The 72,089-nt window shown below is 41.7% G+C and overlaps 1 protein-coding gene across 1 annotated transcript; it reads left to right on the top strand.

Annotated features, from left to right (window-relative positions):
- The first annotated feature begins 3,600 nt into the window (after nucleotides 1-3,600).
- LOC112959366 (disrupted in schizophrenia 1 protein-like) lies at nucleotides 3,601-52,256 on the top strand. The gene is made up of 5 exons (XM_026053384.1): nucleotides 3,601-3,740; nucleotides 27,127-27,370; nucleotides 32,956-33,000; nucleotides 42,764-42,881; nucleotides 49,567-52,256. Exons 1-5 carry the CDS (start codon nucleotides 3,601-3,603, stop codon nucleotides 49,713-49,715), a joined length of 696 nt encoding a protein of 231 aa, XP_025909169.1. The 3' UTR covers nucleotides 49,716-52,256.
- The last annotated feature ends 19,833 nt before the right edge of the window (nucleotides 52,257-72,089 follow it).

Raw genomic sequence — 72,089 nt, forward strand, 5'->3', positions numbered from 1 at the left:
CTTAAAATACATTTRAAGCTATGGTAATATCCTTCAATGTAGGCAATTCAATCATCACTGAACTTGCAGGGTCACCTCTCTTTATGGATGGAAAATATCACATACAATGMAGAAGGTTCGGGAGGTAATTTCTGGAAATGTCGGGTTTTTCAAATGTGCCTTTTTATGCAGAGTGGGTTTTTTCTCTGCCCTCTTGCCTGCTCTGCAAGCCGTTTATGCTGTGCCCAAAAAGGTAGATATTTAAGTTGGTACAGGCAGTGCTGCTAGTGCCTCTTTTTAAGATATCTTTGTAAGATGTAGTTTTCAGGATTTTATGTCTTTGTCAAACTTCTGTTTATGCTGAAATTTCCTATATCTTTTATCTGTCCTAACATCTAACCTGAGGGCAAGACCTGGCCTCTCTGTTTATATCAATAATTTCTATAGCCACGTGTGTCTGGCTGCAATCTTTCACATCAAAGTCAAGGTCTTGTTGATTCATTGTGAGTGTCGATGTCAGCTCAAAATTCATTAAGTTGCAGCAAAGCCTGCAAATTAAGATTGCTGAAAATAAGGTGGGCACTGAGGGGGCAGAGGAACAAGCAAATGGAGATCCTTCCATGAACAATCAAAGGGCTCGTTCATTACCGGCTTCTGCTATGTGTGAAACTGTGCCATCTCTCCACATGAGCTGTACTTGGCCACTTCTCTGCTAATGAGAGAAGCCGGGTTGTCCTTGGTACTGCAGTGTCCATCCATCCCAGCTTGAACAGGGGCTGGACTTCACCCTCACTCCTATTTGGGTGTCCCACATGTTTGAGGGAAAGGGAATAGTGGACCTCTACTGAAAGGAGTAGGGATTGCCCCACAAGGAACTGCTTAAGGAAGTTGTACATTTTGTACTTTACCCTTTTTCCTATGCCAATGCAACGTAATTTGGAAAACGATTTTCGGTCTTGTGCCCCGCCAGTTTGCATTTCTCTTTCTTTCCATGTGTTTTTATTATTACTTAAAAAAAAAAAAATGATTGGGGGTATGAAGCAGAAGCTGATAGCGTAGCATTTAGGGTAAGAGTGAGCAAAGTATTGTGTGTCAGTGATGTTCAAGTTAAATCCTTTATTTTTTGGTTTTCACTTATCGGAAGATTTGCCCCACTATGTTGGGACAGGAGTCCCTCTAGGTCTGGAGAAGCAGTCTGAATGAAGCCACTGGCTGAAATCCTCCTATGGGCAAGATGCAATATATTGCTTCCCTCTAAGAGTTGCATGAGCATTACAATGACATGTGACAATAGATTACCGAGAGTCCCACTGTCCTCTAGTGGGCTGGGACTTGGATAAAATCAATATTGCCAGATCACCTAGCTCCGCCTCAGCAGCTGCTGCAGGCTCTCTTCCCTCCAAAGAAATACAGCCCTTGCATAGGACAATCCAGCTGCATTCACATGATGTGCAGTTCCAGCAGAAGAAATGTGGAGATTTAATATCACAGTTGTTTGGTACCAATGTTCTTTTTGCAGTTCACCCTTCTCTGGTCTCCTAAATTTTGGCCTCATCTCTGACTGGTTTAGATGGCCTCATCTTAGACACTAATTTCTCTGGACTAATACAGTGCTCTTCAATAATGATGCTTAAAGGATGAGTAGATTCCTTAGAAGAAAGCACAACCAGTGGAAAAGACAGGTCGTAACTACACATCTCAGGATTTACTTCATTATTGAAAGGTAATCAGTGAACCAGAAAGGAGTTTGGTTGATTGAGTTGACCCAGGATGTCAGCTTTTTAGGAGCTTTTGTATGTCTGTCTTGAACCACCTATTTTCCTCTCTCTAATCCTATTCTCTCCTCTTCAGTTAAGTTCTCCAGGAATAATGAACTGGAAAGAGGCTGTTGTTCTTAACTCACAGCTTGTTCTTTGGGTTTTTCTCTTGCTGTCAGGTATTTTTAGCTTTTAACTAATGATGTGCTTTCTTTTTATTTTAGCATTAATGATTATTTATACACTTAAACCCCAGAAATCTGTCAGAAACCCGAGTTAAACACAGAGGGCTTTGTCACACTCAGCCCTCTATGTTTAACCCATATAGGTCCATCCATGTCCATGCAGTTATATAGTTTTTATGTCAATGTTAAAAAGAACCAAAGCTCACCTGAGTTTCTGAAGTCAGATAAAAATTTAATTGAAATTAATGGGTATCTTACTTTACTAATAAAGTACTTGAAAAGGAATGTAATGGTTGTAGAAAAATGAGATTAATGGTATAGGCTATAGGCTTGCGATGTGAGCGGGTAATGTGTGACAGGTTTCCAGTGCTGGGTCCAGAGCTGCTGGCAGCAATTTCAGCTGCTCCATCCTTTGGTTTTCGGCTATGGATTTAGGCCATATTCTTTATTCTATAAACTCTCTGGTTTAATTATTGGAAGAGATTTATGCAGCTTTCAAGACGTCATGTTTATGCTGTGCAACAACTGAAAGGGCCACCCAAGTTTGTGGGTGACCCTCAGTTCCATCTGACCAGGTTTGGTTGTAAGACTGGATTTTGTTGGGAGAATGGAGGAGGAAAAAGATTATATGACAAAATAAAAGAAATGCTGAATCACTTTTAATCCATTAATCCTTTACAGGAAAAGTCTATTGTTAATCTTAGCAAACATCCTGGTGTCTGATCTTTTATTTTAATAACTCCCCTCAAGGCCAATAAGAGCAAAGCATGTAAATCCTCAGAGAACTGATGGAAAAATCAATCTCTTTCACTTAAATATAAACTATTTGGACTGTTTATGCAGAAGAAAATCTCATTATTATTTTGTCTGTCTTCTAGTACTTCTTTAGGTAAATTTGAGGCATGCAGAGCTTACAGTCTACATGTGATGTAGGCTTTGAAGTGTTGATGAATAGATTCATTAAATTAAAACTAAATTCTGCTAATTTGTTGTTTGTCTTCTATTTCAAATAAATGATCTGAAAGGGCAAAAGTGTTTGTGGACTTGTTGCAATGCTGCGTGTGCTTTGTTGCAAAGAAAGTAGGCCTCAAGAATTATTAAGCAAGGTTTTCCTTCAAGAAAAATACCCAGGTCACAAGTCTTTTGATTACATGCACAAGAAGGCAAGGAGACAAAACTAGTCTGCATGGCTTTGTCTTTGCAAGTGCAAAGTTTGCATTTCTTTTAATTTAGTTAAAACATTTGGCAGGAGAGCATACGGTTTAGTGATGTGCCGTGATTTCCAAATGAGTGCTAGCTTTTCAATGACCTACTTTTGACTGGTGGTGTGTTCTTGTGCATTACTTTTTGTCATTGAATAATGCTGATTTCTTAAGCTCTGTGCTTCAAGGGCATGGTACAATTGCATGTAGGGGCAGGGCTGAACTGTGAAAGTGAGAATTACTCTATCAGATCATACCCAATTAAAAAGTGACAAGCACAGCAGGCGAAATTGAGAGCAAGGTTTATCTTTCATGTAACATAAGAAGTCACTATATCGGTTAGAAACAAAGCGAGTGTGAAACAGATTCTCCACCTCTTCTTATCCCCCTCCAAAAATTATTAATATCTTCGGACTTTATTATGGGAAAGAATAAGCGTGTGCGTTGCAAGAGCTGGTGTCCAAGGATATTGCGACAATGGCAGGAGAATGGCGAGTGCCGCCGCTGTGTCCCTTGAAGCAATCTGCCCTCAAAGAGCCCGCTGAACTGCGGGTCAGCGCGCTGGCGCTTCACAAAGGCAGCTTTGGAAAGCTGGGTTTAGTTTATGTACCTCTGTAGTGCGTCATTAAAGGAACACTCTCTGGAGTTCCGCGGGAAGCGCAGGGAATAAAAGAGCGATAATAAAGCCAGGAACTTTTACTAAGCCGTGTAGCTGTTATAAAACTCTGCTACCGGGTAAAGAAACTTATTTTAGTCTGCAGTGCCATCGCAGAAATCCTTGTATAACCTTTAGTGTTCCCCAGTGCTCTTCTGATAGCGAGGTGGAGCAGTGACTCCGTAAATGAAGGCAACTCCCTATACAGCATACCCATCCCTAATCCTTCTGGCTCCACATCAGCTGTTGTGTTGCAAAACTTCTTTTGATAGTGAATCTGGATTAGAAAGGTCATGGACAAAACTGTGGTGTTTTCTAGAACATCGGGGTGGATACTTTGTTTAGCCAATCGAAGTAACAGCTATATTTGTATATGGTTGTATATGGGAAGTGTGTGTGTGTGTGTGTGTGTATGTGCGCAACTTTGGAACAGCTGATCCGGGCAATGCCAGGATTTCAAGTTAGGCTTTAGTGTGTGAAGATTTGTATTTTAGGGAACAGGGCTTGGGGGGGAAGCGGGAAGGGAAACAGAAAGGCAAAGCAAGGAACACATTGGAATGTTTAATATGTGTTAGTTGTATCCGGACACTTTACGTAGGTATATCACTGAGATCAAAGAACAGTCAATGCCAATCACTAAAACCTCTTGACATAGCTGTACTATTCCTCTCAAGTGTGTGTATCCTTTGGGGTGATTCCACAAAGAGGAGATAAATCATTGCAGAGAATATAGTGGGAGGAGATCGATGGCTAAATTTACAGGGCGTCCATCGGATCCATGCAGCAAACTTTGCCTACAGCAACAGCAATTCTCTGCAGAATGTATTTTCAGGTAAACCATATGAGATTGATGTATAGTGAGATACTAATAATGTAAAAAGGACTGACTGATAAAGAGTCCTAGTGGACTTAGTGTAGGAAATCAGCTGTTAGAAAGGGAAAATAAAAAAAAAAAACTTTTTTTTTCCTTTGGTCATAATGTGAAATGATTATTCTTTGCGTTCTCCATTTTCCCAGAGGGAACTAACTTTTCCCTCCATTCTTGCCCAAGATGGAGTACTGAGGATCATCTGAAAGAACAGCTTTGTTGTTTTGTGTTGAGTATGTGGTTATTACATTTTCTTCTGAGAGAAGTTGCGGAGACATAAATCTACCTTACAAATACATTTTTAAAAAAATCTATATGCCTATTGTAGAGGAATTACCATTTTCAAGCGATACGTGTAAAGCCATAAGAGATGAGATGATGTTAAGAAATTACAGATATGCTATTGYCTAACTTTGGATTTTATTTTGCAGTGGCCAGTGTAAAAGAAAATGCAGTAAAATACATGGAGATGCTGGAGGATAAGCTGCATAGGTAAGGCTGACACATTGTAGAAGGCTCTGAAAACYCAGAAATATTTCTTAATGCAGCACGAGTATGCGTAAGAGAGAGGATATGCTGGAACTTCATGTTATTATGTTCTTTATGTTTTTATTATGTTATTTGCTGTTACTGTACCAATACCAACACAAGCTATAGAATATAAACCTCTGCAAAGCTGGGAACCCCACAGCTGTTGTTGTTACGACCGCTGCTCRCGGCCGTGTTGCAGCTGCTCTGCAGTGAGCTGCCCGTGCAAGGTGCGAGTGAAGGTAAGGGTGGCAGGGGCAGATTCCCCAGGGCCTGGGGCCTCTCGGGAGCTGCTGGGACAGCCACAGAGAAGGGAGCACGTGTGTCTATTAAAAATTAATAATCTGATGTTTCTGGGTTGCGTGGWTTTAATTAACATATCAGGCTCCCAGAACAAAGCAAATTTCTCTTTATTGAACACTGGAGAATCTCTAAAGACTTCTTTTCTTTTTTTCTTTCCTTCTGTACAGAATACTTCTGATGGGTTTGCAGTTGTGGTTTGTTTTTATTTATTTATGCCTTTTGTTACAGTATTTTGGTTGTCTACCTGGAATTTTCATTTCTGCATCAATATTTTAATGTGTAACACATTTTTATGTGTCCTGATGGGTCTTGTTAAAGGGCTTGCAGCATGTTCTTTTCCCTCGTCATGTAGTTTTAGTACTTGTGAGAGAAATTTCCATTGTGATCATCATGCTACTATTCATCCTGCTTCCATAAAAAGTGTAGTTTCTAGGAATTAATTAGAAATTAAATCCTCTTTTTGGCACTATTTCATATTTTGGAAGCAAGTGCAGCTAAGACATTTCTTTACTGACAGTAGTTGACAATTTCAAACTTTCCTCAGCTTTCCTTGGACTAAATCACATTTAGGAATAATTGGGCATTGCAATACAGTTTGTTGCTTTTCTATACAAGGGTTATTCCTCAGTGCCCTACATACTTTGACCTTTTCCTGGTTTGAGTTTTTTATTTTGTAGATGGCCTAAATGTTTCCAAGTGTTGCTRTTTAGAGGCCAGTGTTCTCTGCATTTTCCAAGGACACAAACGCATGAAGTCTAAGTCCAAGCTGTGTGTGTAGCAGTGCAGGTAACGGGCACCTCTGGGCTTGCCAACAACTCCTCTTCCTAACTGCGTGCCTGGGTATTCTAGAACTTTCAAGTGTTGCAATTTCCCTTTCTGTCCTTGTTTTTTTTTTTTTTTTTTTGGACTGTACTGGCCAAGCTCCCACAGGTGAAGTTTATTCCAGGACCAATGACAGTTTTTCAATACGTGCAAATGTCACAATTCTAAAAATAGTTTATCCCTAATAATTAGAAGCTGAGAATTTCTTTTAATATCGGTGGAAAAAGAAAGTCTATGATATTTTTAGCAAGAAGGATACTCTAAAATACAGTACATTCACAATCCTTTTATATTTATGTGAATGGAGTAGTTACAGATATTTGGTTTTTTGGAAGTTATTTGGGTTTTGCATAATTAACTCCACCTGTTTTATTGCTTGCATAAAAAAGTAAGCAAAACCCTATTTTTTTTCTTTTTTGAGAATACATTAGAGAGAGAATATATTTTTTATTTGGTTTTCATTTAGATTCTTGATTTGCTCCTTATGTATCATAGGCTAAAGGAAGACTCTCTAAGGGAAGTTTAGAGAACGTGTGTGTAGCAGGAGGTAGAACTGGCACCTTTGCAGATGCCTTTGAAACCAATGGATGATTAAGTCTGTGCAACGAGAATTCAGATATACTTGGGGAGTTTTTCTCCAGACGAAACATATCATTTTGCTAGGAAATGTTTCAGCTGGAAGCAGCATGATTCAAAACCCTTCAATTTRCAGTATAGCATCAACATAAGGTAGAAATGTAGTTTTTTTGACCACCTTTATCATAAAGGAGAAGTAGGGAAGAAAATTCCGAGCAAAGAAGGCTTAATGAGGGCGTGTGTTAAGTGTAATACACTCTGTGTGAGCGTGTTAAGTGTAAGGAAGCTCAGCTAACTTAGCTCATCTCTTCAAGTGTTTTACTGCTAGAAGCTTACTGTAGCTGGCTATCTTGCTGAAAGTCACTGAGCATCTTCATGGGGGACCTTTGTTCTTTCACAGAAAATGTGTTTCTTCATCTCACTTCTTTACACTCCGTGTGAAGATTCTGCTGTAGACCTTTATCATCACCACCACTTAAGGGGGCTCTAGGGATCCACTTCTTTGAAGAACTACCAAGTTCTGCCATCGGTGATCTTAAATCATGTGCCTGCTTGTAAATGGTTGGAGGTCATCAGCTGAGCGCAGGAAAGAGTTCTATAAAGTCATAAAAGGAGAAGATTGAGGTTGAAATTTCATTTCAAGATACAACTTGAAATAAGATAAGRTACAGATAAGATAATAAGATAAGATACAACTTAAATGTTGTATCTGGAAGGAATACTTAAGCATCTAAATAAAAGTGGCCGTATTYTGCGATGCACTTTTTAAATCAGTGGAATTGAATCAAGTCACATTTGTTTAAGTATTTAAAATTGGAATCTAAATTTAGACTTAAAGTTTATAAATACTGCCCTGATTTTGAAGGTTTCCATGAAATCACCTGCCCTTAAAATTGGTAAAATACATATTTCTATATGAAAAATTTTATTGTCTGAGTTATTTGCTGGCTTGGATATCTCACCAATGAAAGCAGTGTGAAGTGAGCAAATATATCTGTCACTTTGCACATACATCTTGTATCTCATTAAATCTCTGCCTTACCTTCAGTTGATTTCCCTTCTATCACACGGGGTTTGTGAGAATGCATGTACATGAAAGGATTGATCTGTGTGAGAACTGAGTTTATTTGATAGCTGTAAGGACCCAAAGAAATGTGTGGAACAAGATAGATTTTTTAAAATTACCATTCAAAGTGTTGCTGTCTCAGAAGTTAGTAGATGTTCCAGTGTTTACATAAATGAATGAAGTGCTGTGCCAGTTGAGCCTCCTCACTAAAATAAGGAGCAAAAGGATTTTGTTCTTTAAGTTCACTCTTTCGAGACACTGCTCATTATCTTGCAGTAGTGTAGAGTATTAATCCATTTTATTCAAAATATGAGAGATTTTTATACTAAAGCAGACAAAGTATCATTAATGATGCAAATCAGCTTCATCAGATGGAGGGTGAGATAACAATGCTCTGTATTTCAAGCCATCTGCTAGGTATCTAAGGAGAGGCATATTTGGAATGCATGGTCCCTGCAAAACATATTAGAAACCGATAATCTGTGAGAGTTTGCACTCTTAAGCAGATGGAGTAAATGTAGCAGAATTGTTCCAAGAGTGTCACGTGATGACTTCTTAATAGTATGTTTTGGTATGTTTGACATTTGCCATCTAACAGCTGGGTTTTAAGGTATAGCAAGCAGTTTTTGGGTGGCAGTGCTCATTAACATGCAAGCTATGACTGAACCATAGCCCGAGTAATCACAGATGTGATAAACATGTAAAGAAGGAGGTTTCCCAAGAGAAAATACATCTTCAGGGGGAGGGAGGCAGAGAGCAAATAAAATGTGAGGAGAATCTTGGGACCATCACTAATCCTTTTGCTCACACGTAGAAGGTAGGAGCCAGATGTATCATGGAATAKTGAACTCTGCATCAGCAGAAACCTCAGAAGGAGCTGGATTTTTCACTAGTTTAATAATGAGGTTTTTAAACCTTTCTCAAGGCTGTCCTGATTTCATACAGTAAGGTGAAGGTTCCTGCATCCACCTGCAATTTTTTAGTCTCCTGTGCCYGCTCACAGCCCTGTTTGAGCTCTGACACTGCCTCTGAAGAGAAGTCTGGTATCCAAGCCTGGGAGTATGAATTTGCAATGATCAAACATTTTAATGCAAAGGCCCACTCTTACAGTCTTACAGACYCTTACCTGTAAGGGTAAAATTTTGTCTTGAGCTGCAGTGTATTATTGTATAAAGACCCTAGTGTCTACTAGAAGTGGATTGCTGTACTAAAGCTCCTGAAGCCCTTGAAAAGGCTTCCCCCTCCTAATATCCAGCAGTGCAGACATGCTTGGGAGGGCTGTACAACCTGCAAAAATTTTGTGTGACCCAGGACCTGCTGGAGTTGCACTGAGGGCTGCCTCAGCTGAGGGAAGCATCTCAGCAGTGCGTGGATTGCACTGAAATGCCCATAGATTGGACTGAAATCTTTGTCCACTTTTCCTTAAGCCTGTGACTTCTATTGTGTATCCAAGAGAGCAGGCAATCTCATGCCTTGCTTTAGAATGATCTGATTTCATTTTGCTGACCATTAGTTCTGCTGCACTCCTGTTAAATGCAGGTTAGGCAAAATGCTGGATACTGCTAGTGATTCATATAGCCTTTTTTTTTTCTTTTTTATCTTCCCAACTGGTCCAAGTCATACCAGCTGTGAGAACATTTGCTCCAGAGCTGTGARCAGCAGACAGGTCTCCTGAGATGATGCATTCCTTTATATCTCCTAGCCTACACGGTGAGGGTTTCTAAATCCCTTATCACAGTGGCCTCAGGCTAGAAACAATTTTTTTTTGTACCAGTCGATGTAAAGATGACATTTCTTGAGCTGAGGAAATTTGGTCTGATTGTAGTGTACTCCAGGCCTCAAAAGATTATTCTGTGACTTCCATTCTTCACAAAAAAAWGGGCATTTACTTGTTTTTTCTGATTTTACTGTAGGGATTGTGAAATTATTTTGGAGGTAATCATATTTTTTAAGAATACCTGGTGACAATTAAAAAAGCTGTTCTATTGAGCTATTTTCTCTGCTGTTGTGCAAAAACAGGGGAATAAATATGCCTGCTTGAAAGATGTAATATTGCAATGATAGTGTTCTGCCATTTTTCATCTTGGAATGATCCAGCATCTTGTAACTTTGTGAAGGTATGCACAAACTGCCTCCTTTATTTTCTCCCGGTCTGCATTTTTTTCTTGTCTTATTTTCCGTTGAGCGGTGTTTGTTTTTATTTTAATAGTGGCTTTTGTCACCTCGTGGATGTGAAGTATAGGCAGTGTAGCAGAGTCTTTTTCCCATGTCAGATGTGCTCATTTGTGCAGCTCGTGGTTCAGTGAGGCATAGAGGGAACTTGGTGCATTCAGGACAACTTGCTGGCACTTGCATGTACTGAAAAAGCAGCAGCTTAGCCCCAGGCTTGTTTTACCTGATCTCATATATCTGTAGGGGATTTATTTATTTATTTTARATATTCAATCACATGTCACTTGCCTAGTTCAGAACAAATATGACTATAGCCTGGTTGCGGCCTCAGACTGCTGCTGCTTAGTTGTTTCATATATCATAGAAAATGAGGAAAAGAAGCAGTGTTGTAGAAGTGAAAGGAGGCATTAAGAAATTGTTAGAGGCTTTGACTCTTGAGTGTAACTCTTTTCAAATTCTAAGTAAACTCTTTAAAGTTTACTTACTGAAATACAAATGAAATAATTCAGTTAAGTCATTTCTTGGAGAAGGGAGTGCAAGGACTCCCTTATATGCTTGTAAAGGGGCATTTATGGCAGCTTTCTGCTGATGCAGGGAAGGAATGATACAGCCAGCAGACTAACTAGGTTAGCATCATTGTCCAACTTGAATAAATGAAAGTAGCCACATTTGTCATAATGATTTCATGAGACTGGGACTCATRGACCTATATGTTAGTGAGTTGTTGGCTTTCCTGGCTGGCCCAGGCTGCTCTTYAGAAAATCTACATAAGTCAAAAGAAACAGTAACATGGCATCTGCTGAAATACTAAAATACTGTGTGTTGTAAGGTGATTGCTGCCTGCTGCAGAGYCATGACCACCATGTGGAAGCAATGAAACTGTGTGTCAGATGTAGCCAAAGAAGTCCTGCTGCCATAGACTATGCCAGGCATCTCCCATCTAGCTGTTACCTGCGGCTTACTTAGGGCGAGCTTGCTATGTTAAAGCTCGGCATCATTATGGCACTAGTGTGTGTGTGTAAAGGGAGGCTCCTACCTCCTGTGGATTGCACTCAACCTTGCTCATGTTGCAGACAGATGGATGGGAGGTGAGGGAAGACTGTGAATGTTTCTTATGCTTCTCACTTCAGGTCATTTGTTTGCTTGCACATCCTATGAGGTACGTGACATACTCTCTGCCTAGCAGTGGGAAGAATGGCTGTGAATAGGAGATCTATTATGCCACAGTACCTGAGGTGTTACACACTCTTGGGAAACTTGCTTGCTCCCAAGCTGTTAGACAAGGCACRTATTCTCATTTCAAGTTCACCTTTTTCAAGTATGGGACAGAAAACCCTGGATTCCCCGTGCTAAAGGCAGAATTATTTATAAGGGTGCATGTGCTTGCTTACTCTAATGAAGTCCAGAGAAATGTGGAGGAGGAAACGTGCCTTGTGTAAAGGACATCTCTGGCACTCTCGGTTTTCAATACATCTGAAGGTCTCATCTTCCCCAAGCTCCATCCCTTCAGGTGATAATGATGTGAGGGTCCCATATGTCAACAGGACTAATCAGGATTAATTGACACCACATGACATTCCAGCTGAATGGCTATATATGCTCACAATAGGTATATAAGCTCACAATGGGTATAAATAGGCTTGKGAGCGTGGTTTGTTGAGGGGGGAACATGTTGATGTTACAGTGATGGTCTTGAAGTGCAGAGCACATTAGAAAGCTGAGTGAGTGTACTTGGACCTGGCCAGCTCTTTCCTGTCTGTAATTTCTCTGCTGTTCCTGTCTTATTCTAAGTAGTATTGACTACATAGAAGAAAAGTTTTGTTTCCCAGGCAATCGTTGCCCACCTTGTCAAGATGTAGTTTATGAGTGATCGATAGCCACCTGAAAGAGTCCAYAGATGTCAGTGAAGTCATTGCCTGCCCTTGCAGCAAAGGGCTGCAGGCCGAGGTCCTTTGTGACTACCTTAAAAATTGAAAATCTGGGCCTTGGTTGGCAGTCGGTGCTACTGACTAAATCTAGTCAGATGCTAAATAATTGATCAGATAGATTTTGCCAAATCAAAAGGGATCAAAAGGAATATGTACACTGCTGGACATCTGAAGGCAGTTTGCCCCAAACACATTTCCCTGTTCTCTATCATAAAACTGCCTATTTTGAACACATTGTGTGGTGTTATGCTGATGATGAGTTCCCCCCAAACCTCCAGACAGCACCAGAAAGCTCGTGGGGCTTCAGCAGCATCTGAAGAGCACTGCAGGGTCACTGTACCCACAGGAGGGTGGGGGAACACTTGTCTCTGGAGAATCACTTCTCTTCATGCATTGTGAGTGATGCCTTCTCTTTATTTCTGTTGCCTCATTCTTCCCTTTGCTAGAGGGACACTTTCATGAAAACAGGATTATAGTTTCTCAGAGGCTCATGTTTTCCTGGAATTCCTTTCCAGCTTGAAAATGGAAATTTAGCTCATTGCTGTCTACTGTGGAAAGATTATGATATCATGAATTGAAGGATTATCACTTCAGCTGCATTATTGGTCACAGAACACAGGAAAATAATAAAAAATAATATTTGGACTAGATGTCTTTAGCAGAGAGAAAAATTGGGAAAAAGAGCCCGTATTTGCACAGTTGCTTCCATTCACTATTTGAAAACTATATTCAACCTCCTTTATTATCCCACTAATCTCTTGTATTAATAATATTGTAGTAAGGGAAAGTTCACTCAAAATATTATTGAATAAAGGGACTTGTGAATAATGAAATGCAAACTAATAGGAGTCCCAGTTAATAAATTATAATTAACTGTTGCTACATTGGCCCAGTCTTATTTAGAAGATATGTCCTTTGAATAGTTTTGAAAACGTAATGATAGTGAATCCAATTAACGGAGAATAAAACATTAAATATCATTTAATTTCTTTTTTTTTTTTCCTGTGCTTTAAACATGCCTGTGCTTTCTTCCTTGCTCTTCCACCTTTTTAATTGTTCTATCTTGAAGTTAGCATTTCTAGAGAGAGGACTTTCTTATCCCCCTTGCCATTATTTTGGGTTTTTTTTTCTTACCCTTTTATTCCTCTCCTATGACTTTTATTCTCAACTTTTTGTTTAGTTTTCCCTTTTATTCCTTTAGCAAACTTACTTTTATGCATGCTTTCTCTGGTGTTACTGAGGAAAAGAAATATTGAATAACAGGAATGTAAAAATGTGCTTGATTCACAGAAAACCTAATCTCACCCTTACAACACAGCAGATTGTTTTTTAGATATCTCAGACTGAATYGTGCAGGTTCTCATTAAATGCCTTTGTTGTCTTCACAATCACCTGCAATATATTTGAAAGTATCTGTAGTTTCCTGCTAGCTTATAGTATCTTAGAAATTTGTAGTAACCTTTTATTCAAATAGCCTTGCCAGAAATTTAATGGTATTCCTTCATGAAAATAATTCATGGATTGGCTGGGACTGCAGGAGAGGGGAGAACCGTTGCTGTTCCTTGTTTATGGATGCAGAAAGTGTTCCTAAGGCCCAYGAAATGTGCAGGCCAAAGTAGTCTCCGAATGTGCAGGCCAAGGGAGAGGCTTCACAGCCAGCAGCTGTCTCGGGGCGAGACACAAGCCACCACTGCTGGTTTTCACCTTTAAGCTCTATTGCAGCATTATTATTACAGCAATATTTATTTAGTGTATACTGTGCTCAGAAGTATTTTTTTAAGAATTGCTTAACTTCTATGTAAAAGAGTAAAAAGTAGGGAAGAATTGCAAATTTAGTTTTTTGGTTTTGGCTATTCTTGCCGTTTAGGAGTGCTGGGTCACAGATATTGATTTCTCTCTCTTTTACGTGCTGGGTGAGGGAACAGAGGTACGTGGCCATATTGGTTTATGAAGAGAAGCAGGGAAAAGATCTGTTCTTTTAAATCAGCACTGAGACTAGACCTTTTTGGAAAAAAAAGAAAAAAAAAAAAAGAGGTTAGTTGCCAATATCTTTTAAAACTTTATAAAAAGCAAAGCACACAGTCACACAGCCTTCAGTGACTCTCTGTCCATATCAACTGTGGTTTCATCTTGACTTTTTCCAAGTTACTGAACTAACTTATCTCCTAAGTCGGATTTACAGTGCAGCATTGCTAAAGATGAGGTAACAAAGGATTTTGCTGCTTATTCATAAAAAAAGGCTTTACTCTGGCTCCTCCTCCCCCCAGGCTCTTTGTGTCTCATTCATTTTATCCTTAGCATAGAAAAAATCATCAGAGGTCAAGGATGGGTCTGCCCTTCAGAAAGAAAGTGTTGCCTCTTGCTTAAAAAAGAAAACCACGCTGGAGGTTCACAGCCTTTCTAGGTGGTTAGCGATGGCGTCAGGATCTGTTCTCATTCAGTACGGCTTTACTTGCCCTGCCTGCTTCTGGGGCAGGTCAGTGATGCTTGTGGAGCTGCAGTTCAGCCTGCTGCAGCTCGCTAGTGCCATGGTAGCCCTCTCTACTGCAAACCCTGGCCTCATCAAAAACAGAGAGCTCTGCCCCACTTGGCCAATTTGATGCGGAGTAGGGGATGGAAGGGATGAGATGCCCCTCTTTTGGACTAGACTTAATATTTTCTGTTTTATTTTTTCACTCGTTCTCTTCCCTGTTTCCTCATCTCTTTCTGTTTGATTGAATTTTATGGAGAATTTGAAATTCAAGCATACCATTTTTTTTCTTTGCTAATCAGTGATACTCATGAATGCAGATGAAAATTTTATTCTGTGAATGTTTTCTTCTGTACTGCTTCGCCTGAGACTTAATGAAGGACAGTTGTGCTCTGAAGCAGCTTCAAGCCTATTAGCTAAAGCAAATAAAATACCATGCCCTCTAAATGGCAGCTGTTCAGAATCCTCCTGTGAAGGGCAGGAATCAGATGTTTTACACTGATGTTCATTGTCCCATTTTCTCTTTATTTAATCTTCACTTCAGTCTTTGTTTATTACCATGTCTAAATGCAGCTGCTTGCACAGGCTAAGGACAGTAGGAATGAGCTTGACTGAATTGCAGGAGAGGAGTAATTTGAATGCCCTCACTTACTCAACCTCAAGCAGAAATGTATTTTATGATTGGAAAGGTAAAATTAATTTCAACAAGGATATTGGCCAGCTACTCCTGTTGCTTGCTGACTGTGATAACTGAAGGCCTGTATGCCACAGCGCAGCAAACAGTGACAGGACGAGGGTAGTGGGTGTAAATTAAAACACATAGGAAGTTTAATCACCATGTGAAGAAGAATTTCTTTCCTGTGAGGGTGACAGAGYCCTGGCACAGGCTGCCCAGGGAGGTTGTGGAGTCTCCTTCTCTGGGGATCTTCCAACCCACCTGGATGCCGCCCTGTGCCCCGTGTCTGGGTGTCCCTGCTGGGGGTTCCCTTCCAAGCTCAACCATTCTGTGATTCTGTAAACTGCTATTGTACAGCCTATTAGTAAATGGTTTTGTTAATATATGAAAGAGCATGATTCACATCAGTTGATGACTTGGGAATTTGAGGCACTTGAGAGCAGACAGCATGGAATTTTTATTTGGAAGTCTATACATTTTTTCTCACGGATATCTATGCWGTTGTATGTTTGTGTTAATGAAGGTAAGGTTGAGGGAATGAGCTTGGTGATTTGTTTTTAACAGTACTCTTTTCCTATGCAGTGATATTTTGGCTGTGAGTAAGTGGGCCTCAAAATGAGTGTGTTCAGCCACTGATTTTGTTCTYGCATTTCAGATTTGAGAATGTCAATCTAAAGGGCAATAGTTTCCTCTTCCTACCCCAATAATAGTAAAAACATGTGTAACTGATGCCTGATAGCACGTGAGAGACTCTTGAACAACAAGACACGCTAGTGTTACTTGCAGGTGCTTTCAGGTGAGAGCATATTGTCAGTTTGTAGGCACTTCAAAAGTTAGAGACTGAGTTTAATTGATGTAAAGAAGAGTAGGAAATAAGAGGCTGCTTTAGCAGGAGGCTGCTTTCAGTGGCTTTTGAGGGATTTCCAGTCTTGTACTTTTACTGAGATAGATCTGTGGGTGCTTGCTGGCTGTGAACTCTCCAAAGGGCTTCTCTTTGCCCATCACCAGCTTCCCCTGGGCCTTAGCTGGTACTGCCCAGCTGTCTCTATCCCTGTGAGCTGATCTCCTGCTAAGCTTGCCCTGWCTTAATTGTGGTGATATCATTATGTGAGGGGAGAGATGCACAAAGCAGCTCACGTCTGTATCTACAGTGCTAAGCTTGAACTCTTACCACATTCCTCAAAGGCTGCACAATGATGAATAGACATAAATGGTAAGTATTTTCCCACTGCTGCTGGTTTTGGGTGCATGCCTGCAGGACTTAAAACCAGTCTGTGCATTTCCTGGAAGCTTTTTCACCTCTYTCAAGGGGAATTGTCATCAACAGCAGTAATGGGAAATGGCCCGATGACAGCATCTGATTGCTGTCCATCAGTACTGCTAAATCATCCTGTTCTGTGTTTGGGCAACACTTTGCATGAGGTCCTGGTCAGCCCTTTGGATGCAAGTGTCATGAAAATTACATAAGTACAAAATAAATAAAGTATCACCACCTGCCTAGCCTGTATATGAAGATGTAGGATAGTCATATCTTGCCGGCCACGGGGACAGTCTTTCCCAGCAGCATTTGGAAGCCACCTTTACTGACCGCTCTTGTGCCAGGGGGCTGCTCTGTCACTCTGGTAGCCGTGTGGGCCTGGGCAAGCCAGAGGGCCTGTGGTCACCGTGGCACGGAGCAGCCCACGCTCCGAGCAGCTCCCAGGGTCCAGCCGGGCAGGATCAGTGGATCCTGCTCTTTCTCTCTTGCTCGTGTCCAGCCCAGTCCTGTTTGGCACCGTACCGTGCAGGTAGAGCGGGGCTGGTCGTGCCCTCAGACGCTTCAGAGGAATTCCGTCAGCACGCTGCCACTGACATCGGCATCTGGCCAACTTTCTCAGTTTTTCCAGGTGTGTCTTCCTGGTTACAGAAGTTGGATTTTAAGGTACATTCCTACATGATGAGGGTGTATTATTCATCCTGATTGGGCCCCTTCTATTTTTTTTTATTTGTTCCTTTTTTTTTTTTTTTTGGATATTATATAACCTTAATTCTTGCTCAGTTAGCAGCAAACAACAATTCACATTACCAAATTCCCTTGCTGTTCATATTCTAAATCTGTTGGCCTTTTGCAGAGCCACTGTACTACAAGCTGTGGGTTTGTATACTGAAGAACAGAGGTGAGTGAAAAAAAAAGCACTAAGCACCATAGGAGTTTCATATGTATGATTCGTAACACTTGTGCTTCACAAAGACTGTGATAAACAATAAGAGATCAGGCTCATTATACTAATTGGTTTGTGATAAGAGCACACATTTCTGCTGGTATAAATAGACATAACTGCTATTGCAACAGTGCCAAGTTGGGATAACTGAAAATGCGGCCTCTGCACAAACGCTGTGGTGTCTTCTAGTAACAAAACTGTGGGGACAGACGGACGTTCTTGGACTAGAACTGGCAGGGACTTTGAAAGCTGCTGAATTTCTTCAGTTTCAGTGGAAGTCGCTAGAACTTAAGTCCGTTAGGTCCTTGACAGAGAAGGTCAACATTTCAACAGAACTTAGCTGAATGTATGGATCCTGAGATGCTTGCTTTCCAAAATCAGGGACTAATTCGTGCATCCCCTGTAAATCTGATTTGGGACCTGATATTAAATAGTGTGGAAAAAAATCTCATTCCAACATTATCCCGTCCAGTCAGAAGAACCAACAGCTTAATGACACTCTGCAGCTATGTTGTTATTGCAGGAGCCAAGGCGAGCAGGAGGCAGACTGAGTTATCAGGGTTAATAYCAAACTTGAAGGTACTTTATCAGATTATGAATGAGGTGAATGATAAACTAGGGTTGAGAAACTGGCTTTGTGTGGACTGTTTAATGAGAGGAATCCCCTGGTAGCCTTCTGCTCATCTATCAAAGTTAAGCTTTTTGCTCTTAGAATGGATTATTTACAATAGATGTTTCAGTGGAGATAGGGGTAGTAGGGAGAGGACCATTACTCTGTTCCTTTTCTTATGAGTCCTGAAAGAAGGCCGTAAATTTCTGCATTATGGGTTAGGTAATATAGTAAAAATAAACTGTACAGTAAATGTAGGAACTAAATTGAATAGTAAATTCTTACTGCCAGGTACCTTCCTTATTCCCTTGTAAATTACTTAATTTTCTGCATTTGATATGTCAGTTCCATTCCCGCATCCACCTTGCAGTAAGAACTGCAGCAGTCTGTCATTTTGTGTTTCTAGTGAAGATAATTTAAATATAACAAAGTGACATAGAATATTGTTAGCAAAATGACAGACCATGATTAAAGATTTGTGCCAGATAAAAGAAATGGCTGGCAGTTTGAAGAGAAAATGACAAAAATATTGTTCAGCTTTGCATGGTATCTTGTTTTTAATAACCCTAATCAAATATCCATTATTTGTTTTAAGCGCTAGAAAAATTGCTTTTCCTCATCATTTTTAACAGCCCTTTCAGTGAAGACATTTATAAAATATGTGCATTGCACATAAATTATAAGGCCTTAGATCTATTCTTAAGATGTTGATATCAGTTTTGCCTTTTTTTCTGTTGGCAATGAAAAGAAGTCATCATTCTTCTCAGGTTATTTTTAGATTTCAGCTTAAATTCTAACCCTTCAATATCATGGATGCAGTGGGTGATATTTATCTGGGGTAGAAGAATGATAATCACTGTCATTGAGAGGCTTATTTAAAAACATATAGCAAAAAATACTGTCAGACGTGTGTTTCTCTGTTTATTGAGATCACTGTGAGGGTCAAATATTTTAAAATTAATATTACTCTTTTGCAATCCTCTTTTTATGCACAATTCTGAGTGTCTTAATGGGAAAGAAATAAGTRTTTTATAAAGTCGGTTTAAGTTGTTAGCTTCTGAAAAGTCTRAGAGAATTTCTTTGGGATCTTAGAATGGCCTATCCATCATCACACAATGCATTTATCCTTATTTTCTTGATTATTTTATAGAATAAAATAATATATATATGTTCAAAATACCAAAGATTTATATAAAATATTAGTGTGGAAATACAACTRCTTTTCATGGGAGAAGTATTTTGAGACAATATATTTGCTTTTCTTTTGTGGAGAGAGTAGAGTTTATGCRAGAGGGCACCACTTAAGTCTGTTCATACAATTATTGCTGCAAAATATAATGTATAATTGCTTGAAAACGTGCAAATGTAGTTTGCACGTTTTCATGACTCCTCATGAGTCAAAACTAGAGAACTGAAGAGAAAAGTACGGCTGTGGAAGATCAGAAACAGCGGTCCAACTTGCAGGTCATTCTGTGGAATGGTTTGCTTAACACACAGGGCATTTTCCCTGGGACATTACAACTTGCATTTTCCACAGTGTGTATCAGCTGCTGGTAGGAGTCATTCAGTTACAAACACAAAGCTGGGAAACTGCCTAGCATCCACATTTCACTTTTTTTTTTTTTTTTCCTAACCCTTCTTTGGCAATTTATCCATTTAAAAGTTCTGTCCTTAATTTTGTAGTACCATGAAATACGTAATAGGCATGGTATATTCTTTTTGCTTTCAGGATCACTACTAATATATTAAAAGGAAAACATTTATTCTAGTTAGAAAGGATTATTYTCTTTTTCTGTCTACGTCTTCACATGCATTGATATTGTAAAGCTCTTTGCAAGAAGATTAAAGATTTCAATTAAAATTGTTTACAAATAGAACATCATAGATATAAATGAAAGTTATATAATTTAGATGTTATCAGGAAATTAGTTCTATAATACAATATACATTTATTTTGTGCACATACTTCCATGGCATCTTTATCTCAGAGCACGTATATATTTACACAGCTGCCGCAAAATGCTAATGTTAAATAGTAGATRAAAGCAAAGGAAAGGAGAAAATAGAGGCGGGGAAGACATAGTTATGTTTTCACATGGAAGATACATARTGGACTTGTGGAGATTATCTCCATATCTCCATTGAGCCCTGCAGAAAGCAATGGCCTCCAAGGAGGGACTGTTCAGATAGGGGCAAGAAGGCATTTGAGAGAAGCAAGGTCCAGGAAGCAGATGGCGGCAGACTGAAATAGTTTATCCATCATTTAATAGGAGATGAGGCCCAGTGTGGCATTTTTCCTTCCAAATTGGTTATCCTTCAGCTTCATTCTGTAAGAGGTTTTATATAGGCTTTGGCTAGCTAGAGAATTAAAAATCCCGTTCAATCCCAGTGGGATACTAAACTGGCCAATCGGAAACATAGATGGCACGGCTGCATCTTAAAAAGTTGATATTCTTCCTCTTTTCCCACATTATGCAAGGCTTAGGTGCCTGTTGATATTTGAGGTTCTCCACTCAGGCTCTTCTGAAATCTGGGGAACTGGAAGAGGTCAAACTGTTGCTGCACTTTTTGTTCACAAAGCCAAGAAGAAGCTCTTAACCCTAGCATGATCTAAAAGAATGAGCTGCTGACATTCCCTAGCAATAGCAAAGAGGTTAGACCACTCAGAAAGGGTCAAGAGACTTGACTTCTTGTATTATGCCTGTTGCATCTCCATGTACTATGTGCTCTCATGTCCTGAAGCAGAGGAGAGCAGTGTGCCACAACCACCACTTTGAGGACTGGTCCTGCTTGGGGCCTTGTTCACTTCATCCTTCAAATCTGTTCCTCTTTGCACATGTGCCCTGTTCCTGAGGTGCTGAGGAAAGCAGAGCTGCTGCTATCCTCTTCCATAGGCACATGTACTGCTCTTCTCATCTCCTACCTGGGTGTGCTGGCTGCCACTTGGATAGGGCTGTTGTGCACAGAACTTGTGAACTTGTGCATTTGGCATAGATATTACAAAAGGCATCTCAGAGCAAAATTTTAGGTGGCCAAACTGTAGGAGTCTGGAAGCCAGATGGGGCTTCTGAGTATTGCTTCCCTGGAGTTTGGTGGTTCTGGGCCTGAATGCCCTTCTGTAGCTCTTTAAAGACCATGGGAGTCAGCTCTGTGTTCTTCACAGATGGGCARCTCTTTGCAGTGAAGAACTACACTGAGTAGACTGCTTAATACTATCATACTTTTGTAAGAGTGAGAGCAAGGTCAGAGAAGTTAAATRACATATGCCAGAGAAATATCATGACTTCACAGCTTATCTTGGAGTTCTAGGTAGTCTCTAAGGGAGACATTTGAAGAAGATGTTATCTGAGGTGGGAGTATGGAGCCTCCTGACCTACTGTGAGGGAGTCCTGGTTTCACGTGAAGTGCAGTAACTGTGCTGAACAGCAAACAAGATTTTCACTGGGCTTTGAAAGAAGGGAGAAGCAAAAATACATGTTTGGAGCACTGGGAGAGAAACAGCTGATCAAAACAGTATGGAGTGAATTCATGAGGTTTCCAGCTGCTGAGGAGAATGGAGAGAGCAGACATAATAAAAGGAGTAGAATTGTGAAATTGAGATGCTTTAACTAGTGTGCTGAAAAGGAGTGTAAACGATTAGAGAAAAATCATAAAGAAAAGTAATTTTGATTTCAGATATTTTAAAAAGGAAAATCTCTTGAGAGCAGACAAAAAAAGGTCTTGCTCTCTGAGCAGAGTCCAAGTTTGCTTTCTTCCCTTTCCTACTCTGTGTTCACCATCTAACACTTGTGATCTCATGGACTCTAAYTGCACCTTCCCTGTTACCATCTGAACATGAACCAGACAGGGAGAGCAGGGTTACGTGCCTCCTCATCCTTACATCCTCATGTGACCCACAGAAAAGATAGAAACCTGAAGTCTTTATTTTTTTTTCAATMTATTAGTAGTATGCATCTTTTAAAAGGACCGGAATAACAGACATTAAGGATCAAGAACAAAACAATCTGGGAATTTTATAGTATAGTATAACGGAGAGAAGGGAAATTCCTGAACTTGTAAATAATTGTTAAATATAAACAGAGCTATTAATACATGACTCTGAATTAATACGATAAACCAAGTCAGAGGTGTTGGTTTCTATAAGCGGTGAAGTAATACGATTATCTTCCTTCCTGTCATCCTCTTTCAGTTAAATACTGTTGCTCCATATGTTCTTTTCTTCAGTTACCTCCTTGCTTGCGTAGCTGTTACTGTTATCTTAAGAGGTAAACAAAGATATAGCATAGACTTAGAGCAAGAAGAGTCAGTCTGTTCCCTGCAGTGCAAATTTAGAGAGGAGTGACTAAATTGCAGAGAAACTTTCCTTGACTTGTACTTAGGACCAACAAAGCTTGTACTTGATAAAAAGGATGGGATATAAAGAATCCAAGTCTTTTTATTCTCATTGCTATTTTCAGGAAACTTTGCAACTTTCTCATCATTCAAATTGTTGTAATGAAAATCCCTTTTGTTCCAGCAAGACCATTTTTGTGATGTTTCAGTTGCTTTCTTGTCAGAGGAAAATTGCCATTAATGTCAGTGAACACAGTGCGTGAGCACAAGTGTCCCAGGTATGTGTTTTCCCAAGTCTTTTTCTTTAGTGCGTATCACCTATTAAAGGATAGTAGTATCTAGGATATTTCTTTTCAGTGGTGGTTAAACTTCCCCTCATAAGTTAGCTTTTGTTTGTGCAGTTTTCCAATAGGCATCAATTATAGTATAGTCTCTATATTCTTCGTAGCCTTTTAACTTCGACCTTGCTCTCTTGGCTTTCACGATGTGGCTCCTTAAAGGGATTTCCTTTTGCTGACCTTAAAATAAGCAATATCTTCTACAAACACACAGCGTGTTGACCTCAGGGTGTTAATAAACCACTTTTAATAGTTCCCTCACCAAAGCACATTCCTAAGAATGAGAGAGGATGAGGTTTACAAGTAGTGACATCTCCTTGTGATGCTTCTGGTTTGCTTTTGAGGAGGTTTTGAAGGGGGAGAAATTGGTAAGGTTTAATATAAGGTCTTTCATCTGTTTTTACACAGGCATGTTTTCATTTAGGGTATAGCACTCAGGAACTGAATGTGCCTTTTGTACATCTGCCTACAATAGGAAAGTTGTGCTCTCAGAGTTCCAGTTGGCACTATAAATAGCTTTAGAATAATATTCTGCGGAGAGCCACATAAAAAGCCCTCATTGATACCTCTGGGAAACTTGTGAAAAGCCTGAGGAGGAACGGCCTTCAGGCTACAAGGAGGAYAGAGAGACTGCCTGTTGGCTATCACTTGCCATTTGAATTTGACGCAGGCTTACATGTAGATTGAAGATATCCTCTAGTTTCCTGTAACCTCTGATGCTCGCRTAGTTCCCTGGAAAGCTCTTCTTGGCTGCCTACTTGAGATGTGGTAAAAGCATCTGCAAATACAGTTTCAGCTGCCACTTCATGAAGTGGACTGCAAGTTACGCTTCTCCTTTTGGCTTTATTTCCTCTTGTCTATAAACAATTCTCTTAAAGCTCTGCAGTCCTCATCAAGTTGACCTAATCCACAGTTCTCTCTACTTCTTCCTTTTTTTGCTGCTCTGGATGGCTCGCCTGTTCTTGAAGTCAAGCTGGATCTGCTGTTTCCATGTAGATTTCTGCGGTTTCTTTCAGTGTAGCATCCTTGAGATAAGACGTGTCCTATCTCTCCATCTGGCTAAAAAATTATTCACTTGCTAACAGTCTTGCGTCTCAGTTACTTCAACACCCCGGCCTTGGCTTGACAAAAGCAATCTTGTCCTGCCCTTGTCCAAGTGCTGTTGCTAGTTGAATGAATGTTCTTTCTCTCCCCCTGTTTTAAACTTTGTATTGTTGACCATTTCCCCTTTATTTTTCCATTTTCTCCATTCTGTCACACAAAACATTAATTACTGGTTTTCAGTGCCAAAGCTGTGTACAACCTTCTCCCATTTCTTCAGTTTTATATGCATTAAAAGACTGATTTCCCTCTCCAGATGCAGCACCACCCTAGTGTTCATCACTTGCTCGTTGCATTTAGGTACTAGCACTTTTTTTTTGCTGTTGCTGTACAGTTCCCTCATGGAGGAATGGAGCTGTTAGCCAACCATGGCCATTTTGTTGCCCTCTTGCAAATCTGTAAAATTCCCATTTATTGTGATACCTCTGTGTACTTGGCAGTGATTAGACTGATTAATTACTGCTATAACTTATTAAACTTTTGTACTGTAACTTATATGCTGTGCTCACTGATATGCCAATGTTTTTTTAACATTCCTGTCTGTATCTAACTATCATTGCTTCTTTTAAGCTCTAAAAGCTTCGTTTAAGCCTCTCTTAAAAGTTCTTTTGAGAAAAGGACCATCATGATTTCTCTGGTTGTTTTTGTACAAAATTTAGCTCTTTGGACTCCTGTGCAGCCCGGTGTTAAGAATCATTAGGTGATTAGGGTATGCTATAGGTGTGCTTTATAGCTGTGGTGTCTAAGCAGACAGTTAATGGTTTGTGATACGTTGTAGAGAGCAACTGATTGCCCCTGGCACCTTTGTGGAGCTTACCACATACACCATTTCGTTGGTAATGCAGGGAGAGCTATAACCACATAAATCATTTTGTTAGTATTGTGTGGAGAGAGGCATGTAACATCTAGAGATTGATGGATCATAAAATCTTCATAAATTTGGAAATAATATAAAACCTGAAATGGTCTTGACTTATCATTTTGAAAAGGTTCATACTTGGGAAAAAAAAATCACAATACTGAACCTAGGCATCCATATACTACTTTTGGCTTCCCAGGGACTGCAAATGCACTTTTAAGGTAGGCTGAGCACAATAAATCAAACTTTATAATTGGAATCAGCTTGATTTTATATAAAATGTAAGGATTTAGCATGTTGAGGACAACATAAAATTTTAATACTTATTTATATTGTGTTGTATATGTGAGTTATACATTTCTGTGTCAGTTATTTTTGGCTTTTGAATTATTTTCATTTTAAAAGTGTATTTCAACAATGTTTCGATGCATTCAGAAACTTTAAACTAGAAGCTATAAACTGCAGACACTCTGGGCTTGGGCAGGCCCAGAATATCCAGACGTGTGTACATTTCTGGATTTCACTTGAAAAGTTCAGCAGCACAGTGTGTGTTAGCATGCATACTTAGTATCTTAGCTCAAGATGTATTAGAGTTTTACTGGTATAGGGATAAAAGCAAGATGCACTTAAAGTGAGCCTTCAAAGGCACATGCTTTAATTGCTGATTACTAAAGCAGGTGTAAAATATGGACCCAGTCAAAAGCACGTTGACCAAAGAGTTGAGTCATGGCTAAATAAATGCAGCCCAGACAGCACTCCTGTATGCTTTTATATATGCTATTCATCTTCTGCACTGCARATACTACATATATCACTCTGTCCTAGTTTTGTCAATAGAGCTCTTCATTAAATTGAGCAGCCAAAATTATCCGTTAGGTTTACAGCATTAGGTCTCTAGAAATTATCTGTAGGTCTACATCGTGCTCTCTGAGCAAACTTTWGCAAAATGCAAGTAAATGGGCATATTATATTTCTGCAGGGAAGTGTTTTGGCTGTATAACCATGATGATGTGACTGACAAGTACAGGAACAGTGGGGGTTATTGGATTTTTATGGCTTGGTAAGTGCTGCCTAGCTGGAACACAGAATTTTAATCAAGTGAAGGGTTTTTTCCCCTTTCTAATTAGTGATACTCTGAATTCCTTGGGGAAGTCCAGCTTGTGGACCTCATGCTGTACTATACTGCAATAAGCTGTGGTGCTGACTCGGATCGAGTAGCTCAGCTTCTGAGCTTAATTTTGCTCTCAATCTCAAAATATTGCTGAATTGTCTAGCTTGGCATCCTGTATTATGGGGCAAAAAAAGGTACCTTTATTAGATTAATGATTTATTGTGAACAATGCATCTCCTTTATCCTGTGTTCAGAATAAGAGATAAGCCAATATTGAATTTAGTCAGAAAAGTTAAACTCAAATAATTATTTTCCTTCTGTAAGTCACTTATAGTTGCTTACTCTTATGTAGCAAATGATATAATTTGAAAAGAGAGAAAAAATATTGCAGTTACTAGATATTAGTATGAAAAATCAGTCTAGAAGTTGGTTTTGCCATAGGAATCAACACTTCTGAGTGCTGCTCCAGGCTCTGCCACTAAGCTTTTGTATCTTAGCAAGTAACTTAACCTTTTGGTTCCTTAGGGACAATGTGCATTAAGGGCAGGTGTGGCTGGGTCCCTTAAAAGCAGTGTGATGTTAGTATTCAAAGTCTTATTCTGAAAAACKGCCTATTGACTAGAATTCAGATGAAATTATCTATGTGGACAGTTTTCAGGACTGTTATTTCTTACATGCTTGGACATCTCTGACAGATGATCAGTAATTTAAAAGTGCTAAGTTTATTTTTTGAATTTCCTAAAACTTCTGGATCTTCCTTAGTGAGATAACCAGGTAGGAAGAACAAAGCACTTAACAGAGATATAAGAAGAATGTTCAGAATAAATATAAAAAGTAGAAGACTAAAGCAAAGAAAGAAAACTGCTAGTTTAATCTAATAGGATTTGTTACAGTTGAAGCATGGACATTTCAGTCCATCAAGCAATTTAGAAGCCAAACTGTATACTTTTTGAAAACTAGGAGTGATTTAATGCAGTAATTTGATTGCTGATACAAATTCTTGTGCAAGAAATTCAGGAAAGCTGCTTTGAGGTGACAGACCAATATATGTGATAGGAAGGAGGAAAGTTCCGATTTTGCTTGCAAAACTTCTTGACTTCAGCCAGGGCAGAAGGTCGTATGTAGCCAGTGTATGGGATAGAGTTGGAAATAGTGTCTTACCAAAAAGGATTTTCTTAATGATACCCTTTTTGTAACAGTGACATCATTTTGCTAGTCGTCAGTTTGAAATAGCTCATGTTATCTTTGTGAAAATATTTGAGCTGCTGGTGTGTTTTTGTTGTTTTCATTTTCCTAGCTAATCACAAGCAATCACTAGAAAAGTTACTTGAAATAGCAACTATTCTCCTTGAACTGCTGCTTTCTTTCCTTTTGGCTTTTATTTCAGCTGTGGGAGCCAGCTGYTCCAGAGAGTGTGGGAAGCCGACTTGGAGGCCTGTCAGCTGCTGATCCGAGGGTTTGAACTGAAGGAAACCGGTTGCTGTGTTTTTGAGGAAGAGGAGAATCAAATGGATGAGATGGAGAGAATTGGTGATGGCCCCTCTGAGTCTGACAGAAGAAAAGAAAGTCATTTTCCAAAGAGCACAGAGTGGGGCCCTGCTCCATGCCCCAAGCACAGTGAAAGAAAAGAGGTATTTGAAATACTCTGCAGCTGGGTTGCAAGTGATGCAGTTGCTCTTCGTTTGGAGAGGAGGAGTTAAACCTGGGTGATGGGTGAGCAGAACAGGTTAAGGATAAACTTAACATCTGGCAGTCACTATGGGACATGAATAAAAGAGCTTATTGGCTTCTCAGAAATATTTTCAACCCTTTTTCCTTTCACCAGTCTTTTCTAAAGCATGGAAATTATTCAGGCAATAAATATATAATGTACATCTGTTTTTAAAGGAAAAAAAATGGTCTCTTAAGGTTATTTAAGTATTTAACGCAAATTCTCAGATATTCCTCCCCTCACTGTCACCAGTTTCACTCTGAGTTAGTTCTGCTGACTTCTTAGCTTGAATCTATATTAGCTGAAGGGAGGAGACAGTAAGTTTTTGCTACCGTAGTGAAATGGTCACAAGTTTCCTTGCTCAGATGCTGGCAGCCTCCCAGCAGGCATCAAATATTAAAAGGAGGAAAGAGTCATGAGGTTTAAAGGGTTTCACATATTTCTTTCAARTTTTTGTTTTGCTCTGGAATGCCTTCCTTGCTTAAATATTTACAAACACCTAGTAGTCTTTTAACTGCACTGTCAAGATAAACAAGCTATTGAAAAACTACCACAGTGACAAAAGTGCCCTCCAACAGTTGTTGTCAGTTCAGTTAGCCTAGAATTTGGTTGACAAAAATTGAAACTGGGCTTAATGGCACATGGTGTTAACAGCTATTGAACCATTCACTGCATCAGAGACTGATACCTAATTTCGCATTTATACTGACTGAGACTTGGCAGAAGGCAGGCTCCGGCCTGACCTGATTGTAAAATTCCTTCTTATTAGTTAAATTATGGTTTTAAATTGGACTTCAGTAACATTTGCATCCTTTTCTTGGGAAAAGACAATTTACAGACTGGCTCATGTAGAGGACATTTTTGTTGAGAAGGCTGCCCAGCTGGGAAGCTCTGCAGAGCTTAGAGTTACGTGACCGTTTCTGTAGCACTCTGAGGTCTGGCCGAGAGATGACCCTTTTCACCACGGCAAATCTGGATCAATTCTGTGGAAATTGGCATCGTTATCCTGTCAACATTTAGGTAACTGATGTGAGGTGGCTTATTTGCAGCGCTTGCAACACCCTTTGTWAGCTCCTCCTCTTGAGCTTCCCTTTTTGATCATTTCCCATCAACAATTTTGATCATTTGTCTATCAGTTACAGGCAGAACTTAGGGTACTGCCCGATTGACTTCAGCTCTTCATTCAGGCTTTGTGGTACACGTGGCTTTGCCTAGTTCTGGCCTGTGTATACTGAATAAAAATGATTTTGAGAACATGCCAAAATCTATTTAGAAACCGATGTGTAAATATGGACATAAAAATGCCAATCAGTTCAAGACCCATGGAGGTATTCACACATCTATTCTCACATCACTCCTAGGACTGACAAAAGAAAAATGAAGCATTTTTTTAGAGTAAGAATGTTCATTCATTTTCAGAATTTTAGGATGGGCTGAAATAACACAGCTGTATTTTGTCACCACTTACTAAACTAATCTTTCTCTGTCAGCCGAATTGTTCAGTGGTGCCTGCAGCTTTGACTACTGAGGCTGTTATGCACCAGTGACAACTGCAACCCATTGCCACCTTCAAATATACACAGAGACTGTATGCTCCTTCTGGATTTAGAGTTGGCCAGCTTGCTTTTGTGCTTGCAGGCTTTGGGATTTTTTTTTTGCCATGTTGAAGGAGGTGGAAATTGTACCCAGAAAATCGCACCTTTAGGTCACCATAGTGGTAGGTCTTACTAGGCCTGACAGCCAGAGTGACCTGCTAGGGGCGAGCTGTGGTGTAGCACTCCCTAGCATCTTCCCAGGGTTCATCACAAGATAGAATATTAAAATAAATAAATAAATCACCTGACACATTTTCCGGACTTGCAGATTATGATAACTTTCTGTTGTTTTGTTCTGAAGAGAAGGCAGCACAAGGAAGAAAATGATTTGTAAATGGATTTGCTTGAAAGGCATGAACCAGATTTGCAGCATTTCAAAGATTTGTTATATGGTATTGTAATTTTTATTTATAAGCAGTTTCATGTTTGTGAGAAACAAAAAATACAATAATGTGTCCTTTAGCCCCTAACTTAGCTATTTGTTTGACTTTCATAAAATAACTTAGTGATGTGCGTTAGTATTGAACTGTTTCATAGCCATTTATCAGGAAGCAGGCACAGCTAATGGAAGTACTCAGAATTTGACAAAATTCTATGAGAAGAATATCTTGGTGTTTAGCGTGTCCCTGGAGTGGCCCAGTGGAGAGCCTTCAACTCTGTTACCTGATTTCTAGATAAATGAATTTCAAGAGAGAGCTGTTAGTCATTGCAGCAGAAAAGAGCGTCGCTCTCTATAACCAGAGAATATTGAATTACTAGCTTCAAACAGTATAGCAGAAGGTCGTAATTGCATATGTGCACGTGTCTTTCATTTCAAGGTGCTTTTCATTGCCAGGTAGTTAACTTTACGGTGAAATAAAGTGTTCCAGTTATTTATCTTGCTATATCTGGCAAAGTATTATTGTGGACGGGAGAGTAGTTTTGTTGATGTATATCGTTAATACTCTTTCCCATGCATATAATTGTCTTTTAGCATCTTGGTTTCATTAGAAAACAAACAAATTAAGAAACAGCAGAAGAATAAAAGAAAGCAGAATAATGTAAAGAATCCTTAGATCCTCACATACTGCTTTGTAAAAGGGCCAAGATTTTGTTTTTAATTAAATATCTTCACTGGATCATAAAATGCACTCTCAGACATGAAATATGTCAGGTATAAATTCTTTGAAAGTTCAGATATTTTCCTGTCATGTGTGAGCACAGGTTTATTAACTGTCAACAGTTACTTTATAGTCTTCATAACTGTAGTTCCTAAGACAATACGGATTTTTTGTTGTTCTGCAGCTTATTTATGCTGTTAAGTGACATCCCAGAATTATCCCATAAATCAAACTTCTGTTGTAAAATATGTAAGTGGAAAGACCATTACATATTTGGCAGCTCATCTTGTTGAATCACCCTTGCTAATTTTTTGGTCAAAACTAAGTAAAATGAGACCAACAAAAATCATCCTGAAACAATTGGAATTCTTTAGAAATTAAATCATACCCTTCACAACTACATATAACTTATTAGAATTACAGTCTCTAAGAAAATGCTGAGGCACCATTATAGACTATATTACTGTCTATTATATATTATTATAGACAGTAACTTTAGCCTTAATACCATTAAAGTTTGCTTGGGGGTTAATGTAGTAAGAGATTTTGTCATTTTCTTATGTGCTTCTGCTTCCTAGGCGATGGCGATCTTGTTAAAATCAAGGTGCCCCATGAGTGAGGTTGTAGTTTGTCTTCTGCTAGCAGGACAGGCTTGATTTTCTCCTGAGTCTCCGAGGAATTCAAGATAGGTTCTAGTTTCTGTCCCAGAAATGTGCTGTAGTTGTAAATTGACTCCAAATTACTTTGCCCAGGCTACATGTCAGAGAGATGGAAGTTATTACAGTTGTTACAGTTAGATATGTAGCTGGGTGACTTCTGAAATATGCAGTAACATTTCATTTCTCTTCAGATATTAACGCCTGCTTGTTGCACTTCTTCTTGTGGGATCTTGCTTTATTTTTTGCTTGTTGATAGTATATGTGTAAGCAAAACCTTTCTATAACACCGGAAGCAGCAATGATAACTAATAAATTTGGAGATGTGTGTGTGTGCTGGGACCTCCCTAATTCCAGGTATCTCAATGAACATGCCTATGTGTGCACCTGCAGCTTTTGTTCCTGACCTATCCTTTTTTCTCCTTCCTCTGCTATCTGGCATGCTGTGCAGTGTTCCCTCTTAATCCCTATGAAGGAAAGAAACACCTACTAGATTTCAAGAAAATTCAGGTGATTAAAGTTACAAGGTAAAAACCCAAAATTCTCTAGTGTAACCTTTTGTAAGTCAGCATTGCTGGTAGATGCCATGGGAGAATTCTTTGTAGATGATTTCTTGTTCCTTTGCTGTAGCTGAAGCGGAGAGAAGGGGTTAGCTTAAGGGCTGCTGGTTTTTATTTTCCGAACCTCTGCGTCCTTCAGTTTTACCAGCTGGGGAAGAGGTTTGGGATGTAAAAGCCCTTTGGTGTTGGGAAGGTGTTCTGGATCTGCAAAGCACTGACTTGAGTCATCATGTTTAAGGTCTTAAATGTTCTAAGTGATTTTGAAGACGACAATCATGAAAAAGAATAGCAGTAAGCAATTTTTCATGTGATGTCAGTCATTGAAAAGAAGTCCTCAGAGCCTACGACACACCTTTTTTCAGAATTTAGAGACAGCAGGCAACAAGGACACCTCTGTGAGCAGGCTTTGACTTATTACCGTGCATTGAAATAGCCTGCGATCCAGCAGACAAATGTGCACGTGTAAAGGACAAAGCCTTTAGGAAGCTAAATAAACTGTGCTGTCCTTTAGTTAGATGTTGTAGTTGTAGAGCTTCATAAATAATTTTGAAACTTTAAGTTTAATCTTCAGTTTAAATGTCACCATTAAGCGTTACAGAAAGTCAATGTTTGAATGCTTTCATATTCTTAATGCAAGAGGCAAAGGGTTCCTGTGACAACAGGCAGCTGGCTTGTATACAACAGTCAGACCTTTGCTGTACAGTCACACTTAACTGGTGTGCAGTAAGAAGCCACTTAGTTGCATGTTTTAGTAAACATGCTAACTCTTTAGATAGAGATCTTAGTACCTCAGTAAATTTAATCCTTACAAGTTCTTTGAATACTGTAAGTTAATCTACCTATTCTTTTCAGGTAGATTATGGAAATATTCAGTACTAATGATCTTGGGACAGAATAATGATTTTACACTTCATATATACACAAACTTAAGACACTAAGTATCGATATATTGAGGCAATATCTCTATCTACACTTTTAAAAGGCTGTCTGTATTGTTATATGTGCAGTGAATACTAATGATTTTCCACTAATATTAACATCAAATTTCTTTGACTGCTCCTCAGCCAGACAGTGAATTGTTAGATAATTTCTTGTAAACTGTAGAGCTGAAGCAAGTTTTGAGAGGGGATCTGACTCTAGTTACCATGTTACCACATAAAACATCAGTGGGGTGTTTCACWTGTTCCTCCCCAAATCCCTTACAGAGTTTGTGTCAAAAAGAATCTGTAGATTGTTGAGGGTTATACGAAACCTACTGTGTGTTGAGACTAACTTTTCTACAAAGTTAGTCTTTTCTAACTTGCTGTGTCTCCAAACATAGTAGATATTTCAGTTTTTGGGAGAGATTATTCCTTATGGGTTTTAACAAGGAAACCAAAAGACAAACTTCCAATAAAATGCATTCAAATTTAGCTTTAAACATTGTGTGGCTGCTATGACTCCATTATAAAGGCAATTGAAATGTTGTAGCAAAATGATTTAATTGTTCATTTTATGTTTTTTAATACGCCATAGTGATTTTATATGGTCCATTGAAATCTTAATGTTCATCCAACATATATGTGCCACATACTTAATAACATCTCTCTAACAGGTTTTGGAAGATATTTCATTTGGAGCAGAGGGTCATTTATCTGAGGTAAGTGTTTTCTAGGCAATATAAAAAGGCAAGATTGTACCAATTTATTTGGAGCTCAATGAGAGCTAGTGGTACTGCATCCTGTAGCATTGCTCCTGGGTAGAAATCAAGAGCAAAACTGTTACTGAGTGCACAAGATTTCAAATAGCAATACACTGGCACGACTCTGAGGCCACTTTTTTTTTCCGTTAAAGATAATAGCAAAATTGCTTCTGGTTTCAGAGCACTTATAGTTAAATCCTGTGCCAGTGCTTTTGACAYGTATCAATAAAAGGATATGATGTCTGGGAAATGTAGGCCCAGTAATAGTTAGTCGGCCCATGCCCATGTCCACTAAAAATATTTTTCTGAGTCCTATTGAATGTATTTATTTTGAGAAATATAAAAGCCTACAGCATAATCTTAATGATCTTAAAATCTTAATCTCAATCTCTTAATCTCTCTTAATCTTAATCTCAATATATTTTTAATAGGAATTTAATCTGAATAATCTAGTGAATGCTTGCCATTTTACAGTATTTTCATAAATAAAAAGATCTGACCAAAGTCTAGGGTWACTGGCTGGTTTGAAATGTATTCCCTATGAAAAAAAATGATGAGAGAAATCTGTTTCTTTTTTTCCTGYCTACGTACAAACTAAGAGTTTAGATGATATCCTTAGGTAAGGACATTTATACTGGACCAAAGAGCTATACTGATTCACTGTGATCTCTTCTTGTATCCGTATGCCTTGGGCTGCAACTTACATATTAGGAAAATACAGTATCAGGACATTATGCCCAGTAAGCAAATTTAATTACATGGGTAAGTAAGCTCCAGTTCACTTCCCATGATAGCCTACATGCAACCTGTTAAGTACAAGTGACAAGTGCTCAGCCAAGCAAATTAAAAACAAAACAAAACCCCTGTGTTGCAGTCTGGGATAGCTATTTGGATGAGGTGTTTCTTTGGATTCCCACCACTGAATCCAGAGACTGTGGGAGCAGCTGGAGCATTCCAGGGAAGATAATCTACTGCAAGACCAAGCTCAGACTGTTGACCTTCTACCCAAGGAGACTGTGACACGAGCACAAGCCTGGAGTGAAATGCTTAGCTGTGCAGGAATTYAGCGTAAATAAGAGCAGGAAGCCTGGAGAGGGAAGGTGAACTTTGGAAAAAACGGCCGCCCGAAAATGCAAATGGCCTTTCCTGCCGGTGGACTTGGCTGTGCATTAAAGCAGAACTGTGCGGTTCTGCCCAAGGACAACGTGATCTAGGAGCAGGCAGCCCCACACGATAAAGATAGGAAAAAGCCCTCCTGCCAGGATGAGAAAAGAGTGAGAGCGTGTCGCAGCGTCAAGCCCTTGGCTGCAGGTAGCAGCCAGCACAGCAGAATCTGCTGGAAACTCAAAATTTTGCCAGGTCTGGACCAAGGCAAATGAGAGAGCTTCTGCAGGCTGGTGTGCAACAGTGACCTGTTCAGCTCTTGGCTGAAGAAGTTGTTCCTTTGCTTAACAGGGGAGCATGCAGAGCATGAGAGTGCTGAGCTCACGCATGTGCTGAGGCTCAGCAGAGCAACCAAGCTCAGCTAGGTGTGATTGCCCTTGAAGAAGCCTGCCTGGAAGACAGACATTAACAGCTTAATGCCTGGAATTGCCACTGTCTGTGGAAGGGCACTTGGCCCTTCTGAAGTTCTAAGGAAACCAATGCATGAAGAGTGGGGACACACTGTAATAAGGGCAGTGGAAAATAGCTAGAAAGCCAGGCTGTGCTGCACTACCACAGCTAGACTGATGCTGACTTTTCAGCAGTCCTCTAAGAGCTCCAGGAAAGTGTCAGCACCCTGTACCATGGCACTGATTTGCTTAAATGTTCCTTTGATGCTCTGGTCCCTTAATCCAGCCTTGTCAGTCTCCCCGTGGCCTGCAGGAGGGCACCTTTTAGTCATTCCAGGCGGCCCCAGCTGGGTGGCTGAGGACCAGAATGAGGAATGAACTATGCTAGGAACCACCTCTAAGTAGAACCCATCTCTGCTGACTCTGGCACACAGCAGGACACGGACACTAGAAAACAATTTGGTGCTTTTGCTTCTTTTCCAAGTCCTGGCCCACTGTGAATTTTTATTGTCAATAAAAATAGTCAATAAGTAGAATCAGTCTTCCACAGCAGGAACTGGAATTATCCATTTAATTAAATGAGCCAGTGCAACAGACCACACTGATTTTAGGAAGTCTGAGCTCACGGAAGATCCTCAGTCTGCTCAGGATGAGGAGGGGAAAACCTCTGTCACAAGCGCAGCAGGATGCCCAAGAACTGCAAAGTAAGGGAAGGCTCCCTGCCTGCCTAGATGCTCTTCTAAAGAAACTCCTCAATAACTGTAATGCCAGGTATGTGAGTGGCAGGATCGTGTCTGTGTGGGTGAGGGAAGGGGATCCATGTAAGCAAAGGGGATGTGGGAAAGGTGTGTGATGGTGGGAAGGAGGTAGCTCACAGCTGCAAGGCAGCTGTCCAGAAAGCTTCAAGCCTGAATCATTAAAGGTGAGAAACTGAGGAGCATGTTGTAGCACTGCATTCTYCTAGATACGCATAAGCAGGCTGGTGGAACAGGCTGCTAATGTGTAAGTGGAAAGTGGTACAGGCAAAAGTAATCAGAAAGCAATCATGATCCCACTCCGGAGAAAGAAGGGTAGCCKCCTCCTTATGCCGGAGGAACTTTGTAAGGGAAGAAAGCAGCAAATGATCTTGGGCACCCCTAAAAGAAATAATTTTTAAGGCACAGTGCTAAGSTCCAGATATTCTTTTGGTGTAAAGAGCAAGCACAGCAACAAGCTGCWTATCTATGTGAGGGAGTCTTTAGTGAACAAAAGAATTTTAAAAAGGAAAGAAAAAAAATATGACYAAGGGTGAGCCTGAAAAAAAACGGCACACAGTGTAAGAATGAAGCCAGAAGGACCACAGTGCACACTAATTTACAGAAAGCAAAAGACAGGCAAACTGGCAGGTGGGTTCACAGATAAGCTGAACATAAGGGATAGGTGGAAGACAGCATTGATATGTCTTCCGACAAGGCACATGGCTGAGAAAATAATGAAATGGGAGCAGAGTGCAGAAATATTTTTCTATATTTTCTTTGCTTTGATATTTTCAAATAATAACCAACTGTGTCCAAATATAATGCTGCCAGTATTCAGCATGAGGTGGCAAGAATAGAGAGTGGCAGAGAATCCTAGGGTAAGTGAGATGCACTAAAGACAGGAGAGACTTGATGAAATTTATTCTGAAGTGCACAAGAGCCAAGAAAAACAATCTCCAAACCATTAATAAGCTTGTTTGAGAACTCCTAGAGGGAGGATGAAATCTCAAGGGATCAGTAAAGGGCAGATTTGCTATCTGCCTTTAAAAAGGGGATAAACTAGGAGAATATGTGCCAGTCAATGTAATTTCAATTAGAATTAGAATTCCAAATGATCCTGGTAGATTGAAAGAATAGCCTGAAATCAATAAGATGTGATACATTAAAAGACAAGTGCAAATTACATTTGAGGAAAAAAACAAAGGTTTATGTATACAGATGGTGAATAGCAAGCTAAGATGACAATACTGTAAAAACAGAATCTATGGTTACAAATAGACTGAAATTTATTGCCTTCATCCTRTTGCAAAAAAGGGGCAAATGTCATTTTGAGCCTTACAAAAGGGAATGCCAAACGTAAGGCAAAAAGGTGGTTACTGCATTTAGGTGGGAAAGTCAGAGTCTCCTGAGCAGCTCAGGCACCTCACTCCCTGGGAGGTGGGCACCTAGGGAAGAAGGGAATCAAAGGTTTAGGAATCCTGCTCTGATGGAAAGTCGAAGCCTTCAGCTGCAAGTCTTCAATCAGTACCGATAAAGAGGGCAGTGATCAGTTATCATTGTGTGCTGTGTAAGGGTGAAATGGAACATAATCAGCTTAGCTGGCAGCAAGGGAAGCTGAATTAGGAAAGCTTGCTCCCTGYGAGGACAGGGTAGCCCTGGAACAGGCTTCCCTGCCAACAGCCTTTCAGAGCTGTGCAGGCAGACAGCAGTCACGGGCAGCAAGGGGGTGTTTGGTCTTGCAAATCACGGAGGGCTTTAGTGATCCCTGATTGCTTTCTGGTCTGTCTGGCCATGCCTAGATGGCATGGTGGTCATGAATAATATACTTTTTTGAGAATAAAAGGCTGGGTCTGTTTTGTAGGTTTTAGGATTTTAGCACACAGGGCACAGAGAAATGTTTTCTCCAGGTGTGCTTTGGATACTTAGTGGCTGTGTAGCTCATTAACTGAGGGCATGGGAAAACAGCATGCACGTGACTTAGGCATCTGCTCAAGCAGGAGAAGTGTATGGATGCTTGCCCTTCATTCCTAGAAAAAGATTTAAGGTCCAGAAGGCTGGACCTTCGCTGGATTTTCAAGTACTCACAATTTCTGTTCTCTTGTGTGAGGGATGGGSGTCTGTTTGCATTCAGTGCCTCTGCAAACAGCACGTCCCTGTTCTAGTTCTTGCGCTTATGAAGAGTACGTCTGCAAGAGCAAATTTTGTAGTTGTTATTTATGTTGTTTAGAATGATCTTAATCCCTATAGGAGAGGCAGGATCTAATGCAGATGAAAAAAATCTGTCTCTGATGCTCTGCAGATGGTCGTCGTCTTCTGTGGCTTCAATTTTACGTATTTTATTGGGGTTAAATGCTGCTAGTTTGAAGCAGGGCAACTTATTTTTACAAAGTCCTTGTGTAGGGAAGACAAATGTTAAGGATGTATCTGGGAATCCTGCTTCTCAGCACAATGAGCTACAACACTCTCCGTAACTGAGTTGTGTTAATCTAGATACTGGAATACTAATTCTTCCTTATAAAATTGCTGAACTAGAGTCAAGAGGGCATGGAAGGTGTTTGGTCTGGAAAAGGTGATCAGACATTTTTCTTAAGTGATACTGCAGCAGAGCTGCTGCTATTAGGTGACTAAAATGACTTTTATAGAAGAGTAAAATGAAATGCAGAAGACTAAGGTGGAAACCCATCCCTTCCCTCTGGATTCCCTGTGCTGATGCTGTGCAGGAGCTGGCGCRTTGTCTGCCCTCCACGTTTCTTGCACCAGAATCTTGCATCTTGCAGAATATGAATTTCTTATCTGTACGAAAAAGCAGAGGGATTTCTTGGGTCACCAGCTTAAAAAAAACAACAAATCACATCCAGTTTGGTATCTATTTTCACCTGCTTAAGGATTAAAAAAAAAAYAATAAATCCAGCCAGCTACATCCCCTGCTCACACAAAAATCCATAAAGCAATATTGCATCTCAGCACTCTCCTGACTACTTCAATCTTTCCTGGCTGCTTCCTAAAAGTGCTGTTACTGCAGAAATAACCAAACAAGCCTTAAGTTGCCACAAGAGTTACAGTTGCTTATAGCACTGACATAACCTGCAAGCTTGGATGAGTTGTATTTTATTAATATTTTGAGCTGGAGGCAGAGTCCGTTTCCTTCTTGATGTGCAGCGTAAATGCCAATTTCCAACCAGGAGCTGCTCTGAATAGTTTGTGTGTCACTGCTAGTGCTTTCCCTGCCTCCATACACAAATGTCAAATAAAATGTTAGCAGTGACATTAATAGGCATGAAAGACACCAGGAGGAATCTTTCCTATCTACTTCTCTGGGCTGTCTTATTTTTTTTTTAAACTGGGGCTAGGGGCAGGAGCTGTGAAATTCGTTGAATATTTAGAATTTTCCTGTATGCTTTGGAAAGCAGTGCATGTTTTTTGCAGTGCCATGTATAACTCTTCTTGATCTAAACTAAAGCTAGAGCTACCTGCACCAACCTTTCTGAACCATAAAGACCTTCTTTACTTGTGTGTAAAATGTTGTTTAAAAAGGGGGAATGAAGTCAAGTAGGAAATCCTTAGGTAGCCATACACTGTTGAGGATAGTCATCCAGTTGTATTGCTAATGTGAATTTCAGGGCTGTAGTTTTATTTTATTTGGAGTTTACAGGATCTGTGCTCCTTMGAATTAAGCCACACTTGCAGCTTGATGGCTTTTTCACAACCAGCATGTCCAACCCATTGGAAGTTCAGTGAGGGACTATTTCCAAAAGGCCTCTTTTGGTCTTTTAAATATTTCATTTTTGGAGGGGACACCCTGCACTTAGAGAATCAGAACTGAAGAATTAATTGTACATGTCAACCATAGAGTATTTCTACAAGTATCTGCTACAGATGATTGGAACTCCTAACTCATGTCCAGAAACATTTGTAAGTGAAATTTATCCTGGAACTTGCACACTTCTCGTTGCTTGAGAGGGAAAAGATCAGTGAGAAATGACTTTGGCAAGCCATAAGGAAGGAAGGTTTTATGATGGTGCRTTGAAAAGCTCTATCCAAGATCTACACTGTGTTTGACAATAAATGTCTGCATACTAAGAGCCAGACCTTTTCCTAAGGAACAGATGTAGAGAAAGGGAGAATTTATTATTCTTAGCTCGAGAGGGGGAAACTTGAAGCAAAGGAGGAGGCTGTGYGTTGTCCAGAATTCAAAGGGAACGTGCAAATGCCCAGTGCACTCAATGCATAACTTAGCAAGAGGTGGTGCTTGCAGATCCTCTGCTCATCTCACAGCCTAGCTCATGACACAGTATTGACTTGCAACAGCCAGTGAAGGTCCCAGGTGGACAGGAGCTTCCTATCTGACGTGCATGCTTAACTACGTCCTAAAACTGATACAGCAGTGGCAGCTCAGCAGGTTTGCTGGATCGATGGAGCGTGGTGGTGTTTCTTAAGTGCGGGCTGTTTGTGCAGCTCCTGTGCTCCAGCCAGCCAAGTGGAGGGGGCGATAGGCTCCTGGCACCAGCTTTGGCAGGACTGACKCTTTATCCAAGACTCATGTTGTGGTTTGCATGTCTTTGCAGCAGCTGGCAGTTTCTTCCTCGTATCAATCATCCGTGTAACTGCTTCCAGGTTCAGTTGAGCTGGGGAGAGGGTGCCATAAGGCTGGCTTAGTGCTCCAACTGCCAGCCTAGCGGGAAGAAGGAATGAAAAGAGCAGGGGGAGTTTGTTGCCACAAGACGGGAGAAACTCTGGATGTCAGTGGAGAGGTTGGTCTAAGTCCAGGAAAGAGGCTGAACGTYGTGTAGCTGCTGTGACAAGACTGTTAAGCGGCTGAAACTAGAAGCTTTTTCTAAGATAATGAATATAATAATAATGTATATGGATAATGTATAGAATCTCATTCTGGGGAAGAGGAACCAGTTGTGTTGCACTCTAGTCCTGGTAGGATGTTAAAACCATTACCAAAATGAATAATCACACCCTAAAAATATGTAATCTTTTCTGCAGGTTATTTGCTTTCCTTGTAGGCCTTATTGSTATGCAGAGAGTTGTCACTGGCATGCAGATGGTGAAAGGCACAAATCTCACTTCTGCRTTATTGTTTCAGGTCTTCTGGAGGGGTTTTATTTTCTGTGTATGTGCATGTTAACAGACTGAACACAGAGCTCAGCTTTTAGAAAAAAAAAATGAAAGCTGGATCACAGGAATGATTAGCAGCCTGTTTGTCCTCTTTACAGTGTCTTTCCGTAGTTCTCCCTGGATTTGCAGCAGGATGGACAAGATCTCCCACAGTTCCTTGGAAAAGGACCATAGCCTCTTCAGTTTGGTGTAGGACTAAGGATTTGCCTCTGGGCGTCTTGCTAGCCCACACGGAGTGCTAATGAGGGCACAGTGAATGAGGAAGGATGCGGATGTTCACAACAGGGCTAGACAAATGCAGCCAGTGGGTTTATTGTTTAGATTTGATGCTCAGTGAAAACATAGCCTAAACTCCGTGCATTTGCAAGTACTAGAAAGGAAACAGGAGGACCATTTTAAAATGGGGAAGATGGATTCTTTCTTACAGCTATACCTGACAGTGCTAYTTAGGTGACTCATTATCTGGATGAGCTGTCATGCCATCCACAGTATCCCAAAAAGGAAAGGGGTACCCTATTGTAATGTGTATTTTTACGATGTTTTTCATATTTAAATATGCTTAATGACACAGGTATTCAGGAGAGTACTTTAACATGCACRTTTTCAGTTGCTGTCTATAATGACTGATGATTTCAAACCAACACTAAAGATATCATTCATCTTGACAGCACAAATATGATCCAAAATCTAACATGCTAATAGTTCTTGATAAAAGCAGTGACTGGATCAGACGAAAGTATTCAATATATTGATATTGTAGAAGCTAGAGTCTGCGTTTTATGTGTCACTATAAAGTAGCAGTTCTTCAGGATCTGTACAGGATTGATTCGTTTTGCCTGAGTACACAGTCTGTGGTGAAACTCTTATTTGAAAACTTGGTTTATACTTTTTATCTGTTAAAGCAATTTACGCTTAAAAGTTCACAAGTTAATTAAAGGCTGTTCTTGCTAAATTAACTGTTCAACTGTCATATAGCACTGAGGATTTTTGGTCTTGTTTTTCTTGTTTGATGTGATGATTATGTGAAGATCGAGCTGTCTTATCAGTAGTAAACCTCTATAGAAAAATCAGAGTTCAAGGTTTTTCTCGGTGACTATCTTTCAGATGTGCTTTCAGAGCAGTAAATTTTAATGATTTACTGAYTTTTCCTACAATAAGAAACCTAAGTGCTTTTAGATAACTGTTACCTGTTCCTGTATGCATGACACAGGATGATTTTCTAAGAGCTTTCTATTGGTATAAATTGCCTGGATTATCCCTCCCCCTAAAAGCCTGCGGAGTCCTGCTGGTACATTGACCAACAATTTAGCAGCTGGATGGAGTTGTTGTTCTTCTGTCCCCTAGTCCTGAAGCAAGGACATCCCTAGTTGCTGTGGGGAAAAAATACAGCTTCTTTTCTCGTGTTCTTATGTTTCAGGATTTTTTTTTTACCTCTTGAAATTTACTTTTATAACTTCTCTGAAGTTCTGCTGTAGGTTATGATATTTGGTACTGACTCTGGAGCACATGCACTGAGGCAGCAACTCAACCAGGTGGTTCCCTGTTTGTCCGGGCCTGGCTCTGCGCTCCGGGTGTTCCCAGGACGGCCTCTCTCTGGCTCAGCAGTCCAGGACTGGAGCTGCAGCTGGTTCCCTGCCCATGGGATGTGCTGAATAGCTGTGCCTGGCAGAAGACATGGGAATGCGGAAAGGTCAAGGCTCTGTGCTGGAACAAGGATGTGCCAGCCAGCAGGGCTCTGCTGACATTTGACTCCATTTGGGGAACCAGGTCTTTGGAAGGCTTGATGGACACAGGTTTTCTGTCAAGCAACCATCAATACTACTATTATGTCTCGTGCCCCAGAGTAAATACATTTTGTGTTCACAGGAAATACCCAAAGCGGTGCTTCTTGAAGTGTCTAAAGGGCCTAAAAGTGTGAGTCATACCTCCAAAAAAAAAAAAAAAAAAAAAAAAAAGAAATTTTAGGAGTCTAAATGGCTTAGCATGAGATTTCCCTCCCCTGCTGTGGTGAGACTACATGGAAGAGAGAGAACAGTTCAGTCTTCACACCTTTTAATCCTCTGCTGAAAGTGACCTCATGACATTTTTGTGCTGGGAAGTAGACTGTGACCACAAGCTCATTTCATTTCATGTAAATCACCAAATTATCATGTATTAATAACTTTCAGTCGCTTCAAAGGGATCTTGGTTTGAGGCAATGTTTTAGCACTGCAAAGCATTATATCCCCCTACCAATATTTTATGCTYTCTTTTTTTTTTGCTGCAAGCTTCATGGAGAAAAATGCTTTCTTTTTCAACTTCCTGTAGGAATTCTTCATATTTTCCGCAGAGCTGGGAGAAAAGTGTGAAGCAATAAGTGAGAAATTGGTGCATCTGGAAGAACAACTGCAAACTTCAGTCTGCAAAGTTGATGATGGAGTTATTCATATCCTTTTTGATATACATAAATATATGTGTGTGTGTGTGTGGTATATTTGCCTTTGAGATTCACATAGAGTACTATTATTTTTTAAGGTAAATTTAATATATTAAGAAAGAGAGAATCAATTGTCTTGCTAAAGTGGACATTTTTGTTAGAGCAAGTTTTCCTGCGGTGCATTTTCACTGTAGCCTGCACCAGCCTTAATTGATTTAAACAGAAGTTGGCTCCTTGTAAATTGTGATTAGGTATTGAAATGCCTTCATTCTACTGTTCTATCCTTTTGTTTGTAATGTCCATATAAGTAACTGTCTACTGCACAAAAAAGGTACAGGGCAACAAGCATCCATAAATCTCAATTTCCAAACATGATTTAACTAAATTAAATGATACATCATTGACTCTGACTGTGAATATTGTCGCATTTAATTTGGCCTTTGTTCCTTTTGAAAAACAAAAATGGCCACAGATGCATCATGTGGCATCCTCTGCAATTTAATTTGCTTCCAACACTACAGTGTGAATTACCAGATGAGATGTCTTATAAAGTATTCTTATCTCTTTTTATGCCTCAACTGTCGTTCAGAATCTGCTTAAAGATAGCTTAGCCTTTACAAAGGCCTGGTCCACAGAATGTTTTCAGAACTTAAAAGTGTGGATTATTTTTTCATTTCTGACTTCCATAGAAAAGTTTATCACAAAATTTAGTTTTCTGAGAAAGGGAAAAGGGCCTAAGAATCAGTGAGACAGAGGAAGAGAAAAGGTTTGGGGCAAATGGATAATGAAGAAAGATGAAGAAATCTGGGTTTGGAGAGATTACCAGATCACCCTTGCAGATGCCTGAGGATGAGTTGAGAGTGACCACGGTGCAGATTCCCTCTACCCTGAAGCAGAGATTGGGACAGTCTTGCAGAGCGGGGTTTAGAAAGGGCTGGTTCGAAACTAGAAAACGRAGTAGATGGAAACTGTGATGATGCAGCCTTGCTTTAGCTAAATGAGCATTTATTGCCAGCTATTGCAAAGCCTCTCTTACAGATCTGATCTCTTTTCCAGAAAGATTATTTTCTTGTTGAACATAGACCACTTTCCAGTGTTTTGTGAACTTTCTTTACAGTGTACACGTTCCCTGCCAGTTGTGTTTCCCTTTGCAGTGTTTGCGAGCATTCTTTGCGGGCCTGTATGCATGTATGGCTTGTGCATGTGTCAGTGTCTACTTCCTTTCTCACTTAACAAACATTTGCYCTTAAATGAACATGAGTCCAGGAGTCTAATGAATAGCAGCACACTGAGAGTTGGAGTCATGGTTTCTGTTACAATCTTTCCAGAGGTCTTAAGTTCATATTCAGACCCAGCTGTTACCGTGACAGGTCTGATCATAGTTACTGGCTACCATCTAAGATGCAACAACTCTAAAAAGGCTTTCTTGATTCCTGAAGAAAATACACTACAGGAATGTGAAATAGCAATATCCATGTTTTCTGTATGACATGCATATTTCCTTCTAGATGTTCAAGCTGCAAAAGTCAGTTAAAAATATCTGATCATTAGAAATTTGAGAATTGCGGATTAATATAATTCCAAACCACAGTAGTCTGATCTAGAGCTGATTTAAAGTATCAATGCAATGTAACTCTTGTTATCTACAGATATCTCAGTCCTCCTGCTAAGACCTTCAGTGACAAAACAAGAAATTGTACTTAAAAAGTATGGACATAGAGAGAAGCCGTTCAGCAATTCAGCAACCATTCATTAACATTCAGCTGCTATTTCAAAGGTAGTCCAGATCAATATGCATAAAACGTTACCATCTGGTATATGTAATCACTCTGCTGCACTTCAAACAGGAATGAAAAGAGGCAGCTACCCCAGTGCTCTAGACCTACAGATTGCCTTCGAAGTAGAAATAAGTCAGTGCCTACAGAATGAACAGACCCACTGGTAACTTTYTTAAATTATACAAACCCAAATTGAGATTGGTGCAAAGATTTAGCCTCGGTAGAAGAACAGATGATTAATAGTTGGGTTTATTATCTTCATGGTAGTTTATTTGTTTTTAAATGAAATAATTTCTTGTTTCAAATGCTAGGCAATTAKGCACTGTCCATTAAAAATCTATAGAACTCTCAGAGAGCAAGAGCTTGAAGATCTGAAATTGGAATGAGAGCAGTATAAACTTTCCAAACTCTTATTTTCTGATTATTTTTGTGCATTCTCCTCAGCTTCCCTTCCCTCAGCTTCCCTTCAGCCCCAAATAACTGCCTTCTACATATAAATATTAAAATTATTAGGTCAAAATTTGACAAGATGCTGCACAGATATAATTAGTCTTACTGCTTTGTTATTAAAAAGGCTTTTAAAGACCACATTGACAAAAACAAATTCCTGATGCACTCAAGCTATTTTTCCAGTGTTGTGTGTGTGTCATAGCTTTGATTAATAATTAAGTTTTTATTAGCAGAAAAATCCCAGATGTCATTGTTTTTCATTCTACATTTTGTTGGCAAAGAACACTTGAATCATCCATGCTGCTAGTAATAATTGKCAGTGCAACCTGAGCAAAGGGGAAATATAGTGATATTTCTTTGCCCTGTGTATTTGCACAGACCCRTTTGGGATTTTCATTTAATATTGAAGCTTTTCTCAGCAAATATTAAACTGTGCTTGTRTATAAAAAGCATCAAACAATAGACAAAAAAAAAAAAGCTCTTCTGTAGACTCTTGACAGCTTTGCAGATTTGCTAAATTCTGTGTAGTACAACCAAATAAACCCACAAAACATGCAAGTGTGGTTAATCATTGGCAAGTGTATGAAAACAGTCCACATCATTAGCGGAAAAGCCAAAGGAAGGGAGATGAGTCAGTGCTGGTGTCTGCAGCGCTGATGAGAGGTGTTACTTTCCTGGCAGTAAAGGCCTGGGTTTCCCAGTAAAATTAAACAGAGCCTGTATTGCAATTTCACAGTCATTTTTGTTCTTAATTAGCAGTTACGGTTTGATAGGCAATTTGAATGCCTGCAATAGCTTCCTCTTGTGAAAATGGTTTTGTTGAAAGGAAGCCTGGCTGGACAATTATCTGAAGCACACGCACAATCTCCATTCCTTGGCCTTTAAACGGTTATTCTGAAATCAGAATTTTGTGCCTACACGTTCACCAGGCACTGCAGGTTCCTCACCTTCACCATAGTAAGGGAACGTTGTCATATATGTGTTGATTTATAGCCGGATCAGGAGGGTAGAGAGTAGTCCCTACCTGGACCTCGCTGAGCAGTCTCACCTTGAGTGAAGCTGTAAGAAATTCTGGCAACCTGTGATAGTGATAGGTGGCAATGGGTCCTCCTCATCTTTATTTTGGATGAGAGGAGAGTGGGCTCAGGAGAACGTGGTTAGGAGAACGTGCGTCCACATTTGGCAGTCTCCTCCAAGGAAGGCAGGTCAGTGCCTGTCAGGCACTGCAGCTTCTTTGCTTTCCATGGTGTGCTGCTAGAAATGCTCTGGAGGCTGCTGTCATGGGCGCATCACTGCAGTGATTCATCTTTCAGAATGCTCCGGTGGGTTTTGTTTGGTTATTTTTGGGGGAGTAAWTGGGCAGGGAGGTGCTCTTCTATGAGGGGACAGGAATTACATTTTATTATAGAAAGGTTTAGTGGCTGTGAAGGAGGGAGCTAGCAGTGGASGCAGGGGCAGTAGGAAATGAGTTACCCAGCTTCACACCTACAGGCACCCTCATGTTCTGCAAGAAGGAAGAGGGAACCATGTCAYGTTCTGAGTGTGAGACCACAGAGAYTGGCCTGGCTTAAAGGAGGTKGGCACTGGCGYGGTGTTTTWCCTTCACTTCTGAGCAGTCCAAACCCACGTCGTTCCAAGTCCAGCCTGAAACCTCTTGCCTCCTTTCACCAGTGCTGGGGCCACGGCATTGCTGCAGACTGGGGATTCTCTGTGTATTAAGCTGTCTCAGAGTACTTTATTTCCCTGCTTATGTGAAAAGAGTGGGGTTTTTTTTCCTACTTTCTTTTTCACCTGAAGATCTCCAGGAGATGTTCCTGGTTGAAACTGGTTTTGTCTCCTCCCTTTGGTACTGGCTCAACATTTGTGGGTCTGGGTAGCGAATTTAAGCATTAAGGAGACATTTGCATGGATCAGGTGTGAGTCAGCCACATTATGTGCGTTTTTAAATTGGGCGAAGCTCTTTATCCAGACATGACTTCTGGRTATGGATAGGAATTCCATGCTCAGTCGCAATAACTATATATTTGGCTCAGCTGTAAAGGCTAGTTTGAAAGGCTAGTTACGACTGTACAGCAAGTTATGGTATTATTCATGAGCTTATTGCAACTGCATGTAGACCACTCAGACGTCTTTCTTGTTGTTCCATCTTTCTGTTGGTTGAGTCACTTTCCCTGTCACCTTCATTTTCCTGCTTCCTTCAAGGTATCTGATCCASTGCAGGAAAACATTTAAATTTTGCTTTTTCTCTGTAACTAAAGAGATTTTTGCAATCATTTGGGATATTACAAAGAACAGMGTGTAGTCACAGACTGCACATCAGATGCAATTAAATATCAGGGGCTTCATGATGTTCATAAACTAAAGGATTTTTTTTTTTGTTTTTTGCTCTTACCAGTTAGGTTTTCAACAGAACCTCATCATTAAGTTACAGTGGTACCAGAGCCACTTATCAGAGGACAGTGATGTTTCTTACTTCAGAGGAACTGCAAGGCTTAACTAATTTGTCCTTGTCAAGTGCTTTGTGATCCTAAAAGAGGAGTCGGGGGTGTACGAGTATTACTGATAATGAGTAGTCAGAAGCATTTCAGATTAATAGGACCGTCCAGAAATTAGAAGTATGAATGAATACTCCTGGTAGAAAGTGGTAGAAGATTGTGGTAAATATATGTAAAATACATAAAGAGGAAGTTTTGAGGAACTGGTAACAGAACTAAAAGCAGCCTAAAGGCTTTTCAGAGTGGATAAATGTTACTGCTTGAAATAGAGGTGAGTTGTATAGCTCTCCCATCACTACTTCTAGTCACAATTTTTCAAAAGCAGCAGCTCACTTTTTACAGTTGCATAACCTAAGGGTGTCTTTTTCTCTTGACATTGCCTTGACATTGTGCCTGGGTAAAACAACATTTCATAAAGGCTAAAGCCTGTCCTTGTGCATTACCCTTCCTGTGAATTATAGTTTGGAAAGTGAGTTGTTTCAGCTTCAGCCTGTTTCATTTCCTACGAAGAAATGCTTCCCACAGAGATCACATTGATGTCTTACTGCTGTAGATGAACTTGCTTCTGTCTCCCTTGATCCATTTATGTTTGCCTTTTGGAGTCCTTGCCCCTTAGCCTTACCTCTACCAGAGAGAGCACTGGCCTCAGTGAGGTTGTGGGTAAGCCCAAGGTTTTTTTCTTTTCACATAGACTTTGGTGTTTTAGAGCCTCAGCAGCCTCTGACTTAGCCTCCCACTCTGCTCTCCATGTACAAGAAGATAAAGTTGCTTATCTCCATGAGCTACCTGCAGGCCTTGCTCATGGTTTCAGTGATGGATAGTCTCACTGATGTAAGATTAAGTTTATCAGCAGAAAGGCTGACATACTAGTAGTTTAAACTGTGCTTATTGACGGGAAGGTCTAGTCATGGGGACAAAAAGCTGCACTGCTTAGAAAGCCACTGATTAAAAATGTGTGCACRTCTCAGCAGTTGCTGTTACCTCCATGTGTCTCTAGTCTTCCTTTCATCTGCAGGTGTCTGCTCACTGACCACCTCTTCCACTGTTGTTATCCCAACTGTCCCCTTCCCTCCGACACGTTGCAGCTGGGGAGAGAGGAGAAGGGAAGGTGAGCCCCTCTTCGGAGGTAAAGCTATTTCCCATTGTTTCTTCCTTAGGGCCCTGCAGGAAACCTGACGTAAACAACAGCAAATAAAGTGTGGAAAATCTTGCAACCACATGAAGCGTTTTTCTCTGAATTATGAGATGTTCTGCAAGTGGTTTTGGTCCTTTTAGCACAAGGCAGTGAGATGTTGCTACCACTAATCTCTTTGCTCTTAGTCAAAGCACTGTGTATCTTTGTATCGCTGCTATATTTTTGTTGTCTGCACTATAATTACACTGATAATTCAGCTAAGATTAAAGCCTTCTGGAGGTAAGCAGAGCAGAAACACTTTCTCTGGCACAAGCTCACTTCACTGCTCAGACACTCCCCTTTTTCTCCCCCTTTCCTATCACACATTTCCTAGCTCTCTCACACCGTACACTATATGGTCACTTGCTTATRGCTTGCACTGCGCTCACCTAGGAGCACTGGGGATCCGAGCCTTCCCTGCCCCGAATCTCTGGAATAAAGTCCTGTTCTCTCTGCAGCAGAATAAAATCAGCTCGTGCCACTGCTTCCATGGTACAATTTCTTCATCTCCTTCCATCCCATGATAACAGTATGCAAGCAGTATCCCTCATTTCCTCCCCTTTTTTAAGTGCTAAATAATGCTACTTGAGAAGTTCAATTTGCCTTTTTTTTTTCCTTTCTCACACTTGCCTTCAAAAAAATGTATTAATATTTAATCCAAACAGTTTGGAAGAACTTGAAGCTACAATTAGATAGCCATCTGTTGTGAGCAGCAGAAGAACAATTTATTGAATAAGTTGGAAAGAGAAAAGGGGCTGCCAATCACCTATAGATTTGTTCCTTAATAAAGGTTGCACAGTCTCTGCAAAGGGAGATCCAGGTGGTGAAGGAGACACTCCAGACCGTGATGGTGCAACTTCAACCAGGCAGGGAGGCAGCAGAAGAAAAGGCTGGAGACTTCCTCGGTGACAGCTGGTGTCCAGGAAAACAAGACTTGCAGGAATAATGAGCAGGAAGAGCTGGTAGGATGACATTAATTCGCAAAGGGCTGCTTTTAGTAACTGAATACTGTTTTACCAAGCCTCAGGGATCTCTTCTCTCCCTGCATAACTAATAACTAAATCAATTATGGAGAAGCAGAGCCCGGAGGTCTATCATCTGAAGTATTCTACACGGCCTCACATGTTTTGGCACAGATTGGGAAGCAGCTTTCAGAGCAGAGCATCTCCTGTAAGTGTGTGGATTACAAATTGATATGTTTTAAGTGAGTCTGCGAAGTTGCCTTTAATGTCAGTGAAATGTTCTCCTCAACTCATCAACAATATTTGTCTTCCTCAGTCACGGATTTTTCTCCCCAGTTTAAAAATGTAACATTAAAGCTGGTACATCTAGTATTTCTTGAAGCATAGCTGTAAGAATGTAAGTACTTTTCTTTCTTTGGCTTTCACAGCTTTCTTACACTCAACATATTTTTGCATTCCTGCCAATAATTAAATCAATAGGATGAAATTCCAGCCAACCAAGTTCTTTCAACAGAAGTTTGGACCTCATTTACTCAGTGGTGTGGAGAACAGTGGAGGTAACTAACAGCAGCCCCTACCCTGCAGCAGTAGTTAGACTATTTCATGTATATGTTAATATAAACTTGCTTTGATATTACAGGGGTTATAAAGCACACAATTAATGTTGGTGATTTGCATTACAAGTATAAGTACTGTATGAACAATGTCATTTAAATTTCTTTGTAAAGTTTATTAATGCTATTATATTGCTTTAATCTATATGAAAGTTAGAAGGAATAGACACGTATGTATGTATATACATACTTAAACATGTATTTTTAATACGAGATAAATGTTCAAGTGAGACCAACTGCTATAAATAACCTGCATTTAGATCAGTGTTCAAAGCAGTTAATGATCAACAATTCATCCTCTCCTCTTACTGGGATACTAGAGTATATCTGATATCACACAAAATTCAGCTTCTGCCATTTGTTGCAGAGACRAATTAAAAATATATATGTATATGGTTAATTATCTGTTTTAAGCCAGTAAATGAAGCCAATCACATGTAACTCATTACTGTACTTTTTAATACTACCTTTGTCTGACATGTTTAGACTGACCATTTCTGCTACTTTGATTGCTCATTTCACAGCCACATGGGGAGGGTTTGTGCAAGTTTAGCAGCTCATTGGGCTACTAGTCCTGTGAGATTGTGATCATTTTCCATGTGTGTTAGCTGAAACTTCTACCTCAGTGTTAAGTATATAGGGAGAAAAAGAGCGCCAGGCAGCTGAGACAACCGTACAACAGGGTTATAATTGCATCCAGGAGTATATGGTTGTCAAACAAGGGGACCAGAGCTCAAGTGGTTGCTGCAGTCATCAGATCCTCAGGATATAATTACAACCCTGTAATTCAAAGCATGGGTGACTTTTATCTTTGTATAATATGTGGATCAGCATCCGTGCTGTGGTTAGGAGCCTTGGATCGTTACCGTGCACGGACTGCAGTACTCGGATCCCATCACCAGTCTTGGATGGAGGTCTCTTGCTGCTCTATGGCCTCTTTTTTTCGACAGGTCTCCTTCTCCCAGCTTTGCTGGCTGGATCCTTGTTTGCTACCTACCTCCCTGCTGCTGATGTGGCACTTTCTGAAAATTCCCACAGACGGATGAGCAAAGTGTTAGTCACGGGCTACGGGGAGCGGGTCTGCTTGTCTTCTGGCACCGGCTGGAGTCCAGCCCCATGCGCGGAGCCAGCTCCAGTCTGGGAAACCCTGGGTGGGCTCATGCAGTGTGGGTGCCTGGGGAGGACCGTGAACCACAGAAACTGGCATGAGTTCAGGTAAACAGAAAGAAAGCGCACTGACAGAGTAGACCTAGCAGCTGTTTCCTTAAGGCAAGCAGAAGCTGCTCGTGAGTTGCCATCGGAGAGTCCAGGTCTTGCATTTCCGTCAGTGGGCATTTATAGGACTGCAAGCGCACTGTGAGGACAGCCCGGCGGGATGAACTGTGCACTAAAATTGCATGACCTCCCTCTCCCCATATGCCAAGAAGTGTGTAGAGTTCTGTCCTTTGATAATCTAGTGCCTTTAAACTAAATAGTTGGAGGGCAYTGTAAATGTCTTGGAGCCAGGATCTGCCACAGCTGAACTGTGAAGTCTTCCTCCTTGCAGCTCTTAGGACTCAGCGGTTGGCATAGGAACCCTCGTAAGGACAGGCAAGTAGCATCCTCATTCTCAGCAGCAAGATTTTTGAAGACATTCCAGCTCACTTAAAAACCTATGTGGCGTTCATATTTCCCAGCTTCAGAATGCCARTGTGGTTTAATAACACTCAACTTATGCAACCACTTTAAGACATTGAACTCCTGAGAAGGAGGGAAACTGAATCTGTCCTCGTTTATGTCATATTTGTATCTATTAACATTTATTTTATACATACTGTGGACTACTACTACTTTATTTATTATTCCATTAACTTCACTGTTTGATGTGGGAAGTTAGAGCCAGTAATCATTCTTTTTCTCAGACATGCTGAATAATAAGCATACTTAAAAAATAGAAGGTATACTGCATAATGTCTCAGCTGTTTTTATATCTGTGGATAAAATCCTTTTCAATTAAAGAGTATGTTTTTAACAAAACAGCTGTCGTTGCATTCTTTCCTGCTGGGGTGGAGGAGGGAGGATGGAGGCAGGCAAGGAAGGGAGAAAACATGTGCATGACAGCGTGCTCTTGATGGCAGTGGTGCCTCTGCTTGGGAAGCTCTGTGGTGCCTTCTGGAAACTGTGTAAAAGAAATAATGCATTGGAGACTGGAGTCCCACAGCAAGAGGCAGGTATCTTCAGTGTGAAAGGGAGAGAAATCTGAGCCGTGTGGACATGCAAAACCTGTGCTTAAGCCCCAGCTCAGCCAGTCTTCCTGTGGGTCTGAGACCTGCCTGCCCCCCGAGTACCTCACCCAAGTGAGGAGAGCTCTTCCCTAGCCCATGGGGAAGGGTCAGGGCAGTATGTAGGAATGCCTACAGTAACTCTCGAAGGTAAAGTCATGTTTTTACACGCCATCAATGCCAGTCTGTGCAGCGATGAAATGGCGAGGCTCCTGTACCCTTGTTGGAGGTAGGGGAGGCTGTGACCCAAGGACGAGTGTCCCACTCGTTTACCAGGCCCATGTCATCTCCGGACAGACCGGTTTCCTACCACCTACAGCCACGAATCCCACCAGAGAAAGCCCCTTTCCTGCATGTCCCATGTCCCCTTCCTCTCACACGCTAGGCCTGAGGGATGGGGTACACGGAGGGGTGCCTCGCTTTGGGCACAGAAGTATCTCCAACAGCAGTAGCCGACTGTGGGAGCCGCAAGGAGAGCACTCAAGAGAGCAAGGAGGGGAGCAGTACCCCAAAGGGTGCTTTTATTTCTGTTCTCAATCAATTAGTTAATCCGGTCTTTCTAAAGCTTGACATTTCAGGCTTTTGCTTTTCCTATTATGACTTGTTAAATCAAGATAAGCACATCTCTTCTAGAGCAGCTGGAGAAGGCAGTTATATAATGGCTACCAGGTCTGTGGTAGTGCTTGAGGAAGCTCCAGGGTGGGATTAGAATAATCCTTAYGTATCCTCTTAGTTTACTATCCTATTAAAAATGAGACTGGGACCAAGAGATTTTTAGTCTCAGAGCTTAACATATGCCACAAAGAAGCTCTAAAATATTATGCACATGTGGATATTTTTCTGCACTGTTAAGGAAGATGATAATACACATTTCTGGAGATATATTAAAAAAAAAAGATATATGAATGCAAAAATTTCCTCTTTGAACCTGAAAAGCAGCCAAACCGGCAGCCACAATAAAGCATTTCTCTCAGATTTCTAATGAAGCCTGGGAAAAGAGCATCTGGGGTTGTATGAGTAAGAAAATGTCTGCTTTTCTAACATGTTTGGTATTCAGTCACTCTTATAAACAAATGGCTAAGGAGACCTACCTCGGTATGTGTGTGTAGGTGTCCCTGCTTGAGCTGGGACATTGGGCTAGATGATCTCTAGGGGTCCCTTCCAACCTCAACCATTCTGTGATTCTGTGGTTCTGTGTGTTGTATGCATTAAGATAATGAAGTTAAATAATAACTGAGAAGTTAAATAATGATAATAAGCATAATAAGTTTATAATGGTAATAAACATCAATGCAGGAATGCTAAGTCAAGAGAAGGAGGACAAAGGAAATCAGAAATGCTAAAACGGAGCCCCTCAGGATTATCGAAGTATGCACAAAATTGTAAGGMTATCAGCTCACTCCCCAAACCTAGTTTGATGCCAGTTTTCCAGCGTTAGAATTGCAAAGCTGGCGAAGGCAAAACCAACCGCAATGTGCCGCTCCGCACGCGCGCCCCAGCTCACGGGCACCGCTGYGGAGCTTTGTCAGCTGCTACATGCAGCAGCGAGGTGGCTGCTGGTGCCCGCTGGCAGCCTGCCCTGTGCCAGCAACCGCCATGCAAGATTCATGAGCAGCAACCTGGAGCCGCTCACACATCCGCGCAGATGAGTTTCTCCAGGAATATCTTTGGCATCAGTGTCGCACTGATGGGTTTAGTGACACCTGAGCCGGCCTATTCAACTCCTTGGTGTTCCTGAGAGAAGTAAATGACCATCCATCCTACTACTTCTGTACTCTGCCAGAACCTTAAAATTTTCCTTTCCTATGGCTTTTCCTTTACACTGTATTTTCCAGTCACTTTCTATACATACTCCATGAGGTGAGGTCTGCATTTTAAAAGTCTGGGATTATTTCTTTTCTCTACCACTAATAGTAAGAATCAGCAATGAGGCACTTGTTCTTAGCAATACAGGAKTACTTTGGATCACCATTAACTACTTTACACTGTTACCACTCAGGAGTTTACAAAGGCTTCAACGTGACTTCCTGYAATAGCTGCTAAATAGTGACTATGCTCTTTCCTCACTCAGGTTCTTGGCTAAGAACATGGCATTGCCTTCTGCCCTGAGCACTAGCAAGACTTTAGAAGCCCTGCCAACTTTTTTGCCCACACAAGGTGAAAGTGGACACCGTTTTGGGAAGAGAGCTGCAAGAATGGTTGAAGATTAGGAAAACGCGCCTTATAGTAAAAGAGAAACAAAGCTCAATACTAGTAACTTAGCCATCTATAGATCAAGAAGTGACTTGCTCATGGCCTTAAATGTTTTCTTGATGAAGATTTCTACTCCCTAATGACCCTTTCATCTATCAGAAAACTACATGATGAGATCCGCTATATGAAGACTAACAGAAAATATTAATGTTAAGGAGAAAAAAAAGTACATATTTCTATTAGGGAACATAATTGACTATTCAAGCAAGAAAGTCTCTTGAAGGTAAAGCTTGGACTTCTTTTCATACAGTGTGCAAATGGGCCTTCTTGCATGCTACATGTTACCCACTTGATGCAGAAAGCACCACAATATGGGTTCTTATGGCCTGCAAGTATATGTATGTCACCAAGGAGTTGTTACAATGCTTTTGCCCTTAAAGGCAAGAATTTTCCCCAGTGGCTAGAAAATGAACAAACAAAAAGCCACAGAAGAAGTGCTTTGGTAAACTATTCTTTAACTGCAGAGGCAGAGTTAGAAGACAGCACATCTGGGTGGCCACATTAGAAGAGCCTATATACCTACTCCTGTGGTTTTGAGCAAAACCCCAAAAGGCAAGCAAATACAAGCAGTTAAGGAAAGATGTATTAGATAAGCCTTTCCCGAGATGCTGCCRTTGAAGCTATTACAAATGGTTCAGAAGCCTCGCGGGGCAGAGGCAGCAGTGAGGAGCCCCTGGCCTGCGGTGCCCCAGCCGGCTGCCAGCAGGACCCCAGCTCCACGTGCAATGACACGCTGCCATCTCAGCCTGCAAGGGCGGGATGAAAATATTTGCTTTGCATTTCCCTCCGGCTCCCTTGGTATCAGCCCCCAAACTGCTCCATGTCACCACCCCAGGACACTTGCCAAACAGGACATGGGAGGCCAACRTGGGATTTGACAGCTGGGGAGCCAAGGCAGCGCGGCAGCACACATGCCCTGGGAAATGGCACCGCCGTGCACACCAAGGGCCTCTGCAAGGGAGGAGAGGCCCAAGAAAGCCAAGCAGCTGTGCCAACCACACACCATCTATCTCAGCTCAGGCTGTTAGTATTTGCTCAGTCTACTGCTGGCTCTTGTCATTAAACAAGAAGGAAAAGGTGAAAAGAACAACTTGCCTCTCACAGCCATACGTGATTTGTCATTGCTAATTTTCTGTAATGAGCTGTTGCAAGTGAAGTCAGTCTCTCTCCATTAATCTTGATGAGAAACTTTTCTTCTGTGTCTTCTTACCAAGAACCCTACATTCTTGGAGTGAATACATGCTACAGCTGTACTGAACCCCTAACTATCCTGGAAAATTCACCCTGCAGCTACATAGAGCAGTTCTCCCAGCACATCAGTACTTCCTAGTTATGACATAAGAACGCTAAGGCACCACCAGCTTCCTTCCCTCCATTCTTCCACGTGTTTCTTGTTATTTTGAATTGGAAATGTAGTATCGATTGTATCTGCTTGAATGTCAGGGCTTAGTAAGTCCATTAAAATAAAGAAGAACCTATATAACGGGGAAAAAATGAAGCATCAGCATCATCCCCTGAAAGACAAATGAATTGCCAGGCTTGGTTAACATCTCCTCTTCTGCAGCCTTAGTTACTGGTCTTTAGAAAGTTCTTTCCAGAAGATACATTAAGGCCAGGGAGACGATCATTCAAGGATTTCTTTATTCACTTTCCTTATAAATTGGTAACAGTGCCTACTTATCTTTAGCAAAGAATGTTGGTAGGCATCGGGTTTTGCCTGTACAGCTATTTGTGGTTCCTGGGCCATTTATTATGGGAGGTGATGCTTAGCCCTAGAAATCAAATCAATAGGAGAAAATTGTTGTGACTCTTGCATACAGATACTGTTGTACTTAACAAAAGTCTCCTGATGTCTCATGCTCAAAAGCTCCCATAGTACTAACCCTTCCTCCCCATAAACACCACCCCAGGAAGAGRCCCAAACAGACACATATGCTCCACATTCATCTCTTTAACACCTTTAACATATGGCTTTTAACATGCTAAATGGTGCACAGATTTGGAAGAAAGGGAAAAAAAGCTTCGTAATGGAATTCAATGATTTTTCACGCTGCTAGTCTTTTAAGTTCACTTCTCCTCTTTGATCTTCCTGCACAACCTCCTCCCTCTGCAATGGGCTGGCACCTCAACTCCAAGACCTGTCTGGCTATGGCAGCCCTTGCTCCTGAGCTCTGCATATGTGCTTAAACACACATGCACACTCACACGCATGTGCACCGTCCAGAGGAAMTTACAGAGCCCAGATGTCCAGTTCCTTGGGGCCAAAGCCTCCTGCAAGCTCAGTGCCCAGAGGAGASAGGCGCACCCACAAGCGATTAAGGCTCCCCAGAGGTCTGCTCAGAGAAAGCAATTTCAGCTCAGTGTCATACAYGTCTGCCTTACATTAAAGTCAAGGCCAGACAGGCTGATAGGAGGGACTGGATAGGCCATTTGCCTCTGACTGCATGCCTAAAGCTTCTACAACTCTTTATTCTGCTCTACCACTGGAAAAAAAAATGTCAAAACACCACCAGATAGGCAAGAAAGTTTAGTTCCACCAGTTGATGGCGGAGGCAGAAAGTACGTCTTGGAAAGGCACAAGCTTGCTCTGGCTGTTCCCCACGAGGAAGGAGCTGTGTGACCCAGTCAGCAAGGCACACAACCCAGCTCCTCTCAGCAGAGATATTGGCTTAAGCTTGACACTACAATAGTGTGTCCACAGCCCCTCTTTTCTACCTTGGCAAGGACAAAGCAAACTCATCTGCCTTAAGACAGAGACAAATTCAAGAGTCAAGGATATTCTCGTTCTCTTCCTAGCCCTACCAAAGCTCATCTGTATGATCCCAGGCTTTCTATACCTCATTTTACCAGTCTTAGATAGAATTAATGTATCAGTCCTGCATGGTTACTGTTAATCTCAGCTATTATTTTTGAAGGACTTTAGAAGAACAGACAGTTCAACCTCTCCTAGCCTGGAATTGCCTGTCAGATATCTTGAATGTTTAATAGTGCTGCCCAGCACTGTCCTGACTGAAGGAGAAGGAAGGGCAGAGCCCTCTGTCCCCAGGACTTTTAAGCACATCAGGAATTCGGGRAAGTTGAATGAGACAAGAGTCCCTGATACATTTTACTAACGCTCTTGCTCTAAAAACACGGCTCRATGTCAAGACTGTCCACACTGAGCTTTCTAGTTAGCCTCCCTTCAATAAAGCTGGAAGGAAATACGAGGGTCCCTCTGTTCCTGCCAAACTCAACTCTCCCCAGCTGGCAAACAGGTAGCTCAGCCACTCTGTGGGAACTGCCCCTGCAGTGATGCCTCGTGCACGTGCTCTCAGCTAATTATCTGGCMTCTTTATTTGGTCTACTTTTCTTTTAACTTGAGACACTAGATGGATCATGAAAATGTGTAGAGTGCTTCAAGGAGGCTGAGATACAAGGAATAAAATAAATGTTCTTCTGCCTTTATGTAGGGGTTCATGTAACAACAATATGGATGAATGAAGCTCAAACTCCATGAAGCATATGACATGGGAAAGGCTCTATTATTTTGCTACAGGCCACATGGAGGAACATGACCACCCTGGGGCTGTTTTTAAGCTGGGAGGAAAGTGGACTGAATTTCAGCACTGCCACTGTCATCAGTGAGCCCAGTAGTCAGGTCCACTCCTTGCCAGCTTGCAGCTTGCTGAGAGCCTTATGTCAATTTTTGACTAGTCTGTCCAGCTCCTGATACCCTCTTGAGACCTTGCCTCTTTCTTCAGTTTTACTCCTGGCAGATACACACTTTCTAGTAGGGGAGGTGTTACCGGAGTGAAAGGCATGAGAGTGAAAGGAGAAGCATCTCCTACATCTCAGTACACATATCTCCTCCCTACTTCCTCCCCCTTGGATAAACATTGAATCTTGAACCAAAACTAACCTTTTTTCCCAAGCCTGGTAGGCACTCAGTCAACTTTTCAAACATAAATAACTGAATAAAAGGACAAAAAAAAAAAAAAAAAAAAAAAAAAAAAAAAAAAAAAAAAAAAAAAAAAAAAAGCCTAGGAAGAAAACTGCACCACTTTATTGAAAGTCTTAGGTCTGCTGAGTATTGCCTGCCACCTTTAATCACAAGTCAAACTAATCCTTTAAGAGGTTTTGCTGGAGGTAACATTATAGTGTTCAGGATCATGCACAATTCTCCTGGGACAGCCACAAGTATCTGTAGAAAACCTGAGGGAAAAGGCAGACCATGATATGGCTCCCAAACTCTCTTAAGATGTTAGGAAAACCTGAGATGAGACAGATAGTCACCTAGTATTTTTGTGATTTCAGCTGCATTTCATTTCTGCAATTGCATCTTTACAGGTAGGACTGACCAGGGTGTGAGATTTTAACACAAGGAGCAGGTTATTGCCCCTTTGGGGGTAACAGCTAGGCTGCTTATGGGAAGTTTGACCTAATCTGTCAACCAGATAGATGAAGATTTCTCATGTCTGTCAGCACAGTCCAGAGCATCCCTGTGGTGTCTGAGCTCTGTCAGTGCTCTTCATGTGTCGCCCTCTCTTTGGAAACTGGTCTAAACCAACAAAGTCTGYTCTTACTTCCTTTTCTTTAAAAGCAAGAAACAGATGAATTGCAACATTTGTCATTGAAGTTTCTTTGAAGAAGATAGACATGACAGAAGTATAGCACAAGAATGAGTCTTGCAGCTCAGAGACATATGTGAAACTTTCAGAAGGTGTTAGGAACTTGCTCCTTTTACAATAAATAGGAAACAGCCTTTCAGACTCAGCCCCAACACTGCAGTATTTTTACAAATTACTCAATGAGCCGGACATTTTTCATCTGAAGAACCTGGAAATGTGATACAGGTCTCCTTCAAGAGAAGTGTTTATAAACAAGTACAGCTTGTTTCACGGCTTGTTTCTATGGATCTCTTAAATCAAAGGGCCTTTGAGACCTCAGGGCCCATCATGCCTTTCAAGTAATGGCACTTCCATCATTGGACTGACTAAGGAAAATAATGTCTTAGAATGACGGAGTGAAATGCTGAAGTTCACTTGGGCACACCAAGATGCTTCTCCTTCCTTTAGCCATCATTCTCATCAGGTTTTGGCAGCCACAAAGGGTTGCAGGCCCATCTTCCCTGCAGCCCTCTCTTGAGAGAGATGGTCACACTTTCACAGTTATGCCTGCCTACATCAATCCAGAGTGTGAGTCACAAGCACATATTCTACATCAGCACTGTGATGAGTACAAAGAAGGTAGTGTGTGCCTGTATGCTATTCCCAGCTGTATGAGGTGAGATTCATGAAAGCAAGGATAAAAACTGCCTTCTTGATGAAGAAAGGAGATGAGATTAGAAGGAATTTGACCGTTATTTCCTAGCACACCTACAGTTGGCAGCAATATTATTCATACCAGATTATTTTGTGCAGAACAAAGCTTATGCCTTATGCACAACCAGGAAGATGGATTTTTTCTTTCCCCTCACAGCTCAAAACAACCAGATGGCCTCTTTTGCTCAGGCTCATTGAAAACAACTTAAAAAAAAAAAAATGTAGCCAAACAGCAACAAGAGTCGTGCACCATTTGTCTGCTCTGTACACACCTAGAGAGTTGCTGTCCAAATGGCCCCTTCCATCATCTGCTCCTTTCCACACTGCAGTCCATTTTGGAGACACCTTGCCCACTCTTCGCGTACCTTCCAACACTGTCAATAAAGTGAACAGTGTGTCAGTGCCAAGAAATGCTCTACACCAAAGCAGCAAAGAAACTCTCTGTGCCATCTCTGCAGGGCCACAGTGATGAGCTCTGGCTCTCACCCACTGGCTCTCATCAGAGTCATGCTGGGAGGAAAAGAGACGGACACCCACACCCCAGACCTACTCGTACCAAGAGACAGTAACAGCAGCTTAGACCTATATAATCACAATTTATGCATGAATCAGGCCAGGGATTATCCAGATAAGGGCAAGGACCTGTTGGCATGCCCTGCAATTCCCACTTTGGAAAGCACAAGTCCCCAGTTATTCTGTGGGGTCTTTTCCTCCTTCTCTACCTGTGAGCTCTTTGGAATTATTCATTCCTATCTGCTTACACAAGACCTTACTTTCATTGTGATGCAGCCTAATTAACCAATTCTGACACAGTAATTAGTAAAAGTAGGTCTATATTTCTTTATTTAAAATGTAAATCCTGAAATTCATGTGCCAGGGGAGYTGCAGGCTGGGCTGAATTCAGCAGCCAGAGCTGCTGGGGATGCAGGGTGCTTGATGGTGCTACCTGCTGCGCTGTAAATCACCATGTTTTGTACACCTCTATGACAAAAATGAGAAGGCCACATCCACCTCGGAAATCACCCCATCATTGCATCGGAGGCCTTATTTCCTTCTGGCTTTACCCTGTCACACAGGGACATCAGAGTCAAATGGCATCAGTCCAGCCCCTCAGTACACCCTTTTAGCTGGTGAGTGCTCATGCGCTTAGTCAACAGCGCAGCTGGGATGGGACATAACCAGCAGCCCTCTCCAGACTGCCTTTTCCATTACACAGGCAGCTTGCTCTTCCTCTGCTGGGCTGAGTGGAATGTAGCTGGATCAYAGCACGTTAGCTCTCATATCCTTGCTGGCTCCTGAGTGCAGAAAAGTTGACACATGCTCYTACAGCCCACAGAGCATGAGGGTCCCAAGCTACCAAGCTAGCAAAGCCCTCTATTAACCCCCTCGAAACTCTACTGCATGCCCTAAGGAGCTGTTTGCAYGACAAGTACGTAGGTCTCAGGCCAAATTATCCTGTTTAACCAGATTGCACTTCAACATCTCTGACATCTTTTGAAGAAAGTTCTGGCATTTCTATGTGTTGGAGTATTTACTGCACAATACTTAACCAATTTTATTTATAATAATTCTGTAATAATTCTGCAAGTAATTCTTGCAGGATTACTATCTGCAAGAGTCACAGAGCCTATGAGCCTGCTCTAAGTCAGTGACCATATCATGGGCAGCAGCCCCAAACAGCCTACGGAGTCTATCAAGCCCCACTGAACTAAGGAACTGGATGCTCCTCTCTAGGGGTGCTGGCAAATCACTATTTTCCATGCCATTCTGAACCACAGATATCAGTTGACTCTGCAAATTGCTACCATGTCATGTCTGAACGTAAGATTTCTCCTTACCTTCTCTCCAGTCCCCAACCTCGAGGCCRTATTTTCTCCTACTTCCAGCTCACAGATGACTTGATGAAGTTTCTGTACTGCCTTTTAGCTCTAATCAGAAACGGATAACATTGGTTTCAAACCAAATACGATCCCATCTAACTACAATACAACTCGACTACTTGATTAAAACTGAGGTAAAATTTTATTTTGGGAAAGCACCTTTAAAAGAATTTATGACATGCCTATCTTAGAGCAAACCAGGACCAACAGAACGTTATGACCCAGGCCCCAGCAGTCCACGTACTCAGTGCCAAAAAGACTTGCCACAATGAGGGAACATAGCTTAGCAGCAGCTCCCACAGGAAGCTGGTTCCCCAGCAGTGGCAGTAGACCAGGAAAGAGTCAGCAGAGAAGGGCCACCTCACAGCATTGGCATGAAGAGAGCTGCACTCCAGCATCTTCCCAGGCTTGCTCCTCAGCATCTCAAAGGCTTGGCCTTTTGGCCTCCCAAAGAACCCTAGAGTAGCCAGGTGAATGTACTGAAGGCCAAGTTTTCACAAGAACCCAGGAAGCTTTCTGAAAGAGACTGCTTTATYATCCACTGTGGCAATACTTCCATCCCATAGCAGATAGCAGCATCACATGCTGAAGCATTTTTTAGGTTAATGTGCCAAGAAGCAGAATGGCATGAGGTAAGCAATCCCTAAGGACACTGGAGTTCAGTGCTTCAGCTCTTGCTGTTCCCCAATCGCCTTTTTGAGACCTGGTCCGTCTCCATAACTGTATGGCTCTTTCCCTGCCCCCTGTAGATGGAAGATGTGTTTTATGTGTTTCTTCCTCTAAACCCAGATTCCTACAAATGAGTAACCTTTTGGGAAGATTTTGCAGAGTGGGTTACTCTGCAGCACAATTCATCTGCCTTGCCTATTTTTGTACATCTTTAAAGAAGGCACTTCAAATAGATCCAGAGTCCAACATTTTATGGTCATAATACCCACAGGAATGTGACCTCTCCAGCTTGGCTTTACTCCACATTAGTAATGCAACCTCTGTAATACAAAACCTAGTCCACAGAAATACCAAGCTAATGGTGAAGTCGCACCACTGCTCCCCAGTTAGACATGGAGTGTTCAATGCTACAGGTGTTAGTTGTTCTCATCACAATCCTGYCCAGCACCCCCCATTTCAGCGGGTATTGAGGATGCTCAACAGCTTAATGGAAGAGGTCAGTTACTTTAACCCGTGCCTTTGTCCTCTGCTGTTGATAATTTTTATATTTATCTTTCTATTTAATGGCACATACTATTTTCTTCTTTGCAGGTGAATATTTGAGAAGACACATCCCTTAATGGCTTCCCTAGGTCTTAAGGGCTTGGGCCAGCATATGGAATCCTTCTTCCTCCATCACAGAGGAATTTACTTATTAGAAAAATAAGTCAGATAAAGCTTTTTAAAGGGTGATGTTAGGAACATCTGAGCAATTGCCGAAGCAGACAGAGAGACCTAGGATTCAAACAGTGAAATGTGAGTGAGCAGCTCAAACTGAACCGTCCCCTGTAGTGACTGGCTCCGTGATACTGTGACATTAAGCACCAGGATCAGAGACCAAACAGGTGAAGACAGGATGGGTTTATTGGCAAAGGCGGACGATGTGAACAGTGATCTGTGATTTTAAGATATTGCTTGCATTCTCATCAGCACAGTAAGAAAGTAACACACAAGTAAYTTAAACATAATCCAGGAAATTACTCCTGATTATACTGTCCCTTATGACAAGTTTAAGAGGCAATGGGGTTTCTCTGACTCCCAAATGTATGACTATAGTATGACTATACTTCCCAARAGCCCAAGGAAAAATAGTCACAGCAACATCTAGACCCTGAACTATTGGAAGGCAGCGCTGCCTTACTAGAGAGGTCTTACTGAGGTTAAGGAAAAGCCCCAAGACACATTGTGGCACATGACAAAGCAGTATCTGATAATACCGTGTTCTTCTATCCCTACACCGCTAGGTCCCATGGGTTACAAGTTCATGGATTAGTCTAATCCATACAAATGTAATTACGGATCTTTATGGCTCTTAGCGATCTCTGCATATTGGTTATGTGCAGAGCTACAAGTACTACTCTAATCCACTTTTCTATTTTTTTTTTCCCAAAGAGCATCACCAAGTCCTTTAACTAGAAGGAAATTCAATGCTTTTGATCTTATGGGAATGAAGACCTGTCTGACTCTAGTTCATATGCTGCCTGACACAAAAGCTCATTTTACTTGATCTCTGCCCCCCATTCCTTTCTGCCATAAAAACAYAGTCAGGAAAGGCTTCAGGCAAAGAAGGCTATAATGCGAGCCAGATTTTAAAAACAGCTCTGTCTCACACCTAGCCTGGGCACATTGCTCCCCCAAGGCTAAGCATCATGTGTTGATCCACCTGGTGAGACCAGCTCACAGGGACCACTACCACAACAGAATTAGCAGTATCTGGCCAAGCAGGGCAGAGTGTCTCATTACCTGTCTTCACACCTCATATTACTCATGCAAAGGCCAGTTCAAGGCACTGTGACCATAAACATATGGGCAAAGAAAGACTGGGATCTTCCTCCTCCTCYCTCTGGGGCCAGAGAAGAAAGGGGCCGCCTTTTTCCAGGTGGRCTGGATCTCTCTGGAGGGCATCGCCACCTGGAAAGTCTTCCAGTGCCCAGTCTCGAGATTAGACTGGCTGGTGCTACATCTACTTCTGGTCCAACATTCATCTAACTTACCTAAAACTCCYATGTGGAGCTTGGGTTCCCCACCTGCTCCAGGATTTTCTTTGTAGGACCTGAGACCCACTCCTAGAAAAAGCACTAGGGACTCTACTCTCTCTATTTTTTTTCCTAATAAAACAGTTTCCAGCTCTTCCGCTTGAACCCTGACCTTAATTTGGGCATTCCTGGCACCACATGGGAAGATCAAACTCCAGCATGCTTTGTCACACCACTGCAGGAGGGAACACTGTTTAAATTGGCATTCCTCCCTAGGTCAGGTGCCTATGTGCTCCCTATGCAAGCAATGGAGAAAAACAAGCTCCAAGTGCAACTCAGCATCTCTTTTGCCCCCGGCTCTGCGGGGAGCCTGCGAGGCYGTGCAGGTAACAAGCAAGCGAGTGCCGGCTCACCCCAGAGGCTGCCCCAGGAGCATGCAATTAAAGGACATCATGAGAGCAGCGTTTCAGGCCTGTCACCCACATCACTCTCCAAGATGCATACATGGGTTTAAACGCTGGCAAAGCCTGTGCTTGGTGACAGTGCTCCCCACGTGGGCACAAAGCCAGGCCAGCTCCGCTCCCACAACTGCCGCGCTGCGACCCCACTCCACGGGACCCTGCGAAGGGCAAGGGCAGAGCTCGCTTTCCCTGACCTATTATGTTAATGGCCCCTGTGATGGAGAAAGACAGGAATCATTCCAGTTAATAGCAGTTATAATGAGGGAGAGAAACAATCCTTTTTCCAGTTGAGGTCGATAACAAGGCTCCCATGGGTATCTATTGGAAGAGAATTAGGACTGTTATAGGAAATTAAGATGTACGCAGAACAGTGTTGAAGGAACCCTGGAGAGGAGTTTTGAAATTCTTGTAACCTGATGAAAAATGATTCACTCATTTTCCCAGATGGATTTTTGGAAAAGAGGCAGAGTTGYCTATACAAAAGAAACACCATACATTCATTGAGAGAAAGAGAGGCAGAAATACTATTTGCTTAGCTCCAAAGCCCCCCTCCATTCCTGCACTGGTGGAATTACTAACTAGATGTGGTCAGAACATTGTCTGCAAACCCCTAAGTTGCAATGAGCCTTAACTGAAATAAAAGTAAGGAGCCCCACAGGAACTTTTGGCCTTGTTTCCTACCTCCTTATCCAACACCAAGTGTTCCTTGAGCACAGACTCGTGACTCAGAAGTGGGGACAGCAGAGCTGCCCAGCTSTGCTCCCAGCAGCTGAATCAAAGCTGTTCACCTGTGTCGCATGAACACCAAAAGCCTTAGACCATTCTCTCAGACCAGGGGGTGCTGAACAAGAGCAAAACAAACAAAATCCACCCTTTTCTCTACTATTTCCCTCTCCTGAAGGAAGAAATATCTGTGTTTCAAGCAGCTACGGCTGTCCTAGCTGGGAGTGATTTCACCGTACAAACGCAGTCTGCACCCAGCCTGCACTGGCCACTCCAGTGCGGGCTCAGGGCGTCACTCCTCTCTTGATCCCTCACGTCTCCAGCTGCCTTGCAGAGCAAGCCGAGCGCCAGCCCGGCCTCCCGGCCGCTTCCTGCCCTGTCGGCAGCAGGGTCAGCTTCCCCACCTCGCCGGGCGCTCAGAGCCGGCTCCGTGCCCGCGCGCACGCGGGTGGCCAGCCGCGGTGCCAATCAGCACGAGTTCTGACTTGGTTTCCTGATGCGAACACGTGCATTTGGGACAGAAACTAAGGAGCCCGACTGGCTGCACCAAGCAGCTGACAGCACGTTATCAGCAAGGACCACATCTGAGCGCTGGCTTAGTTACCAGTCCCCCGAGCTACCCAGGGCAAACTAAACAGAAAACACTTTGGCTCTCTGAAGAGTTGATACTCTTTCAGTTTATCACTTATTTCCATTCATTGTCTTCTAATGCTCAAGACACACTTGCTTCCCTTTGGTATTCTGGACATTTTTGACAGTCAGTACATGTTTCTCAGGTAGCCATATGGAGCCGGCTACACAGCTCCATGCAAGTCAGCAGGATAGGTTTTCATGATAGTGACTGGCGTGGCGATATGGAGAAGCAGGTAGTATAGATAGACCCCCTGAGGCCCTCTGTGCTGCTACTGCCACTGTAGAAAAAAGAAAAAAGCCAAATCTCACTTAAATGGCATCATTTCTACTAAGAAAGCAAGATCTCTGTCCTATATGGCAGCTCCTTCTCTTCCACACCCCCACACCCCAAGCTACCAGAAGTAACAGCATAACCAGAAGACTAAAGCTCAAGGAAAGGCTGATCTTATCTTCTAATCCTGGCCATAGAACTGCATAGTCAAGACAGGAGAGGCTACTTTTTTGTCAGGCAGCAGTAGAACCCTACGGTTAGATTTTCTCAGCGATATTCTATTGGCATCTGAGATCCTGTCCCCTAGATGGGCAATAGCTATGTTTTTATAAGATAACTTCTCTTCAGATTTGAGGTAGCAAATAAGTCTGTGCTTAGTTTTCAATAAGAGGACTGTTCATGTTTCTCACYGCTTTCCATGAGTGTTGGCCCCTGTGAAGATCCAGAGCCTTCAGGGCTGGAGCTTACATGTGTATTTAAAGTCTCATTCAAGCCCAGTCTGGCTTGTGCATGTCAAAGTAATGTTCAGCTTAGCAATAGCCTGSATCATGGTTTAGGGGAAAAATGGTAAAGACATAAATAAAGCTATTATAGAAAAAGACTGAGTAGTCCCATGAAATGTAGTACTCCAGAACTTACGAAGAAGAGATCAGTACAAATTCCTGGTTYTGATCATCTAATACCACACTGAAAATAACTCAATTTTTAAGAGCTATTTCATAGAAAGTACTCAATAAATTAGTGATGGCAAAATCCTGCAAGTTCCTGCACGCTTAATCTGTCTTCAAGTCCCTTCAGATTGAAGTTCTTTCTTCACATGTCGGGCCATGCAAGTACGACAATACCTGGAAATTCAATTACAGTCTTTTGTTCCGTCTCAGAAAGTCATCTCTGATATTTTCTTTTTTCATTGTACTTACAAAGAAAAGGGATTTTCTGCAGCTTTTTGAAAGGTTGACATCAAAGCCCATCCAAGATTAGCAAAGTACTAGTTTGCTATATGGTTTCAAGGACTGCAGGAAGCTTCACCCTTATTTAGCTGTTACATTCAGCTCTGCCACCTTGAGTAGTTTGTCCACCTCACACAGATAAGAGGGGCAGAAAGGGAAAGGCAGAAAGGGCACAACAAGTGCCTATTTCTATACCACAGAGAAGCAGGTTCCAAATCAGCACCCCCATCTCTTCCCAACTGTACTCAGCAACAGTAGCAGGTGAGACAAATATGTGCATTTGTGGCACGTAGGTCGGAGACAAGACGGTCCCTCTCCCCTTCCTCCCTCAACTCATTCGCAACGAGACCGTCTGCAACACGTTGATTTCCCTGGGCGTGCTGCAGCCCCGTTGCCGACCGTGCGCTCCGCATCTGCCGCCTTTCCTCGCAACGTCGGGGCGCGCTCTCCGCCAGACGACATGGCCTCCACGGCAGCCGGCTTTCGAGGCCTTCTGCGACTGGATACAACATGGATTTTTGGCCCAAAGTCAAAACATGACCTCTATGTTAATTTTCACGAATTGCCAGAATGAGAAGTTGAGCACAGCACAAGAGAACTTCTTACTACAGAAATTGGGTACCAGAGTTTAGAGAACCTACGCTTTTTTAAAAGTCATAGCATTAGGGCTTCCCAAGGAATGTGGATGGGCAAGTCCCACCATAAAGCACTATTTAACATGCCTCTCTCTGCCATTTCAGGAGAGAGAGGATATGARCAGGCTTGATGCATTGCCTGTTTTGGCTGCTTTGAAGTAGCAGCTTTGAGAGAAGAAGGAACAATGGGTTTGTAACAGCACACAAGAAACCCACAAAGAAAGTTACTGAATAAAGCTGATACCCTCTTAGAAACCTTAAACCACTAAATACCTGCTAGASCTGCTGGATCCACAGCGTTCAGATGGATTATCTAACATCTAACTGTGGATGCTAGATAATCCATCTCAGCACTCTTACGTAAAGAGCTTTTTGGTTTTTGGTTTTTTTTTTTTTAAGAAGTGCAGCTTGAAACACAAGCTTCAGAGAGGGTGTCAACCTTTGAAGATCCTTTCATGTGCAAGGTGCAAAGCCCAAATGAATCTGATGTAAACAAGGATAGGGGGAAGGAGGAATAAAACCTAGAAACACAGAATTGCCAAAGATTGATATGAAATACAGGAAGTCAATCAGAGCTGCCTTTTCATCCCTTACATTCCTATTTTTCAAAGCATCCTACCAGAGACGGGCCCTTTCTTCTCTGTTAGCACCCGCTGTGTGGTTTTCTTTGTCACCATCTTGGAGAACTTTGCAAGATAGCTGAGCAAATGCACCACAGCCAGCAATTAACTCCTCAGCTGATACTTGCCAGAGGGGACATGATTTCTCTCTCCAGCACAGCTGGGAAAGCAGTCACTGTTCAGCACATCCCCGTGCCACCTTTGCTGGGACATGGCTGGGGCACCCCTAAGGCAGGAGAGCAGCTGGGCAAGGGAGAGGAAGGGAAGCAAAATCTCAACCAAAGGTACTTAATCACCCACAGCTCTTGTGAACACTGATGGCCCTTGGAGGAGAAGAGCTGTGAACCCAGACCTGAGAGCAAGAAGCTGCCTCTGGCACCTGCCCTGCTGTTCAGCAGAGGGTTGGTTACACCAGCTGGTGCCCATCAAGRTGTCCCACCTCAGCTGTGTGTGGGACCTGGTTTGGGATAGTGCTTCCACCAGATGCTGAGCCCTCCTTGCCATGGGTAAGGTCTTGTCCCTTCGGAATTGCTACTCTGGGGCACCACAAGTAGCTCAAGAATGTTATGAAAGGACCCCAACAGGGTTTGGSGTTTTTTTCCTCCATTTATTTTAGCCTGAAGTAAATGACATGGCCTACACRGGAAAGCTCAGACATTAGGCAGAGCATCTGGGATATCCATTATGGCTTTTCTCAAACAAGACCCAGGAATCACCTTGCTACTTTGGCATGTGCAAACTCCCAGCTCCCACAGCTAGAACCCTCTCTGCCACCCAACACTTTGGACACACGCTTGAAGCTCTTGTCTGTTTCTCCAGCATGGCCTGAATCACTCAAGGGTTTTTCTTCATACCCAGACCTTCACAGTGCAGACTAAGGGCAAAACGTCATCATGTGAGGAGGAGAGAGACTCCATCACAGTTACACCCAGGTAAGTCAGGGCCAGCAGGCAACGAGACCTGGGTCGGCACTCAGGACTGCAGAGAGCCATACAGTGAGCACTTAAGGACAAACGAGGGAGGGGAAGAAAAGGGGATGGGAAGGAAAACGTAAGAAACAACACCAGTAGTATCTCCATTTACAAAGTATACACATGCGACAACTGGCACAGARTGCAATAGGTCACAGATAGCATTTTAAATTTCACTGGTAATACAGATGTAAATTGGCCTCACTGTAATGGCTTTCATCTGTCATCTAAGGATCAGTGAAGGCTCCGATTTCTCTCATTCTAATGACGTTCACAGTGTTCCATATTCATCTTTTCTCTGCATCAGGAATTGCTATCCAGGGAGAGAGAGAGCAACTAAACCCCGAGTGGGGGGGAAAAAAAATAAAACAAACTGAACCAAAACAAACACAAATCAGCATTTCCTTGGGGTAATGCTGGGAGCAGCAGTCACCTTGGCAATGTGGATCCCAAAMAAATAAGCACCAAGGCACGTCATTTGTTTTCCTGCTTTATGCTATGCCAGCTCCTGTTTGAACAAGCCTACACACACAAGTATCTACAAAGACTTTTCCTACCTGGCATGACTGGAACAAGTTGGATGTAGCCCAGGAAGGCTGTCCGTGAAGGAGTGTCAAGAGGCAAACCAGCTAAAAGGAAGGCTGGGATGTAGGCAACAGCCCTCTAAGAGTGCTAAGTCATCCCTCCTCCTCCTCCCTGTTATTCACTGCCCTTCTGGAGAGCTTGCTGCTTTGCTGATGCTTGCTGCTCTCACCTCAGGGCAAAAGCCAAGTTTCTCTCATCTTTGAGAGAGTTTCTCTGCTGACAAAAGTGCCTGTGTATGGGCGCCTACAAAACCACTTTGATGAACCTGGATGAGGGAATTGGTGCTGACAGAAAAAGAGCCATCAGCCAAAACAAAGTTCAGCTCAAACCAACACTGAGCCACCTTTCAAATCTAGTTAATCACAGACACAAATGACAAAGCCTTCCCTTCCCGCACAGTGCACCTTCTGCCTCTCCAGGCTCCCAGGACRGGAGGGATGGAAGTAGATAAGAGACCATCTTTGAGGAATTCTAGACTTGAGTGGGAGCCAGAAAACACTAGAAACAGATGTTTCTAAGGAGCTTCCCAAGCATACAGAGACAGTGCTTCCCCAAAATAGCTCATATTCCATTAACTCAGACATCACTAGAGCAGGGCAGGAAATAATTTTCCTAACCTATGAGGAGAGGCCTCCCTTTTGGTCCCATACCCCAGTTCCTCCTCCAGAGAAAGCCATGCTTTTGTTAGTTTTCTTTCTTAAGGAGTGAAAACCAAAAATAGAACAGTGCTAAAACATACACACAAAGAAAACAGACCCACACCCCAGCGAGTGGACAAAGAGCTATGCACCTACCTGCGATACAGAAAAACCAGGTTACAAATCTTCAACCTTGATTTTCTCTGTCCCTGGCAATCATACGAGTACCTAGACCAAGATGCTCTTGCTTTCACTTCTTCCAAACAGAAAATCTGTTTTGGCTCTGACAAAGTGACTTTTATAGCAGTACCTCCACTCCAGCAGAAAGCTGTGATGATAGATATCACAGTTCCCTTCCTTATGCACATACAATGAAGCCATTTGCAACCGCCTCTGATTCCTCCTCTGTTCCCCAGTACTATTCTCTAGATCTGGAAGCGGTGAATGAAAGAGCTTTCAGCTGGCACTTCTCTCCTGCTTCGTGCTACTGCCACAAGCCTAGGACCACATCCCTATTAAGCAAAGAACTGTTAACAAATAGGCCCATTTTATGCCTATTGGCTCCAAGTACTATTAAAAAAGGCTTTATGTTCTCATCATCTCACTTTTCTACGGAGCTTCATGTGTTTTGTGTAGAAGGTTTTGGTTCCAGAGTTCAAAGTTTCGTTAACAGAAACTAAATATGTTTCCAAACCAAGAAGGAACAATTTGACAGAGTTGTGTTTAGAGTCATTGATACAGAGACATTGCACTATGAGGAATTTTGAATGACCCTAAATACCCACGGGACGGTGGCCCCCCAGATCCTGACAGATGCTGCGCTGACCCACTAACATGTAGAAGGGCCACAAATTGCTAGAATCAGATCTTCCCCAAAAA

The sequence above is a fragment of the Nothoprocta perdicaria genome, unplaced genomic scaffold, assembly GCF_003342845.1.
Source record: "Nothoprocta perdicaria isolate Ctin4 unplaced genomic scaffold, notPer1 scaffold_99, whole genome shotgun sequence".
Lineage (NCBI taxonomy): Eukaryota > Metazoa > Chordata > Aves > Tinamiformes > Tinamidae > Nothoprocta > Nothoprocta perdicaria.